At 48.5% G+C, this 71208-nt stretch overlaps 2 protein-coding genes across 5 annotated transcripts in view; one reads left to right on the top strand and one right to left on the bottom strand.

Annotated features, from left to right (window-relative positions):
* Positions 1 to 19520: 19520 nt before the first annotated feature.
* Positions 19521 to 61616, top strand: SYT13 (synaptotagmin 13). The gene is made up of 6 exons (XM_043482534.1): positions 19521 to 19823; positions 46769 to 46994; positions 49722 to 49856; positions 51326 to 51627; positions 55738 to 55867; positions 57722 to 61616. Exons 1-6 carry the CDS (start codon positions 19641 to 19643, stop codon positions 58024 to 58026), a joined length of 1281 nt encoding a protein of 426 aa, XP_043338469.1. The 5' UTR covers positions 19521 to 19640; the 3' UTR covers positions 58027 to 61616.
* A 6123-nt stretch (positions 61617 to 67739) lies between these two features.
* The window catches only part of PRDM11 (PR/SET domain 11), a 94219-nt gene continuing 90750 nt past the window's right edge, over positions 67740 to 71208 (bottom strand). For all 4 annotated transcript variants that reach the window (XM_043481364.1, XM_043481363.1, XM_043481362.1 and 1 more), the window contains one exon: positions 67740 to 71208. This exon is cut by the window's right edge and continues 5600 nt beyond it. The gene's annotated coding sequence lies outside the window, so the exon portion shown is untranslated.

Raw genomic sequence — 71208 nt, 5'->3', positions numbered from 1 at the left:
GGGGACTAACAGAGCATAGAGGCCACCTGGTCCTAATGACTATTAACCAAAGCTCTTAATGACAAAGAAGTGATGGGTAGGGTCAGTGGAAGGCCAGGAGAAACTGTAAGGGCCCGAGGTGGCATCAGTTATGCTAACAGTCATACTGAAAGCATAAGATAAATAAATGGTAAAGTTGGACCTAAAGGAAATAGAGCTAGTACAGGTAATAGGCAGTAGTTTTCAAAATTTCTGCAGAAAAGTTTGAGAAGATGTTGCAACCAAGAAAAGCAAGAGTTGCTATAAAGATGACAGAGTTCTTGAAAAGTGAAAAGGCTACTGCCAAAATTAAAAGTGAATTCAAATTTTGATTTATAAAGTCAAGGGAATCTCCAGATGGTAGAAGAAAAAGGAAAGGATAGAAAATATGAGAAAATTATGAAACATGAAAGATTTATCTAGAAAGCGTAACATCTGACTAATTGGAATTCCAGAAAAAGAATTGGGAAAGTGAAAAGAACAAAAGTATTCCTCAGGGCTAAGGACCACGTGGGCTTCCCCGATGGCTCAGATGGTAAAGAATCTGCCTGCAATGAGTGAGACCCGGGTTCAATTCCGAGGTAGGGAAGATTCCCTGGAGAAGGGAATGGCAACCCACTCCAGTATTCTTGCCTGAAGAATCTTTGCAGTCCATGGGGCTGCAAAGATTCAGACAGGACTAAGCACTCAGGACCGGGTATTTAGACAGAAGGGCCCACAGAATCTCCAGAACAATGAATAGAAAGGTGCCCACGTCCACTGTGGTGAAGCAAACCCCAAACATAAAGAGCAGATCTTCCAAACGGTAGAACTTTTTAAAGACAAACAACAAGAACAAGGATTGCTATTAAAGGAGTGAAACTCAGATTGGTGCTGGAAGCTGGGCAGTAGAAAAAGTATGGAGCGTGCTTCTTAAAATGTGAGACAAAACAATTTCCAATCTAGAATTCTATGTCCAAGTGGTCAGTAGCACTTATTAAAGTTTGAAGTTAAGAAAAAAGACATTTTCGGATTTATCAATACTAAGAACAATTGTCTCTCATAGTCATTTTCTGAGAAAGTTCTTGCTCCAGCAAATGGAGTTCTCTTTTTTGCACCAAAGAAAAGAGAAAAATGTGGCATACAACCTAGGAACGTAATAGAGAGAAGTTCCAGAATTCCAGCTAACAGAGCAGGCCTAGAGAGCAATTAATCTTGTTAGAGAAAGAGCTGGATGATTCTACGAGGAAGATGTCTAGAAAAACACAGAGTTGAGACTTTATATACTCATGGAATTTGGTGCCGCATAAAAGCATATTAGAAGCAGCTTGATAAATAAATAAGGCAATGAACCACACAAGAACTTAAGGAATCTAACTCCCTAAAATGTTTGATACTGAGGGGAAGAGAATGAACTCAGAGCCAAAGTGAAGTGAACTCACCAGCCAAACTGGTGAGATCCAGCTCTGGAATTTTCAGTTGTATCGTTTTACATAACCTTGCTGTGCCCCAGTTTACTCATCTATATAATGGGGATGGCATTCATACATAATACAACGGTTTCAAAAATTACATGGATTAGTACATGTGAGTAATTAGCACAGTGTCTGTCAAGAGCCCAATTAATTTTAGCCATTATTATTATGGATTTTCCTGAAAGGATTTATTTGTGAATAAAGTGTTAGTCACTCAGTCATGTCTGACTGTTTGAGACCCCATGGTCTCCTCTGTTTATGGGGCTCTCCAAGCAAGAACACTAGAGTGGGTTGCCATTTCCTTCTACAATTTGTGAATAAAATCAACAGTCAATATAAAAAACAAACAAACCACAGATTGGAAAAACTATAGTGATTGTTGTGCCAATTTAATTATAGAACAAGGAGACTGGTTAAGGTCATGTTAATTACCTTAACAAACACATCCAGAATATATGAAGGCTCAAATAGTTGTCTCCTGATTGGCAGCAGCTCTGCCTTAACTGGTGGTTCAGGGCTCCAGGTGTCTGCCCCTGGTAGTCAGCATGGGCATTGGGTGGCTTGGGTTTGCATGCATCCAGTGAGTGGGATGGGAAGGAGCATGGAGGATCACCCACTGCAGTTTTCACGGGCCATGAAGTTGACCCCCAGCATTCCTGCTCGCAGGTCATCATCTAAAGTGCGGGTGCAATTTGATCACAAAGGACTCTGGGGAGAGTCGTCCAGCAGAGAAAGAACGAAGGATTTGGTGAACAACATCTGTCACAGAGCCTTGTGGGTATCAACCTCTTCTGCATCAAATTAAAACGTGGAATTTAAAAAAACACTATATTAACTCTAATCTCCTAATTTTTCCACACTCTGCTTTTTCACCTTAAAAGAATCAAATTAATACCTTGTAGAGAAGAGCAGTTATCTGATCAGAAACTCATTTTGCATAACCTCAGTTTCTTCTGTTAAATTTAAGTAAAATCAAATTTAGTACCTACATTTTTTAAATACATGTACATCTTGATCGCAAAGCTTACTTGGCAATTCCTGAAGCCTGAAAGTATTTACCAGCTCAGAGCTGCACTCCTGGAAAAGTTCAAGCGAGATCCTGTTCAGGCATGAAAAGCCTTCAGTCACTACTTGGCTGGACGAGGCTCTGGACTCACTTCCAAGGTCTCTCTGTCAGCCATTGTCATGTGGACATGAAAGGAGGCTCAAGAAGATACAGTTTCTAAGGACAGCACCCCTCATCTCTGTCTTGCACCCGCACCGCACACTGGGGTTCACTGCTCTGCGGGAAGGAGCAGGGGACGTGACAGGGACAGGCTGGGGCCGGGAGGATCCGGGCCCCACCTGCTTGTTTCTATGCAAGGGATGCTGGGCCTGGAGTGAGAGGGTTGCTGGAATTCGCTGATGTGGACTCCCTTCTCAAACTTGCAGAAATGCTGGGAGGTAGCACTTTCCAGGGCAGGAAGTGATCACTAAAGAAAAAAAGGAACGGGGAGATTGCTGGAAGCAGCAGATCCTAGAGGATTTGTCCTAAGTGCTTCGCAAGCAACACTAGCACCACCTCCAGCCCCCATCAGGACCACTCAACACTGCTGGTGGCGAAATAACCTGACTGACTGAGGCATCCCGGGGGCCTGCAAACCATGGACCCTTGCCTCCAGGAGGCTCCGAGGTGAATCTGCTCTGATGGCTGTGGTGTGAGAGTTTTCTGACGACTTTCCTGGAATGCCATGCTTGGTGTAGACTGCGTGAACCCATGATCCACCAGCCAGCTCCCAGAGAGACCTGCATCCCAGGGCTCACCCTAACCCACCCCTCTACTACCCTCTGGGCTTGGGACCCTTTCTGCCAGGTTTGATGACTCCTTAGGCAGGGAGACAGGCTGCAGCCAAACCATGTGCTCACCAGCTCCATATATGCTTCTACCCGCTGAGAACCTTGATCATCATTCACTCATGCCAGTCATCCACTAAGCAGAGATTTATTGACGACCAAGTGCTTTGCTGCAGTCTGGGGCTACATCAGGGGGCAGAGAGGCTGCCCCTGTCCTTACGAAGCTTATATTTTAACCAGAACAGGGATTTCTAACCTCAGCACTAATGACATTTGAAAGTGTTAGTCGCTCAGTCATGTCTGACTCTTTGCGACCCCATGGACTGTAGCCCGCCAGACTCCTCTACCGATGGAATTCTCCAGGCAAGAATGCTGGAGTGGGTTGCCATGCCCATCTCCAGGGGATCTTCCCAACCCAGGGGTCAAACCCGGGTCTCCCACATTGCAGGCAAATTCTTTACCATCTGTGCTAGGACATATGCGCGTTGACATTTTACCAGATGATTTTTTGTCGGGGAATGGGGACAGTCCTATGCCTTGTGAGGTGTTTAGCAGCATTCTTACCCTTTACGCAGTAGCCACTCCCTTTCTCCCAACAGTGACCACCAAAAATGTCTCCGGACATTGCCAAGTGTCTCCCGGAAGGCAAAATGGCTCCCAGTTGGGAACCACTGAATTGGAGAGGCATACACATAACACACACACATGCACACACACACATGCACACACGCACACACGCACACACACCCCTAACAATACATCTAACACAAGGTTCTCCACAGAAAGGCTCTTAAACAGCTTCTAAATCCCAGGATTTGCCTTCAGGACACCAACCAGCCAGAGCTAACACTGTTTTATTGCCAGGCACTGTGGTACAGAGTTACCTGACTCATTCCTTACAACACGACAGATCCAATATGAACCATCCTCACCCCACATTACAGATGAGAAAATTGAGGCTTAAAAGAAGGGAAGCAACTCACCACCACTATTAGTAGAGTAGCTGAGATGTGAGCCCAAGCCGTCTGACTCCGGACGTGGCCCTGTTAACCATATACACTCTGTAAACAGCAGTGCGTTGGCCCAAACTGCAGCTCAGGGCGTCAAGGAGCTGCGGCCAGATCATGACAATAAAGCACAGGGCAAACTAGAGGGAGCGAAGAGCAATTTAAAGGTGAGTGTTCCCCATTCCTGTGCTGGCCAGCAATGACAGAAGCCACAGAAGAAATCTGGGACTGATTTTTGTTTCACCTCCTGGGCTCATTTAAAACACATTATTTCAAGGCCAGTAAAAAAATCTATGGTGGATAAGAATGCAAAATCACATAATTTCTTAGGTTAAAACTATAGAGACTTCCAAGAAAGTCCACGTTTACTGCTCTCTTAAGAGAAGCTCTGATTAATAATAATGACAACAACAGTACAAATAACTGGTATTCCCCAGATGCTTCAAATGCAATGACTGCTGTTTTAAGCCCTTTGCTTGCGTTAATTCATTTAACTTTACAAAGGCCCATTAAATATGTGTGGTTTTTAAATACCAATTATATCCTAAAAAACAATTTAAAAAAGAAGAAAGAAGGAAAATGAGGGCACTGTGAGCAGACACACATTTGTCATTACTGAGTAATCCTATTTATTTAACTATAAATATCGCTTTTCTTTTTTAAAAATAAAGCCCTGTGGGTTTGATTAAGGCAATTAGGGCTGGGCGAGGGATGTGACTTTGCTGCCATTTCCTGCTGAGAGGGTGCCAGCTCACCCACGCTGGGTACCTCTCAGCCTCTGAGGTCAGCGGATGGAGCTCCCGAGGGGCAGGTGGCTATGGGTGGAGGGCACAGTGAGATGCCCAGAACCGAGCCAAGGGCAGTAGCAGCAGCAGGCAGGGGAGTGGGCAAGGGTGAAGTTTCTGGCCAGAGTGTGTGAGGTGGGGCCCCCAGGAGAGCAGAGAGAATCTGGTTCTCGATTCCTGAAAACGGGTGACTTTCCTTCAGGGCAGATAGAAAACAGGTTGGAGTCAGACGCGGGCAGGGATAGAGGCAGCGCGCACTGATGGAGCCAGAGAGCTGGTTGAGCGTATGCGGGAAAGCAAGAAAGAAGAAACCAGGGCCCTGCTCTGCTCCCCTCCCCAGGCACAGCCAGCACTCTGATGTTTCCCCAACTGTGGTCCGTGGACCACCCCCACCAACACCCCCTGAGGAGTTCACTGGAAAACATGCATCTCCCGTGTTAATTTAAATGACAGACTATTTATTTATTGAAATAAGAAATCTAACAGAGTCACGGGCTTGTATTTCTGTCCCATTATATAAATGGGAGAAGAAAGTCCAAGAGTCCTGTCCTGATTTGACAGAGCATCTTACAAGCGTTTATGCTCTTTATGAATACAGAGATGTCCATTGCAGCATTATCATCAGGAGAATGGTTGTGCCAAATTACAGGTTTCTTTTTGAAGATTATTTTCACAGGACCTGGGGAAAAAAGCTCTGAAGTCTCAGGAGGTTTTTTTTTTTTTTTTAATCTTTTTGTTTGAATTATACTTCTGCAGAAAGATTTATGTCAACAGGAGACAGAATACACTGGCGGTAGGTTCACAAATATTGACATGTTCAGATTATTTATTGTGATGTGACAGAGTCCCAGATCTCAGTGGCCTGAAATGGTACTTTGCAATTGTCTCTCATGTCTCAGGGGTTGATTGGACTCAGATGAGCAGATCTCACTTAGGGTCTTTCAGACAGTTGTGTTCATTCAGATCGTGGCTGGGGCTGCTGTCATCCGAAGGCCCAACTGAGCTGCACGTCCCACGTGGCTCACTCATCACAGCCTGTGTGGGCTGCGGGCTGGGAGCTCAGCTAGGCTGTTGACTGGAGCTCCTATGTACTTGGCTTTTCCATGTACTTGGCCTTCCCAGAATTTGGAAGCTGGGCCCCTAGAGGGAGCATCTCTAGTGAGCATCCAAGAGGCCCCAGCAGAAGCCGGGAGGTTTCCGATGACTTAGTCTTAGAAGTCTCAGAGCATCACTTCTGTGGATTCCGTTGTTCAGAAAATCACCAAGGTCAGCCCACATCAAAGGTGAGGGAAGCAGGTTCTCCATCTCCATACAGGGAAACAAGGAGTTACAGAGAGGGAAGAAATTGATGGTCATCTTTGGAGATTATCAGTCACATCCACCAGTTGCCAGAGTACACAGAAACCAAGGTTGATATTTTCAAGAATGATCTTAATTTTACATTGTATCAGGTGAGGTTATTTACAAAAGAAAGAGATGCCATTCTCATTGTACTTACAGAAAAGACTGAATGTCACCTTCATTCATTCCTGAGATATATTTGCTAATTATGAACACTTCAAATTCTGAAGGTAAGGCCTCGAATGTAATTAGTGTTATAAGCAATCAATAAATAACTCTCAATTCTGTGAGCAGAAGAGGATGAGGGATTTTCTTTATGAGCAGTGATGGAAGGTAGAGATCTCATTCATCTTTAACACAGGGAGACACCAGTGACCCTGGATCAGCCTCCCTGGTAGAAATGTGGCCCGGAAATTCTCATCTTGTTATTTTCATTTGTGGTGTTTTACTCACAGCATCAATTCCTCACCTAATTAGGATCCCTTCCAGGCCTATTGATTAATATAAAGTGTCATGGTAACATTGATGATAATAAATATCTTGTTTGTTTAGCACTTAGCTATCTTCAAAGTACTTTTCACTGATGATTCGATTTTGTTTCACAATAATTCCCTAAACCCCCTCTGGGGTTTTTCCTCTTTGACACCAGATTGACCCTGGCTTTGCCTACAGAGCTCCTCAAATTCATCTGACTTTGTCTCTTGACTTTGCCACTTGACTTTGCCTCTGAGATTTCTTCTCCAATACAGCGTGAAGTCTTCTCCAAAACACCTCCACCTGGAAGCCCACCAAGATTTGAATGAGGGGAAAGGAGACCATTCTTTGAGATGGCCCTTTAGGCACTTCACCCATCAGCCAAGAAACAAATCTGTGAACGGTTTGTGGGGTCAACAGAGAGCCTGAGTCACAAGGTCTGGAGGCTCAGCCCACCTCAGTTACGAAGTCTGGTGACTCAAATGAGCCCCTTCTCTTCTCTGGACCTTGGTGTCCCCAGCTGTGAAATGAGGGTGTCAACCAATATCAGTGGCTTCATGGGTGCCTTTGAGCCACTTTGAAGCTCCTCAGAGGTGCTACTGTGTGATGCGGGGATGGGGGAAACCACACAATTCTTCTCTCTGCTCCTTCTTCTTCCAGAGCATCTTGTGTTTTGTGTACAAGTTGAATTTCTACATAAAGCTTCGTGCAGGGAAATGTTTTTCTTTCTTTTTAAAATGTATTTATTTGGGGCCGTGCTGGGGCTTTGTGGCTGCATGCGGGCCTTCTCTAGTGGCAGGAAGCAAGGGCTGCTCCCTAGTTGTGGAATGCAGGCTTCTCACTGTTGTGGCTTCTCTTGTCGAGGAACACGGGCTCCAGAGTGCAGGCTTAGTAGTTGCGGTGCCGGGCTCAGGTGCCCTGAGGCATGTGGAATCTTCCTGCAGTAGGGATCGAACCGTGTCCCCTGCATTGGCAGGTAGATTTTTAACCACTGGGTAAATCCAGGAAATGTTTTTCAGTAACAATAAGCAGTGCTTCTCCTGGACCACATGACCTCTAGTTTTCCTTTTGGCCCCAGCATCTCAGCATGCTGCTGCTACTGCTGCTGCTAAGTCACGTCAGTCATGCCCCACTCTTCGCGACCCCATGGACTGCAGCCCACCAGGCTCCTCCGTCCATGGGATTTTCCAGGCAAGAGTACTGGAGTGGGGTGCCATTGCCTTCCCCTATCTCAGTATGAGAGCCATAATTTCCAACAGTCTTATGCTAACCATGAACTAGGCTTGGGGCCAAGCACTTCCTATCCATTATATCACCTAATTCTCTCCATGTATAGATGTCAAAAACAGAGACTCACCAAGATATGGCTCTAGGGGTAAAGAACCCGCTTACCAATGCAGGAGACACAAGAGAGACAAGTTCGATCCTTGGTTTGGGAAGGTCTCTCTGGAGGAGGAAATGGTAACCCACTCCACTGTTCTTGCGTGGAGAATCCCATGGACAGAGGAGCCTGGTGATAGGGTCGCAGAGTCGGATAGGACTGAAGCGATTTGGTATACACAAGATAAAGTGCTTTGCCACAGCCCGCTCAGCTGGTTCCCTGGTGGGACCAGAATCAATCTAGGGTAGCTGGTACCACCCTCTGACTTGACCACCACACAGTACTACCTTCTAGTCTGACCACTGATCCAGACCATCACAGAGGACTGTCTGGCCACAGCTCCTCCCACGGGCTGTGAAGACCTGGAGGGAAGAGTCCATTTCCTCCTGTCTCCTCTAGGTGGCAGCATCCTCCCATCGGTGGACAGCACAGACACGCCCTCTTCCTAGGTCCAGCATGGGATTCCCCTGGAAACTTGTTCTCAAACTATGGAAACCGGGACTGCTATGTCCCTCTAAAAATGCTGGTTAAAAATGGGAAATTTTAGACAACAATGCATAAAGAATTCCTGGGAGGTGAATATTGTTCTGTTTTTTGATCTGGGTACTAGATAGAACGCATGTGTCCATTTTGCAAAATGAACTAAATTATAATTATAATCTGTGCACTTCTTGCCCATAGGTTCAGTTCAGTTCAGTGGCTCAGTCACATCCGACTCTTTGTGACCCCATGGACTGCAGCATGCCAGGCTTCCCTGTCCATCAACAACTCCCGGAGCTTACTCAAACTCATGTCCATCGCGTCACAATGCCATCCAACCATCTAATCCTCTGTCGTCCCCTTCTCCTTCTGCCTCCAATATATCCCAGCATCAGGGTCTTTTCCAAAGGGTCGGTTCTTTGCATCAGGTGGCCAAAGTATTGGAGTTTCAGCTTCAGCATCAGTCCTTCCAATGAATATTCAGGACTGATTTCCTCTAGGATTGACTGGTTGGATATCCTTGTTGTCCAAGGGACTCTCAAGAGCCTTCTCCAACACCACAGTTCAAAAGCATCAATTCTTCGGCACTCAGCTTTCTTTATAGTCCAACTCTCACATCCATACATGACTACTGGAAAAACCATAGCTTTGACTAGATGGACCTTTGTTGGTAAATAATATCTCTGCTTTTTAATATACTGTCTAGGTCTAGGTTGGTCATACCTTTTATTCCAAGGAGCAAGCGTCTTTTAATTTCATGGCTACAGTCACCATCTGCAGTGATTCTGGATCTGTAGTGATTTAATCACTATGAAGAAAGCTAGTGGAGGTGATGAAATTCCAGTTGAGCTATTTCAAATCCTAAAAGATGATGCTGTGAAAGTGCTACACTCAATATGCCAGCAAATCTGGAAAACTCAGCAGTGGCCACAGGACTGGAAAAGGTCAGTTTTCATTCCAAGCCCATAGGTTATTCTTCAACAAAAAGTTAAAAATGACACACATTCCTTAAGGATTCTGCTTTAATGTAAATCATAGCTTTCATTATTTTTCCCATATCTTACTGATGAGAGCTTTGTGCCATCTTTCTCAAAGTTTCTGAAATGTGTTAGTACAGAAAAAATGCTCAGAGCCCTGCCTGACATACAGGAAGTACTTTATAAACTTTAACACTGTTTCCTTTTGTACATACCACAATGCATCGCCTGTGACATCTAGGCTCACTTTCTTTACAGCAGAGGAAGAGCTTAAATACACTTGCCTAACAATTTGATGGCAGAATCCTAGAATTTTATAATTTCCCTCAGCCCTTTGCAGGTAATTTGCTAGTACTTATTTTAATGGAAGTCCTGAAAGCAACTTATCTTTATGGGTCTTTTCAAAGTACTCACTTCCGTTTTTATAGAACTCTCTTCATGCTTCTATCTCACTGTTGTTTAGTCGCTAAGTCATTTCCAACTCTTTGTGACCCCATGGACTGTAGCCCGTCAGGCTCCTCTGTCCATGGGATTTTTCCAGGCAAGAATACTGGAGAGGGTTGCCATTTTCTTCTCCAGGGGATCTTCCAGACCCAGGGATTGAACCCGCATCTCCTATGTCTCCTGCATTGGCAGGCAGATTCTTTACCAATGAGCCACCCGGGAAGCCCCTCTATCTCGTTAGTTGACACATTATATATATACATAGGAGAACAACTGGCATAAAAGGATTTGGAGATGAACACAGCAGTTGGACTGGATATGCTGGACTAATCTGGAAAGTTGGTTCTGTGGAGGCTGGGTCAGGAAGCTATTACCATTTTAAGTGTTAAGGTCCCCAGGATTGATTCTTATATAATTTTAACGGCGAGTGCACTCACCAGGCATTACTGAAAGTTCTCGGTGAGGATGTCTTGGGGAGGAGGAATCATGATGGAAACCACTCCTGTGACTTCTGTGCGCCAGGCTCTGCACCAGCTGCTGTCCATGCCCTCCCGGTCATTCTGTGAGTAGAGAAGATCATTTACACTTGAGGCTCTGGGTGTGTAGCAAACACTCCAAAAGTCAGTGGCTTAAACGGACTCAGAACCTCCCTTCAGCTCTTAATTCTGTGGGCTGGCACTTTGACTGGGCTCGGTTGGCTGGTTCTTCCAGCGTTAGCTGGGCCCCGCCATGTGTCTGTGATGAGCTGCCGGTCAGCGGTACAGCTCAGCTTCTGGGTGGGCTGTGATCTTGCAGACCCCTGGGCCACTTGGTCTCTCGTCCTCCAACAGGTCAGCCTGGGCGTCTTCACCTGCTGGCTGGTCAGGATCCCATGACAAAGAGCAGAAGCATGCAAGCTCTCTTTAGGCCTAGGCTCAGAATCGGCACACGTTTCCACCAGTCAGCCAAATTAAGTCACAAGGCCAGCCCAGATGAAGAAGTGAACCAAGAGACCTCCAGTTTTTGGAAAGCCATAACACTGCAAAGAATGATGAGCACAGGAAAGGGAATAATTGCAGCCACCTTTGCAAATATGCCACATTCATTATATAAATGAAAAAAAGTAAAGTTCAAGCAAGCTAAGCTCACTAATCTATCCAGGGTCTCTCAGCTCATAAGCAACCAAGATACAACAATACATACCTGTGTGACTTCAATAGCTACCCTTTCACTAAGATAAGCTGCTTTATTGATAAATTAAAGGGTTTAGAGCAAATAGAATTATTTTAATTCTTAATATTCATTGAGTATCCTCTATTATTTATACAGCACTATGCTTCAGAGCCTCACAACATCTTCATGAAGTGGAGAGGATTGTGCCCATTGTACAGATATGGAAATCAAGACTCAGAAAGCTTGAAGTTTTAAAAACTGCCTGTTTAGTTCTTTGGCCCATTTTTTGATTGGGTCATTTATTTTTCTGGAATTGAGCTGTAGGAGTTGCTTGTATATTTTTGAAATTAATCCTTTGTCTGTTGCTTCGTTTGCTATTATTTTCTCCCAATCTGGGGGCTGTCTTTTCACCTTGTTTATAGTTTCCTTTGTTGTGCAAAAGCTTTTAAGTTTCATTAGGTCCCATTTGTTTATTTTTGCTTTTATTTCCAATATTCTGGGAGGTGGATCATAGAGGATCTTGCTGTGATTTATGTCGGAGAGTGTTTTGCCTATGTTCTCCTCTAGGAGTTTTATAGTTTCTGGTCTTACATTTAGATCTTTAATCCATTTTGAGTTTATTTTTGTGTATGGGCACGTGCACCCCAATGTTCATCGCAGCACTGTTTATAATAGCCAGGACATGGAAGCAACCTAGATGCCCATCAGCAGACGAATGGATAAGGAAGCTATGGTACATATACACCATGGAATATTACTCAGCCTTTAAAAAGAATTCATTTGAATCAGTTCTAATGAGATGGATGAAACTGGAGCCCATTATACAGAGTGAAGTAAGCCAGAAAGATAAAGACCAATACAGTATACTAATGCATATATATGGAATTTAGAAAGATGGTAACGATAACCCTATATGCAAAACAGAAAAAGAGGCACAGATGTACAGAAAAGAATTTTGGACTCTGTGGGAGAAGGCGAGGGTGGGATGTTTTGAGATAACAGCATCGAAACATGTATATTATCTAGGGTGAAACAGATTACCAGCCCAGGCTGGATGCATGAGACAAGTGCTCGGGCCTGGTGCACTGGGAAGACCCAGAGGAGGGTGGAGAGGGAGGTGGGAGGGGGGATCGGGATGGGGAATACTTGTAAATCCATGGCTGATTCATGTCAATGTATGACAAAAACCACTATAATATTGTAAAGTAATTAGCCTCCAACTAATAAAAATAAATGGGGGAAAAAAAAAACTGTCATTGGATCACTGCTGTCTAGTGTCCATAAAGACAAAGGATTAGAACCTATTTCTTCTGATTTCAAGTCCACTGTTTTTTCAGTCATGCTAAAGATGCCTCTGGGGTTCTGGGGTCCATAAACTTCCAGAAGGTGTCACATGGCCTTTGAACCATTTGGTGTTACATACAAAATTCATATGCATTGCACTCAATCACTTTTCTGAAGAACAAAACAGCTTTTGTTCAGTTCTGAACGGGATCTATGTCCCCGCACAAGCTAAAGCACCACGTTTCTGGGTAAGTGCTGATCTTCCTCCCACCAGGCAGGAAAAGCCCTCTAGACAAAGCCCTGTAATCTTCATATATTCCAGAAACCTAGGGAGAAGAGAAGCCGTTAGGCCAGCTTGAGAAATAGCATGGAGTTGAGGAGCTCTACCTCTGCGAACTGGAATTATGCTGCCTCATCTTCTGCCGAGGTAGAATCAGAGGTTTAGAAGAGCACAGGGGTGTTGAAGGTGATCTGCCAGGGCAGGTGGCATCATTTCAGTTCAGTTCAGTTGCTCAGTCATGTCCAACTCTTTGCGACCCCGTGGACTGCCGCACGCCAGGCCTCCCTGTCCTTCACCAGCTCCCAGAACTTGCTCAAACTCATGTCCATCGAGTCGGTGATGCCATCCAACTGTCTCATCCTCTGTCGTCCCCTTTTGCTGACTTGGATCTCTGTATCAGAGGCCCCCATACCCAGCCCCTTTCTCCTTCCTGCTTTATGACCTGGCCCCAGAATTGCTCAGATCCTGCAACAGGAATCCTGGGAGTGGGCCTAGATGGAGCACCTCACCTCCTGGCCCCTCTGCCCGCGTCTGGCCTCTGGGATATGTATGCATCACTCAGTTGGGGACCCAGGATCCCCACTCTCTCATCAGCTTCCTCCTGCACGTCCTGCCTTCAGTGGGGCCCAGGGCTTAGGGCACCTCCAGGTAGCAGTGATCCAGCTTGGAGAACCACAAGGTCACCCAATGAGTGAGCTAACAACGCAGAACCGAAAAGTGGGGGCCGGCACAGAGGGAAAATGAAAGTGCCCCATTGCCGCCCCCTCCTTATGCGATTGACAGTGCCAGCCCATCACATGAGTACACGTGTCATGATGGAAGCTTGGCAGCCCTCGCCTGTGTGCCCGCTGTGGTCCCATCTCCAGTCTGCCAGCGTCCACTTTGTCCCCCTCTGGTCTGTTTGCAATACGGCAACCAGAGGAGCTTTCTTCAAGCATAGAGCAGACCATATCCCACTGCCCCTGCCTGGGAACACGGAGGACCCCTCCGTCATGGCCCACAGCCCGTGGGCCAGCCCCCATCTCTCCCTTCAGGGCTTCGGCCAGTTGTGTGCTGGAACCGCTCCTACTGGTAAACGCTCAGGAGTTTGTTGGCAGCTGAAGACTGACCATGATAGGAGTATTTACACCAGAGAAATCAACAAATGCGAAAAATCAACTCCCCCCTCCCCCAGAGTCGGTTGACCAGCACACTGCTGACTCTCGCCCAGCGTGTAGCTCCATCACAGCGTCCTTGCACAAGCTCTTTCTCTGCCCAGAACGCTCTTTTTCCTCCTTTGCTGCATCAGCTTTAGTCTTTTAGACCATGGCTTCCTCTGCTTAGCCACTCAGTCGTGTCCAACTCTTTGCAACCCCATGGACTGTAGCCCACCAGGCTCCTCTGGCCATGGGGATTCTCCAGGCAAGAATACTGGAGTGGATTGCCCTCCTCTAAGGGACCTTCCCAACTCAGGGATCGAACCCAGGTCTCCCGCATTGCAGGCGGATTCTTTACTGTCTGAGTCTGCTTCCTCTGGGAAGCTGTCACTGGTATCTCAGAATAAGTCAGATCTAGACCTTGAACCTTTCCGTCTTAGCTTGTATCACAGTTGTCATTTCACACGTACTTGTGTGAGGAATGATTACTGTCTGTCTTCCCTGGGGGAATGTAAACTCCACGGTGAGAGGGACCATGCCAAAATTAGGTTTTGCCCCCTAACTTTGCTCTTTCAAGGGCTTCCCAGGTGGTGCTAGTGGTAAAGAATCTGCCTGCCAATACAGGAGATGCAAGAGACATGGGTCTGATACCTGGGCTGGGAAGATCCCCTGAATCTTCAAGCTGGCTTTAAACTCAATACTTAAAAAACTAACATCATGACATCTGGTCCCATCACTTCATGGCAAATAGAAGAGGAAAAACGGTGACACGTTTTATTTCCTTCGACTCCAAAATCACTGTGGATGGTGATTGCAGCCATGAAATTAAAAGATGCTTGTTCCTTGGAAGGAAAGCAATGACAAATCCAGACATCATGTTAAAAAGCAGAGACATCATTTTGTCGAAAAAGGTCCATATAGTCAAAGCTATGGTTTTTCCAGTAGTCATGTAAGATATGAGATTTGGACTATAAAGAAGGCTGAGTGCCAAAAAATTGAATACTTTTGAATTATGGCGCTGGTTAAGACTCTTGAGAGTTCCTTGAACTGAAAGGAAATCAAACCAGTCAATCCTAGAGGAAATCAGTCCTGAATAATCATTGGAAGGACTGATGCTAAAACTGAAGCTCCAAACTTTGGCCACTTGATGCAAAGAGCCAATTTATTGGAAAAAACTCTGACGCTGGAAAAGATTGAAGGCGAAAGGAGAAGGGGGCGGCAGAGGATGAGATGGTTAAATTGCATCACCAACTCAATGGACATGAGTTTGAGCAAACTCTGGGAGATAGCGAAGGTCAGGGAAGCTTGGCGTGCTGCAGTTCATGGAGTTGCAAAGAGTTGGACACAACTTAGCAACTAAACAGCGAAAATAGCTCTTTCACTGAGCACAGTGCCTGGCACGTGGTAGAAACTCAAAAACTTTCTTGAGAGAATGAAAGCACTAGAGAGGAAGTCCTAAGCTTTGACTCCTGTGGCAAAGACTACTTTTGTTTATGCTTCTCCTCTGTATTTCCCAATCTCCTCTATCATATTATGAGATGTCATGTAATCAAATTCTGACTGATCAGTGGGGTGAAAGGTATGTACTGTTTTCATCCATGGCCTCAGAAATGTCACAAATGGTCTTCAATCCCCTCTCTTTCCTCTGTCTCCATGGCTGAAAGCAAAGGAGTCTCAAGACAGAAAAAGCCCAGATTCCTGATTAGAGATGAGCTGCCCACCCAGGTTCTCTGACCCTCCTTGAACTATAATAGAAGCAAGATATACTTTTATTGAGTTAATCTCAGAGGTTTGAAGTTACTTGTTACTGCAGCAAAACTTAATCTACCCTGATAGAAAACACCTTCCCATCTCTGCCGTTAACTCCTTCTACCCTGCAACCAGCCACAATCTCTCCAGTCTCCAGGCTTCCTCTTGGTAAAATAAAGGAATTCCACACAGCGATCTCTGAAATCCTTTTGATGCTAAAATTCAGTTGTTCTGCTTGTAACTTTCCTCCCTCCTGCCAACCACTATAGGCAGACATCATAAATGTTTGCTAAATAAGAGTACCTCCTATATTTGAAATCCTTCCCCCAAGTTAAAAGCATTTTAATATCTTAAAAATTCAAAGCAGTTACTCAGAATACTTAAACAAAAAAATTCAACATCCAACTTGTAAAATATGCATCAGAATAACAACAATGCCATTTCATCAAGAGGCTGGGGAATCTTCAGAGACCTACTCCTCAGCCTTCCAGAAGTCCCCCCGCTCCCAGCAGCGCTTCCAAACCCGAACATCCTGGTCTGTCTGCCCTTGGCATTCTGGTGGCCCCAGCATTCCTATTATTTGCAAACCTCATCCTCAGACTGTCTTAGTGTTCCACGCTGTCAACTGCCTTTCTCAATAGATGATCTCATTTTTCAAAGGATCCCACTAATGCCCTTTCTTAGACAGTTGTCATTAAAGGCTGCTGCCTGGGTATCAGTAAGCAAGAAGCAAAAGTCACATCTTTGATGAGATGTAGCCAAGGTGACCCAGGGCCCTAATGACTTAACTGGGTTTCAAATCTCCGGAGGTCTGGCCGAGCTCTACGATGGGTTCACTGTGTGTGAAAGAGGCAAAAGACACTCTGTTCTTCTTGGACTGGAGTCCCTCTTCTTGTTAAAAATGAAGGTCACTGCAGCTGCTAACATCTCAGTAACCATAGTAACAAGGGACCACATGACAGATGTCTGATCCCCATAAGAAAATGTCTGATAGTAAGTGTTCTTCATCCTTTTCCTCACCCCCACCCCAGATCTTGTTAGGTGGCATTGAGGGTCTCCCAGGGGAGCAGCTCAGGCATGGGAAATCCAGACTGACAGCATTAATTAAACCTCTTATTTCCCCAGGACATTTTGCATTGCCAGGCTCGGGAGCCAAGAAAGCCTCCCAGCGAAGCTCTTATGAGAGAGAATGCTAAGTCTATCACCAGGGAATAAGGCACTTCAGCTCCACAGATGGCAGCAAATGAAGCTCTGTAGGAAAATACGCCCAAGCATACAGCAGGCACAAAATAAATACTTACAGAAGAGTCCATTTAATCAAATGGAGCTCATTTAGCAAATGGGATTCCTTTCAAGTCACTGGAAGTTCTACATGAGGTGGTGAACCGTTCACCCTTTCAACAGTTATTGGGTGCCTATTGTACATACTCATGGCTGACAGCATGGAAGCTCTAAAGATATCCACTTGCTGACTGAATCCAATTGTCCCCGGGAGTGTCTGGGGCTCAAGGGAAGGTTGGGAAGTGTGTAGAGGGCTGGGATCACATCACAAAGGGCTCTGGATTCAACTGGAGTCTCTCGGGTCTATTACTGGAGAAACTGTGAAAGTTTTTATGTGTGTGAGTGACAAGATCAGCTTTGCATTTCAAAAACATCCTTTTCGATGCCTTGCAGAGAAATGAGATGGTTGGATGGCATCACCGACTTAATGGACGTGAGTTTGAGTGAATTCCAGGAGTTGGTGATGGATTGGGTGGCCTGGCATGCTGCAGTCCATGGGGTCGCAAAGAGTTGGACACGACTGAGTGACTGAACTGAACTGAGAGAAAGGATTAGAAGGAGACGATTGCTTTGACCAAAGAAATAATGTTCTAGGACTGATGAACGCAGGCCTTAAGAGAACTGGCAACTTCTGCTTCTTTCCTCGGAACCTGGCTATGATGCTGTGAGAAGCTCTGGTCGCATGAGGAAGAACCCAAGTGCTCCGTACACAGCCCAGATGTGCTCTGAGCAATAGCCAGGACCAACCACTTGCCATGAGGTATGCCATCTTGGATGTTCCAGCCCAGCTGACCATTGTCCCAGGAGATACCATGTTGAGCAGGGAAACTGCCCAGCTGAGCCCAGTCAAACCACAAACCACATGAGAAGTCACAATAGAATTGTTCTAAGCCACTACATGCTGAGTGGCTTCAGTCATGTCTGACTGCGACCGCATGGGCTGTAGCTCACAAGAATCACGGGATTCTCCAAGCAAGAATAGTGGAGTGGGTTGCCATTTCCTTCTCCAGGGGATCTTCCCAATCCAGAAATTGAACCTATGTCTCCCAAGTCTCCTGCATTGCAGGCAGATTCTTTACCCACTGAGCCACCTGGGAAGCCCTCTAATACACTAAGTTACGGGTTTATTATGCAGAAATGGATAACAAACACTGGGAGGTATCAGATGTTGGTCACGTCTGCATCACGACAGAAAAGGTCTGGCTAGAATGATCATAGATTTGGGAGTCATCAGCCTCATGGGAAGTTTAGAGCCCTGTTTGGAACGAAATCACCTCCACTCCTCACATGTGTCCAGCGTGCTTAGAGCACCGCCAACTCACAGCAAATGCTTGCTGAATTAAATGAAACATTCCACATGATGAAAATCACTGGAAAGCCCTGTTTGCGATCTGAGACAACCCTCCTCATGCCTGGAATTCTAATTTTCCCTCACTCTAAGCACACTAAATTTCTTTCTCTCTCTCTGGATCAAAGTGTGGACTCCTAGCTGCTGCATTTGATATTCTTTATCCCTCTAAAGTAAGTCCTTTCCTTTGGGCATGTGGACTTGAAACCTGCAAACTTGAGTTTGGATTTTTCAACCTGCCCCACGTCCCGTCTGAGTCTAGGCTTCCTCATCTGTAAATGGAGATGAAAATACATGCCAATCTCACTGCTAAGGAAGTGCAGATGTGAAAAGAATCATTGCAATCATCCTCTCCAGGACAAGATAGGTATAGTCTCAACCCCAGACATGGCATCAATGCCCTCTCCCTGGCTGCCAGTCCCTCTCCCTGGTAGTAAACACATGGCAATTTCGGGAGATGGGAAATCTCCAGCTTTTTGTGTTTGAAAAAGCTCTCGCAGGCCTCGATTTTCCAGCCTCCTTGGCCAGAGGGTGAACAAAGCTTTTTTGTTCAGTCCTTAAGTCGTATCAGACTCTGCAAACCCATTGACTGCGGCATACCAGGTTTCCCTGTCCTTCCCTATCTCCCAGATTTTGCTCAAATTCATGTCCATTGAGTTGACCATGCTATCCAACCGTCTCATCCGCTGCTGCCCCCTGCTCCTTTTGCCTTCAATCTTTCTCAGCAGCATCAGGGTCTTTTCCAAGGAGAGCGCTCTCTGCACCAGAGTTAGTAGTCTGGTAAACGACCCCCTATCCAGACAGAGCCGCAGGCCAAGGTTTGAGTCCTGGTTTGCCGGCTAACCTAACGCACAGTGTGACCTTGGCGAGCTCCTGCTCTTCTTGAACCCAAGTGTCCTACGTAAAGCGTGAAGGATGGCTCGAGAAGAAAGGATGATGCGCTCAGGTTCCTTCCACCTGAGCGGATCCGCCTTGGGCCGGGGTGGGGGGTCGGGTCACGTGCTGGGCTGACGCGGTGCCTAGTGCGGGAGCACAGGCCAGCTCCGGGTCCAGCCTCCCGCTCTGACGTCCTCGAGCCGCCCTCCCTCCCCGCCCCTCCGCCCCTCCGGCGGCGGCGGCGGCGGCGGCGGCGGCGGGAGAGCGGCTGAGCGCCTGGATCCCAGGCCGGGGAGGCGCGCGGCGGCGGGACCGAGCCCGGTGCGGGGAAACGGGCACCATGGTGCTGTCGGTGCCGGTGATAGCGCTGGGCGCCACGCTGGGCACGGCCACCAGCATCCTCGCGCTCTGCGGGGTCACCTGCCTATGCCGGCACATGCACCCCAAGAAGGGAGTGTTGCAGCGAGACCTGGAGCCCGACCCGGAGAAGGCGAAGCCCAGCGTGCTCCGGTCCGCCCAACAGGTGAGCGGCGGCGGGCCTCGGCCTCCCCGGGGGCTCGGGTGGGGGGGTCTCCCGGGCGGCTGCGGCGGGGGCGGGGAGTGGGTGGGAAGGAATTGTTGGCGTTCTTCTTTGCGCGACAGAGCCCGGCTGGGAGTGGGGACAGCGGATGTGTTCGGACAGCGGATGTGTTCGGACAGCGGATGTGTTCAGAGACCCTGGGGCGGGCGCGGGGGGGAGGGGGGGGAGGGTGTCCCAAAGGCCTGGGTCGGGGGGTGGGTGGCGGCGGCTAGGGTACAGGAGGAAAGGGGACAGCAAGCCTAAAGGTGCGGGCATGGGAGTGAGTGGCAAAGGGGGCTTGGATAGGAATCGGAGCTGGGAGGAGAGCTGGGGGCCGCGGGGGAGTAATAAGACAGGGGGGCTGTGAGGGTTTGGGGCAGGGGGCTGCGAGGCTTAGGGGAGACGAAGAGGGGAAGGACCGAGAAGGAGAAGCCCCAGGAACCGGGGAGAAGAGAAAGGGTGACACAGAACGGAGTGGGGCCGGCCGCTGGCGCAGGGGAACCACTGACCAGCTGAGAGGGGAGCAGGGACATGGACAGAGGCGGCAGCTGGGGGCTGCAGGGGGCGCGGGGGAGGGGGCGATTGGGCTGGGGGTGCTGGGGTCTGGAGAGGCCCGGGAGTATGGAGGGCCTGGGCGACCCTCACCCCCTCCCAGCAGCCCGCAGCTCCAGCCAGCCTGAGGGAGTAGCTCTGAGCCCCCCTCCTACCCCCCACTTCCCATGGATGTGGCTGCAGATGTCTCTGGAGACAGCAGGGCTTTTATGGCCACAGGAGCTGGTCCCCCCGGAGCTCTCTGAGCAGAAAATGGGTGGGGTCCCCATTGTACAGTGCAGCCGAAGGGGGTCTGAGAAAGGTTTGGGAGGACTGCCCTAGGTGGGCTGTGAACTCCAGGACGCATCTCCGAAGTGGCAGAGGCGAAATGTCCTCTGGAGACCCAGGAGGAAGGGTCTGGCCGGAGAGACTGGAGGAAGGCAGGCACCCGGGGGAAGAAGGAGGTGACTTAATGACTTCCCTGGGCCCCCTCGGTTCCTTCCCGGGCTGAGAGTTCCAGGAGTGGCCCTACAGAGCCGTGCCTCCACCTTCCTTTTGCCAATCAATTATTCAAAAGCCCAGGCCCAGCTGTGGGGCCCTGTGTCAGTCACTGTGAGAAGGGAAGGAAATGGCTGCTGTCCTTGAGGCTCTGAGGATCCCAGCAAAGTGACATTGATGCCGGCAGGATCCGGGGTCAGCTGGGTAGGGGCATGTGGGATCCAGAGCCGTCTGAAATGGGAGCAGCGGGCTCCCCACGGGGCCTGGGCGGGAGGCGAGGGCGGGGGGCGGTTGTACAAGCTCTTCTCCGAACACGGAGGCCTCAACCTCCTCTCCCCCTCGGCACGCTTGAGGGACAGCCATTCTTCTGCCTTTCACCGTGGCAGCTCTTCAGGCATTGTCCCCTCTCCCCTTCCCAGAAAGAATCACTGGGGCCCCTGTTGGTGCAAATGACCTCGGGGATCACTTCCAGCTCTTTGTCTTCTTGAGGACCAGTAGCCCAAGCAGCAGCCAATGATCTGTTAAAGACAAACCAGATCCTGCATCTCCCGGGCTTAAAATCCTCCCCAGCTTCTCACTGAGCTTTGGAGCAGACCACAGCACACCTTAGCCTGGCATGTGCCCAGGGCCAGTCTCTGCCCTAAGTGCTTTACATTTAATGCATTTAGCCACTCAGTGACAGACATAGGTGATGATCCCAACTTAAAGATGAAGCGGCTAAGGTTCAGAGAAGGCGAGTGATTTTGCCCAAGGCCACATAGCCTGAGAAGTTTCCGAGCCTAATTCTAAGCTGGTCTGGTTTTGGAGTCCATGCTGTGAGCCTCTCCACCTCATGGTCTTGCCTGTCTGATGTGGCCAGTGTTTACCTCTCCAGCCAAGCTCATGTGAGTGCCCTGCATCACGGGTGGTCTCAGCTCCCCTGGGTTTTTATCCTTTTTGAAGACACCAACCCCTCCCATTTTCCTCTGACTTTTCACAGAGATGGCTCCTCCTCATCCTGTGGGTCTCTTTCTGTTTGCAGTTTACCTCTTCAGGGAGAGGATTTTGTCCGTGGCCACATATAACAAAGCCCCTTTCCCCCATTATACCCTCCATACTATTCCTTCTTATTTCTGTTTGTATCATTTGTGACAGTTGGATGTGATTTTTCGTATCTGCTGACTTACAATATTCATTCCCATCACCTTCTCAGTTTCTGAAACCTAGTAGGTGCCCAAGGAGAAATTATTGACTAATATTAAGGCATCCCCAGGCCCAGCCGTTGGGGATTATTGTCTGAGTTATTTCTTCAAATGCAGATGTATTTTGCAACCACTTTGCAACCCAGAGCTGGCTCATAGGGTCACAATAAATGCTTGTTGATATGTGCATGCTCAGTCACTCAATCATGTCCGATTCTTTGTGACCCCATGGACTGTAGCCTGCCAGGCAAATTCTGTCCATGGATGGTTTAGGGAAGAATACTAGAGTGGGTTGCCATTTCTTTCTCCAGGGCATCTTCCCGACCCAGGGATGGAAACAGTGTCTCCTGCCTTGCAGGCAGATTCTTTGATGCTGAGCCAACAGGGAAACCCCTGTTGATCCATGAGACTCATCCATTCACATCCCTCACTTGGTTCCCTCAGTGACAAGGATTTGAGCACCTGGATGTGAATCTGTAGGTGTGAACATGATGAAGTTCACAGTGCTCTCAGTGTTTGGCTGCCATTGTGCTCAGACTGATTCAGCTGCTGACCCAGATAAAGTACGCAGAGAAAAAAGACAATGTGTTGACATTTCAAAAAAAGTCAAGGGAGGTGGTGTTAGGGCAGATGGCAGCAGGGCGATGGGCTTGGCACATTGACAAAGAGGAGAAGAGTCTGGTAAGGAAGGTTCTCGGAAGATGCTTCTTAAACAGAGAGGGCGTTGGGGCTGGGGAAGAGGGTTCTAGATTCCTGTAACCAGGAGAACTGGGGTGTCTGTGGGAGACAGAGTGACTGCTCATGTCTCTGTAAGTTGCTGATTATGGTTGCTGGAAAAATTCCTTGGATTTGTTAGCTGTGCCTGGGGAATCTAATTTCTGGCCATGAATAGTCAGCTGAAGTTAAAGTTTATAGTGATTTTGAAAAGAACTTGAAGTTTTCCTTGAGGGTTCTTCACCCGAGATCCACAGATCCCAACAAGGAGCCTGTAGCTAAAATGGAAGGGGTTCATGGTCTTGGAGAGGAAAAAACTCTCTCTTCATTTTCATGAACCTCTATGTGAAACTTAGCATTTTCTGTAAATAGGAGTATAAACAACACATCACCGGAGTATGAACAATATCTGTGACTTGGTCCTCAAGGGAAATCACAGGTAGTTTCAGAGTACCTCACAGCTGTGGCAGATGCTTTACGAGAGTGTTTATGCTCATCCCTAATTCTAAATTATGTACTTATTAAATCTCCCGTGAGATCCTTTTATTTAATGAAAGAATAAAGAGGCATATGTGTAGCTATTTCCCCGATTGATTTTATTAGGTTGTAGTCCTATGTTTTTATTTGCTGCTTTTTCAAGCACTCGGAGGAGGTACCATAGGCTTCTCTAGACAACCGTAGGAATTCATCCAATGTCTCTGCCGAGTGGGAGGTGGCCGAGGTGCAAACCCTCACTGCTGTTCATGCCTCCAGCTGGCTTCAATTCATTCTTTTTCTTGGTTTTTCCGAAATGTACATTGTGGACCCTTTCATCCTGCCTCCTTACACAATCCCTCACCCCCTCTGCCCCTTTATGTGCATGCAGTCCTTTGTGGAGGGGGAGAGGGATTCAGTCTCACTACGCCATCCTTGTGACCTGGTAGCATCACCTGAAACCTCGCTGTCTGTTATCAGCCCAGCTTTCAAAGCTTGGTTATTATGCAGTGATGGCCGAATGCTTGAGCCATGAGACAGAGAAGAGGGTCAGATGTGGCATGTGTGTGTATGTGTGTGTGTGATCATTTTTAATTCACTGCTGCTGCTGAACCTATTAGTGACAGGCAGCAAGACCCGTTGGTTCCATCCCCCAGAGTTTCCTTCTCGTGCTTTTCTGCACAGGCTGCCACTCACTGCATTTCTGGGTCCTTGCAGAGGAAGCCCTCCTTTTGGTGACCCTAAATACCTACTGAGTGAGCGGGGGAGCTGTCCTTCCCCAAGGCTCGGTGCCCCTAACACCTCAGTGTGACTTGGGTTCTGTTTTCAGAAAGCTTTAGTTTCAGTGTCTGATTTTTCTTCCCATCTGGCGCTTCCTTTGTTGTCCCCTTATATGAATCTTCTCAGATGCATCTCAGAGGTTCCCAGAGTAGCCCTGCTGCTGTCCCCTTAAAGCTAACATGTGGTCAAAGGCTTCCTCCGAGGGGCCCCCAGCAGTGGTCCCCGGGTCTCTTCTATCCACATCTGCCAGCTCCCACTGCTACTTACTACCAAATTCTAAAATCCTACCTTCCTTCCAGCAGCGTTGAGAAGCAAAGTGACTTTTGATGGAACACTGTGTTAGTTCATTCAGGTTATTGTAACAAAATACCACAGAGTGGGTAGCTTATAAACAAAAATTTATTTCTCATGGAGCTAAAAGCTGGGAAGTCCAAGATCAAAGCTCTGGCCAACCCAGTATCTGGTGAGGACCTGCTTCCTAGACTTTCGGCTGTAACCTCACCTGATTCCCCGGTAGCTCAGCAGGTAAAGAATCCATCTGCAATGCAGGACACCCCGGTTGGTTCGATTCCTGGGTTGGGAGGATCTGCTGGAGAAGGGAACTGCTACCCACTCCAGTATTCTTGGGCTTTCCTGATGGCTCAGCTGATAAAGAATCCACCTGCAATGCAGAAGACCTGGGTTTAATCCTTGGGTTGGGAAGACCCCCTGGAGAAGGGAGAACTGCTACCCGCTCCAGAATTCTGGCCTGGAGAACTCCATGGACTGTATAGTCCATGGGGTCGCAATGAGTCGGACACAACTAAGCGACTTTCACTTTCACTTTTCATGGGGTAGAAGGGGCAGGAAGCTCTCTTCTGTCACTTCTATGGGGCACTAATCCCTCTTAGGAAGGCTTCACCCTCACAGCTGCTCACCCCAAGGCCCCACCTCTTAATAGCATCACCTTACAGGTTAGGTTTTAACGTATAAATTTTTAGGGGGGCATAAACATTTTGACCAGAGCAAACACCTAATAGATTCAAAGTTTTTAAGAAATAATTTAAATATGTGCTATATTTTTATCAAGCAACATATGTATAGTAGAGTCTTTCCCCCGCTCTGAAATTAAGAAGTGTATTTCATTTCCCTTATACCTCTGACAATATCCAGTAGATAATGGGCACATGATAGTCAATGTATATTTTGAGTTAAATCATCGTATCGGAACATGACACTGAAGAAGAGAGGAAAGGTACAAAGGAATGCACATGGTTAAGATTCCATTTCCACTAGATTTGAAATCAAGCCCATTCATGTCTGAGGTTTCCAATGGGGACAGGTAATGCCTGGGGCAGAGTAGGGAAGCTTCTGTTTATAGAGCTTTTGTTTATAAGCTCTGCCTCTTGACATGGTACTGGCTACATAGCTGTGTCCACTTTATGAAAGAAAGCATATACAGCTCTACATTTATGATTTGTATACTTTTCTGAATGTAGTTATAATTCGGTAAAGTTTTTCTCTGTCAAGTTGTGATATAATGTTTATGAATATTGTTTTAGTATCAAGCCAGTGTTTTTTAATAGGAGGATTTGGGGGCTGTCATCAAGACATGGCCCTCCTTTTTGTGGTCTGTTATTCACCACCCCCCTGGCCCTGTCTGCTTTCTGCTGCTACTCCTGTGGCTGCCTCCTTCCTCAGACTAGGGCCTGGGGAACATCAATGTGTCCTGATTAATGCTCCTGCCTGTTTTCCTTTTCCTTAGACCACTGGAGCAATGTCTTCTCAGAGCACTTGTCTGAATGTAGACTTGGCAGAGAGGATGGATCAGAGCCCCAGTGCTACATTTCAGCAGCTAATAAATTCACTCATTAAAGGTTAATGAACATATTCTAGGCACTGGGACATAGCAGTAAAAAGACAGGTGTATGCTCTTCCTTGTAAGTGAGGAAGCAGACATGCAGCCAGCAGTTGTCATTAAACATATTAAAGGCGAGGTACAGGGGGCCATGGGAAACCCTTAGGATAGGCACCTCCAACCTTGCTCCAAAGTAGGGCTTGTCTCCAGTTCTTGTTGGCTGCCCTGACAAGGTCTCCCGGTACTTCAGTGATCACAGGAGGCCAACATGAATTTCTAACCCCACTCCTGGAACTGATTTGACCCTGGACTGCTGGAAGGCCTGAACTCCTTGGATTCTCAATCCTTTTAAAGAATTGACTTCTCAGCTGATCTCCCAGCTGGTAAACTCTCCTACTGATATAAATGAACAAAAAGTATATCCGTTTCTGTAGAGTAATAAAGAATAGTGATAGTATAGCTAAAGTTTATTGAGTTCTTCCTGTGTGCCAGGCACTGTTCTAAGCTCTTAAATCATATTAATTTTATCCCCACAATAGCCCTATGAAATATGCATAATTATTGCGTCCATTTTACACATGGAACTTACTCTGTAGCAACTTATTCCATAGCAGAACTGGAAATCAAATTTAGGAAGTCGGGCTCCAGAGTCCACATCTTTGAGCAGTAGGCTGGAGTTTAGCAGGAAGAAAATAGTCAAAATTTTACTTGAGCCACTGCATTTCCCCAGGTATGGCCTAAAAGTGTCTACAGTATAATGGATCTTTGCAGGTCAGCTTCGGAAACCTTTCCCAAAGCTTTGGCTGGCTTCTGTGCCTTTCACATCCTTCACGCTTTGAGCCCTGGGTGCAGCCCCAGGCCCTCCAGAGAAATTTACACAGTAAACATGTTTGGGCTGGTTGCTTAGTAACAGGGAAGACAGTATGAATTTTGCATCAAGAAATCAGCATGGATTATTTCAGGGAGATAAGCATATGCCCACTGGAAGCACTAGGCTCTTTGAAACATACTGCGGACCTTTGGTCTGTGTCCATTAGTCCTTCTCAGTGACAGGTCCCAGACCTGTCCCATCTTTTTCCCTCTCTAGTGTCTTCTCTGATTCAGGTAGATAAGTCAGGTTCATGGCTCTTCTCTTCATGTGATTGACGGCTCACTAGCACCTTTTGTTCACTCCAGCAGAAAATGCTGCTACATCTTTAGACATTTTTAGATTTTCAGATACTGGCCCAGATTACTCTCATGTGCCTGCAGTACAGGAAGAGAAAGAGAGAGACCATCAGAGCACAATGGGAGAAACACCCGAACTGGAAATCAGAGGGGCTTAAGGGGAAGGCAGAAAGAAGGGGAGAGACCAGCAGGATGGGGAAGCAGCAGACCCAGAAGACAAAGAAAGGAGACAAGCTGAAAAGTGACCGACCACCCCAGAATCAGAGGGAGAAATCAGAATCCGTGTGGATGATCCCCGTGCGTGTTATCATTGTCACCTTCCTTATCCTTCCCCCCACCAAGGGTCCCAGTCTGCTTCACCTAGGTCCTGCGGGCTCTACAAACTCAAGTCCAGTTGAGGTGGCATTTACTACTTCTCAGCGACGTTTCTTCACATTGGCATCACTGGGCCAATGTGATGCCAGGAGGAGGAGCCTTGATCGCTTACCATGTCTGTTCACTGCACAAAAATAGACCTTCCCACTGAGGAGTTCCCTAAGTGCTAATTAAGAAAAGGCTGTTTTAATTGATTCATATTATAGAACATTCCTAGGAGAGTTTTACATGGTGTTTAAGGGCGTTGCAATGATTTACAGTGATATTTTGGGAACTTGACTGATGTTTGGGGTGGATTTGGAATGCATTTTAATTTTTCCCATTTAAAACAGTGGAATGCAAGTGACTGCTCTCTGAAATTCACTAGCCCGGCAGGCTTGTTTCCATGAACAGATTAGAGTCAAATAATGAGGGGTGGTTGCATATATGAATATGTGCACACATGGATGTGAATATGTATACATGCATATACGAATACGAGAAAAGGGGAAGAGCATCCCATGGAAAATCTGTGAAACTGAGCCCTAACCCATCTGGTGGAGACCCTAGTGTACTTTGACATATTTCATTGACTCTGTCCACCCTCCTCGCATCAATCCAAGACAGACTTTTCTTTCTTGGGTGAAAAACTGAGCCGAATGGCAGAGAGCAAGAGAAGTGAGGAGAAACATTGACTGGCTGCGTGAGTCATTGGATGGATGGATAGATGAATGGGAAGGAGACTCATGGGGCCACCGCCTCTGCTTGCAGCCAACACAAAAATCACAAGCCCAGAAATGCAGGAGAAGGGGCTGAGCTTGTGGAAGAATCTCTGTGTTCACCTCCAGTGAAAAGGCAGGGAATCAAGACAAGCCTGGAGGGCGTGGAGTCTTCACTTTCTATTGGTTTCCTGCCCTTCAAGCACCCTTCACACAGCTGACATTGGAAACAGTTTAAAAAATCTCCCCTTGCAAAGACCAGTGAGACAATGCTCTGGGAGAGCATGTTTTACTTGGAAAATCATTATAAACCACACAGCTTTGAACTTGCTAAAAGTAGCCTGATGAAAGGCGTGTGAGTTACTGAGGCAGGATAGTGAAGACTTTGCTTTTCAAACAGAATGAAGAATGATGCTTTCCTGAGTTCCCTGGTGGTCTAGTGGATAGGATTTGGCAATTTTACTGCTGTGCGGGGGAACTGAGATCCTTCCCACAAGGTGTGGCCAAAAAAGAAAAAAAGAATGAGGTCTTCAAGAGAACTGCATCTGAAGATGAAGAGAAGGTTGGGGAAGAGTGGTTTGGTTGGGCAACTAGACGACTTACTGGGAAACAGTTGCAGGATGAAGCTGAGAGTAACTACAGTGAGCTCTAAACTCCTTCTGTGTTTCATATCCTATCCCCCATCCTTTCTCACAGTGCACCCCCCAAGCACCTTAGGTTGTGTTTTTGTTTCCAGCACAGTCAATTCACAAAGAAAGGGCGAGGCTCCCAGAGAGACACATAGTGAAGGCAGCAATGGCACAAGAAGAGATGAAACTCCATGGGAAAACATCAACATGGTCTCAGGGCTTTGGGCCATGTTCCCTGCAAATGTGTCATCTAATAAGTTGCTTACCTTGCGAGTGGGCTGGATCTTTTAAGTAGCAACATGACTATTGCTCTTTGTGTAACAGCCTCATTGCCAAACTCAGAGAGACAAAGGATCAGAGGATGGAAAAGAGTGAACAAGAGCTTAGGTATCTCATCGGTAACCACTACATGGTAGACTTGTGTGTATTTGGATATTCACCAGAATGAGTTTAAGTAAGAACAATCTAGTCTTTGAGACTGCACAAAAGAGGAAATTGCGTCTTAGAACGAAAATGTTCATTTCATGATCAAATAGCTGAGATGTAATAGGAAGCAAATTAGACTTAGACTCTAAACCTGAATTTCTTTTCTTTTTACAATTTTATTTATTTTATAACTGCACTGAATCTTCATTGCTGCACGTGGGCTTTCTCTAGTTGCGGCGAGCGGGGGCCACTCTCTAGTTGTGGTCCTTGGGCTTCTCCTCGCAATGGCTTCTCCTGTTGCAGGGCACACTGCATGGGCTCTAGGCACGCAGGCTCCGTAGTTGTGGTGCCCAGGCTTCACTGCTCTGTGGCATGTGGGATCTTCCCGGATCAAACCAGTGTCCCTGCATTGCAAGGCAGACTTTTAACCACTGGACCATCAGGAAAGCCCCCAAACCTGAATTTGAATTCAATCTCCAGTGTTTTCCAGCCAAATGACCTTGGCCATTCTGAATCCTGCTTTCTTCCCCAACAAATCAGAGGTGATAGCAATAAGGTTCTCCATGGTAATATTAAAGACTAAATGAGACGATACTTTTGAACACACCCAACACATTCAGCGCCTGGTCTCTCTATTCAGTATATTTTAGGTATCTCTGAATCCTTGAGGATGTTTGTTTAGGTATGTCTGAATCCTTTGGATATAACTGAATCCTAGCATATTCATTCATTCAAAAAATACTTCCTTACTCTGTAATAATGTAAATGGGAAGAGAATTTGAAAAAGAATAGAGACATGAATGCGTATAACTGAATTACTTTGCTGTATGCCTAAAACTAACACGACATTGTTAGTTACCTGTTGTTGTTGTTGTTTAGTCGCTAAGTCATGTCTGCTTCTTTGTGACCCCACGGACTATAGCCCGCCAGGTTCCCCTGTCCATGGGATTTCTCCGGCAAGAATACTGAAATGGGTTGCCATTTCTTTCTCCAGGGGATCTTCACAACCCAGAGATCAAACGTGTGTCTCCTGATTGGCAGGTGGATTCTTTATCACAGAGCCAACAGGGAAGCCCTAATCAACTGTGCTCCAACATATCAATAAAAATCAAGCACAACAAATCAAAACAAAACAAAGAAAAGATTTCTTGATCACCTATTATGTGCAAGACACTGGATTAACACTAGGGACACCAAAGTGACCAGGCAGACAACACCCTTGGCTTCCTGAAGCTCCTGTCCTCGGGGTAGAGAGCTTCACTGCACGGTCGTACAAATGGATATAAATCTAATGGTATTAGGTGTGGTAAGGTAGGTAAGAGTTCTCTCAAGAAGTGTTAGTGTCATTTATTAAGTCCTAGAGGTGAGGACTTGAAGGATTCTTGGTACAGGGTATGTGCAAAGGCCCTGTGGTGAGAAGAAATATCACTAAGGAGGGACTGAAAGAAGGCCAAAGTGGGTAGAACTCCAAGGGTACAGGAGAGAATAACTGCAAGTGAGCAGGGCAAGTCTGGCCAGAGGGCACCACACAGGACCGCTGGGCCAACAAGAGTGTTGGGATATTTTCCCAGGAGCAATGGAAGCTACTGAAAGGTCTTAAGTGAGACGTCATATAGTTGGATTTAAGCTGCAAGAACATCATCTTGGATGGGAGAAGACTAGATGTGGGGAGACCAGGGAAGCTCTGGAGAGAGACCGTGATGGCTTGGACCACTGTCATTGTGGCAATAGCTTGGAGAGGTGTTTAGGAAATAAATTGACTGGCTTTGCCTCTGAGTTGGCTGTAGGCTTCAGGAAGAGGGAGGAGTTGGGGATGAGAGCTAAGGGTTTCAATTAGGGTGGTGGTACCACCTAGTGAAACAAGGATGAGGCCATGGATTTTAAGTCATGAGTTCACTTTTGTGAAGGGGGAGTGTGAGGAACCTTTGAGCTATCTCCATGAGGTGGTTCCGCAGGTCTGGAGCTCACCATCTGGCTGGGACGTATACTGGGGAGTAGAAAGCCCAGCCATGAGCATGGCTGAGACCACCTGGTTGGAAAGCAGAATGAGAGGGGAAAAGGCCCTCGGAACAAGTCCTGGGGGATGCCAGTGTTTCATGAAACAAGGACGGGTGGCCAGAGAGGAAGGAGAAAACCCGGAGAGTGTGATATCAAAATATGAATAATGACAAGAGAAAAACTTTTGAAGAAGAAGGGAGTCACTGAAAAGTCAAGTAAGATAAGGCTGAAAACATAGAATGAAACAATGAAGATCCTCAGTGACCTTGGAGGTCAAAAGTGACCTTCAGTGGCTGATGGGGCCTCTGGGAAAGGGTTGTAGTGGGGGCGGAAGGTGACGAAGGAGGACAGTACCAAATATAGACAGTTTTTCTGAGTTGCGTGGCTGCCAAGCAGTGGAAAGGGCTAGGGCCTGGCTGAGCGGAAGACAGAGGTCAAAAAATTATTGCACACCATTGAAAGCTGATTGGAAGGAGCCAGTTGAAAGAGTACGATGAATATTAAAGAGAGAGGGAGAGAAACAGACTGAAAATAGCTCTGTAGGGTAAGGCTCTCATGCGTGGGGATGGGGTGCAAGGCTGGGATGGAAGGACTGGTCCTGGAGAGAGGGAGAGAGGGGACACCTCCTGCAGTATCACAAGACACTGGATGGGCCACAGCATCAGTCTGGAGAAGAGGGCATTTCCCTGTGTCTGTTAACAGGGTGCTAAGGGTCCAACCAGCCCATCCTAAAGGAAATCAGTCCTGAGTATTCATTGGAAGGACTGATGCTGAAACTGAAGCTCCAATACTTTGGCCACCTGATGCAAAGGACTGACTCATTGGAAAAGATCCTGATGCTGGGAAAGATTGTGGGCAGGAGGAGAAGGGGATGACAGAGGATGAGAGAGTTGGATGGTGTCACTGACTTGATGGATACGAGTTTGAGTAAGCTCTGAGAGTCGGTGATGGACAGGGAAGCCCGGCGTGTTGTAGCCCATGGGGTCGCAAAGAGTCGGACACGACTGAGAGACTGAACTGAACTGAACTGAGAGGTCTTTCGTTCTCTTGGTTTCCTTTTTCCCCTGTGAAGGCAGTCAGAGGAGATAGAGAAATTCCAAAATGTGAGCTTGAGGGAGTAGTTAAGGAAGCAGCAAGATTTCTGGGAAGGACTAAGTTTAAGGTTGGTGACCATGACTCTATCAGGGAACCATCTGCCCTTAGAGGGACTCTCCCTTGGTGCCCAGCTCTTGGATACAGGCATCACTGTGCTGCAGAGCTCATCCCGTGCTTCCCCTCGTGAGATCAGGGAAAGAATGGGGAGGTGAGGGAGCTCTTCAGACTTTGAAAGGGTACTGTTGACATCACGGCCTGGGTAACTGAATCGGAAAAGTTGCAAAGTGGAGAAAGAGGAGAAAGAATAGAGGCCTCTGAGGTCTGAAGATTCCTTGGGTTTGGAAGAACAGCTGAGAAGGGCTAGTCCCACAGCTGACCATGTGCACCCTGAGGGCAATATGCCCACCAGGGTCAAAGGTGCCAGAACCATCCCTTCCTTCCTTCACAAGGCCTATCGGGGGCAGGGGCAGGGCACAGAGTTCGAGTAAGTAATCGACGGACTTAAAGTTGTTTCAGCTGGCTCTCTACGCCCATGGATCTGAAAAGCTGACTCTTCTATGGAATTTTAGATGAGGGACTCGTGCATCTGTGGGTTTGGTGTCTGAAGGGTTCCTGGAACCAATCCACCAGAAATCCTAAGGGATGGCTATGTTCAGAAGGCCAGATGGGTCAGAAGCTGGGGTCACATCAATTCAGTTCAGTCACTCAGTTGTGTCCAACTCTTTGCGACCCCATGGACTGCAGCAGGCCAGGCCTCCCTGTCCATCACCAACTCCCGGAGCTTGCTCAAACTCTTGTCCATGAGTTGGTGATGCCATCCAACCATCTCATCCTCTGTCATCCCCTTCTCCTCCTACCTTCAATTTTTCCCAGCATTAGGGTCTTTTCTAAGGAGTCAGTTCTTTGCATCAGGTGGCCAAAGTATTGGAGTTTCAGCTTCAACATCAGAACTTCCAATGAATATTCAGGACCGATTTCTGTTAAGATGGACTGGTGTGATCTCCTTGCAGTCCAAGGGACTCTCAAGAGTCTTATCCAACACCACAGTTCAAAAGCATCAATTCTTCAGCACTCAGCTTTCTTTATGGTCCAACTCTCACATCCATACATGACTACTAGAAAAACCATAGCTTTGACTAGACAGACCTTTGTTGGCAAAGTCATGGCTCTGCTTTTTAATATGCTGTCTAGGTTGGCCATAGCTTTTCTTCCAAGGAGCAGGTGTCTTTTAATTCCATGGCTACAGTCACCATCTGCAGTGATTTTGGAGCCCAAAAAAGTAAAGTCTGTCACTGTTTCCACTGTTTCCCCATCTATTTGCCATGAAGTGATGGGACTGGATGCCATGATATTAGTTTTTTGAATGGTGAGTTTTAAGCCAGCATTTTCACTCTTCTCTTTAACTTTCATCAAGAGGCTCTTTAGTTCTTTGCTTTCTGCCACAAGAGTGGTGTCATCTGCACATCTGAGGTTATTGATATTTCTCCCAGCAATCTTGATTCCAGCTTGTGCTTCATCCAGCCCAGAATTTCACATGATGTACTCTGCATATGAGTTGAATAAGCAGGGTAACAATATACAGCCTTGACATACTCTTTTCCCAATTTTGAACCAGTCCATTGTAGCATGTCCGTTCTAGCAGTCACATGTCATGTGGTGTTTCTGTAATTCTTTATTTTAGGAAAACGAGGTTCTAAAAGAAGGAGTGCCTTGAACCTGTAGCCTCTGTAGCCCACAGGAGGACCAGGCAGGGGCCTGGCTCCCCTGAGCTGCGAGCCTGGCTGTCCCAGTGGCTTAGAGTCTGGAAAGCGGAGTCAGCATCACTCGTGTGCTTTCCTTCCCCTGGGCTGCGGCCTGAGGTCCTTCCGGGTAATGTCAACTGCATGGACCGCCCCAGGGAGGCATACCAGGGCCTCGGCTCCTCGGGAGCAGAGGAGAAGGGCTGGCTCTGGCTGACACCACCCCTGGAAAGAAATGGGGTTCCTGTGACTCCCGCGGGCGGCCTTGGGAGGATGCACTAACTGCAACAGCATGTGGAATGGTTAATGCATGAATAAATAGTATGAATAATTAAGTTGTCCTTATAATGATTCTTTTAAATGACTGAACTTCACATACAAAATATGTGGAGGGGATGAAGCACTCGGGCTTTGGGTTTCGGTTCCAATCTGCCCCTCACTTGCTGTGTGATGGTGGGTTAGTGACTTAACCTTTCTGTTCCTCGATGTGACCATCTGTTAACTGTGTCATTGACAGTGGATTATCATGAGGATTCAGTCAGCTAATTCGGATAGGGCAGGGCCCAGAACATTAGTGCTGTGCTGGAAAGCATTCAGAACCACTTTCCGGATCCTTCTCCCTGCACCCCTGCCCCCAATCCCACCCAAATCTACCCCATTTTCTACTCCCTGACCCTCGTCTCAGAGGCCAGTTCTAGGCATGTGAACATTGCCCAGTTGCTCCTGGCCCCAGGATATTTCCAATGACTTGTTAGTTTCCTTAACCTCCCACACCTTTGTCAACATCTGCTTTATGAAATTCCCGTCAATTACCCACTTTGAATGTGCCATCTGCTCCTGCCACAACCCTGTGGATAAGGTGCTCAATCAACGTTAGCTACTGTTACCAACCTTAATAAATAATAAGAAGTCAGGAAGAGTGTATACAAATTGGCAAAGGTCAGGGCCCACATGTTGAGCCCTCTGTTTGCCCACGGCTTGATTGTTTAGAAACCACTTTCATTTTCTGGTTTGATCCAGCATCTAGTATGATGGTTTACCACTGAGCCACCAGGGAAGCCCATATAGAAAAAGATAAAACAGTATGCATTCATCTCTAGGGTTGTGTGAGGATCAAATGCAGTAAAGTCGGTTGTGTTTTGCAGAGCATTTGGTGCAGAGGAAGTGGTGGAGAGGTGGCAGCTATATTGTCCTGTCCAGTTTTGTGATGTGACGATGGAATCAATGCAGACACCACCTACAAGGTTCTCTGGGCGGGATCTTGCCATTGTGTGGTAACCCGGTGGAATTATTATTTTAAAAATCAGTTTGAATTCTGTGTCCTCCGGAAGCGTGGGGATAATGACAACACTCATTGTCCCTCCTCTTCTCATGGGGCTTTAAGCTTTGGTGGTACCCGTGGCTCTCTGAACACACTGCAGACTTTCAAGCTGCTGCCTTGACCCAAAAAGCCCTTTTACCACTTCTCCACTTGTCAGAATGCTACCTTGGATTTGGGGCTGGGTGGTGCAGAAACCAAAAGTCAGAGTCCCTGAATCGCCGTGAAATTGTTTTCACCCCCCCAATCCACCCTGTAACTCTTCCCCCAGGTAATGTTTGATGGGCTCCTATGCACCCAGTCTCATATTTAACTAGTCTCCTCCCCTCAAATTTTAGCTCAGGAAGCCTTGCTTGATTTCAGATTCCTAGTGGACACAACCTCATCACCATCTGTCCCTGTCTTGAAAGGACTTCCTCTTACCTGAGATTGCTTTCTTGTGTCTACTGGTTTCTTGTTCCCACTCCACTGGAAATGCCCAAGCCACAAGAGAAGATTGGACAGTGTTATTCCTGAAGCTGATAAGTATCTGGGGATTTAGTAAATGTTGAACGAATGAATGAATGACTGAAAGTACAAAGTGAAAGTGTTGGCCACTCAGTCGTGTCCGACTCTTGTGCTACCGCACGGACTGTAGCTCATCAGGCTCCTCTGTCCATGGAACTCTCCAGGCAAGAATACTGGAGTAAGTAGCCATTCCCTTCTCCAGGGGATCTTCCCATCCCAAGGATTGAACCCAGGTGTCCTGCATTGCAGGCAGATTTTTTACCACCTGAGCTATCAAGGAGGCCCTGGAGAATCACTAGCAGCAGAGAAAGGGTATTCTGTTATTCCCAGTTGTGCTTCATTCTTGCTGGTTTGGGTGAAGTGCATTTACCAGGCTGATAGATAAGCCTAGCTGGCAAGTCTACCCCACCAATAAACCCCCCAGTGTGTTGCCTTAGATGCCAGCTATGGGGCAGGGAGTGTGCTAAGTCTATCACAGACTGGTCTTTTTAGAATTTAAAATAATCACAGGAGGGAAAGAGACCGGCAGGGGGTGAGTCTCAAGGGAAGGGGATTTAAGAAGGCCCAGATCTATAATAAACAGAAGAAGAGGCGTTGGAAGGGATAACAAAGATGTGTGGTGGCTGGGTTACCATGGCAACACTGCAAGGCGCCTGGACTGGAAGACAAGCTGCTTCTTCAAAGAGAATTTCAAATTTGCAGGTTGAAATAAACCCTTCCGCCAGGACCTGACCCTGGGGATTCACCCATAAGTAGCCAAGAACTGGAGATCCTGGTATGAGCAGCTCCCCAGGAGCTGGAGATCGACCAGGCAAATAACTGTTCGTTAGAAGCCAAGAGGACTTGACTGAGAGGGAGGTCGTGCCTGTGAGCAGTTCACCTTATCTCTCGACCTTGCCGGGAATTCTTGGACCTCCCCCAGACCAGAGGGTTCCCGTGTGAGCTTGAAGGACCACCTGCATCAGAGTCACCTTAGGGGGATTCTTAGACACACAGGTTCTTTAGGATCCACCTGGGACTTCTGAGACAAAGTGGGGAAGGAACCTGGGCATCTGAATTTTACATTCCCCTAGGTGACATTTCTGCACGTTGAAGTGTGGAACAGTGCTTCAACCCTCTGCCTCTGACTTAAGGCATGCAGGGGCGGAGTAAAGGGTGGTGGGGCCAGGCAGTGGCCCAGGCATCAGTCTAAGGGGCACAAGAACGTGGGTGAACAAAGGGTGATTCCAAATATGACGAGGTGGTAAAGGGCTGGAGGCACAGCAGAACAGGCAAACAGAGGGCTCTGGGGGAGCCAGCCTGGGTTTGAATCTCACTTTTACTGCTCACTAGCGGGCTGTGCGTCCTCATGTGTAAGATGGGATTGGTCATAGCAGCACTTCCTGATAGGGTTATTATGAGGATTTGATGAGCTCATATCTGAATGGTACAAGGCACAGGTGGGCAGAACCACAAGATGGAAGGGGCTTGGAGGACTCTGAGTTTGGACAAGAGCGAACAGATTCTTGAAGACTAGAGAAACCAACTTTCATTGTGTTCAGCCACTGAGGTGAGGTTGGGTGTTGTTTGTTACAAAGCAGTTGGTCGTCCTTGACTAATGCAAGGTCATGAACAAGTGGCCCAGAAGATACAATCAGTTGTAAGTGTGTGTAAGGATGCTCTACAGAGGGCATGGGCAAAAGGGATCAAACCTCTGGGTTGGTTAAGAGCTTCTACAGCCGTACCCCAAATTCTCTCTAGGGAAGTTATCTATATGGTTGGAAGGAAAACTTGGACAGAGGGCCATTCACACAGACTGAGCTCCTAGGAGTTGTTCCTTCCCTGGAGACAAAATGACTGTTTCTCTCAGTTAACTTTCAGCTTGATTTATTGCATGTTGTCCAACATAGAGGAGAAGGCAATGGTACCCCACTCCAGTACTCTTGACTGGAAAATCCCATGGACGGAGGAGGCTGGTAGGCTGCAGTCTGTGGGGTCGCACAGAGTCAGACACGACTGAAGCGACTTAGCAGCAGCAGCAGTCCAACAGAGAGAGAGAGGAGTCCTGCTTCTCCTCTAGGGCCTGTGTGTGTGTGTGTGTGTGTGTGTGTGTGTGCATGTCTTGAGGAGCAGAGGGAATGTGGTACTAGCTAGTGTTATGGAAAATATTCTACATCACAAAATAAACAAGAAAATTTTTTCTGTCCTTTCTGGTGGTAATTCAAAATACTTTAATACTGAGACATTTATATGGAGTCAAATACAAAAAGTCACACAAACTTTAAGATAGAACTAGAGGTTTCAATAAAGAGTTCCAATTTTTCTAGAAGACTTCCCATTCCCTGGAGCATGTGTTACCTTTGTCTGCTTTGGTTTTGCTTTGGAAGTGAAGTTTGAGAAACACTAATCCAGACACCAGGAAGCCTAATTCAGCAGGTGGGCTAGAGGTGTGTGTGTCTGTGTGTCTGTATTTGTATCCCTAAATTTTATTGAGATGCAGTTGTCATACAGTGAAATGCATGCATCCCAAGTCACTAGTTTATGAAGATCAATTTTGACAAATATATATCCTCTAGGCTATAACCCATAAGTTTGCCATACCTCTTACCACTCAATTCTTCCTAGAAGCAATCAGAACCACTGTTCTAAGTTCTATCATCCTGGATTAGTTTCACCTGTTCTAGAGCTTCATTTCCATCAACGTTTCTCAACCTTGGCACTATTTACATTGGGGTGAGATAATTCTTTGTTGTGGGGAGCTGTCCTGGGAAATGTAGGGTGATAGCTAGCAGCTTTCTGGCCTCTTAACTAGTAACAACCTCCACCCCCAACTGTGACAAACAAAAAATGTCTCCAAACATTGCAGATGTTCCCTGAGTTGCAAACCATTGGTACAAATGAAATCACGTAGTATAGATGAATATGTATTATGACTTCTTTTGTTCATCATGTTTTTGTGATTTTTCCCTGTTGTTGGGTGTATTGACAATTCATTTCTTTACTTTTGAGGAATATTCCATTGTAAGAACATGCCATAAGGCACCTACCCATTGTCCTGTTGATGGCCACTTGCCTGATTTCTGTTTTTAGCTAGTATGATTCAAGTTACTATCAGTATTCATGTGTAAGTCCTTTTGTCAACAAATATCTTTATCTTCCTTGGAAAAATATCTAGGAGTGGAACTGTTGGGTCAGAGGGTACATATATGTTTAATTTAAGAAACCACTAGTTGTGTTCATAATAGCCAAGACATGGAAGCAACCTAAACGTCCAGCGACAGATGGATAAAGAGGATGTGGTACTACTCCTCCATAGAAAGAATGAAATTAATGCCATTTGCAGCAAGATGGATGGACCTAGGGATTATCATACTAAGTGAAGTAAGTCAGAAAGAGAAAGACAAATACTGTATGATATCACTTATATGCAAAATCTAAAATATGATAGAAATGAACATTTTTATAAAGCAGAAACAGACTCACAGACATAGAAGACAAATTTATGGTTATCAAAGGGGAAAGGGGTTGGGGGAGGGATGAATTGAGAGTTTGGGGTTAGCAGGTACAAACTAGTGTATATAAAACACGCAGGGCAGTGAAAGAGACACAGGTGTAAAGAACAGACTTTTGGACTCTGTGGAAGAAGGTGAGGGTGGGATGATTTGAGAGAACAGCACCGAAACATGCATATTACTGTATGTAAAATAGATGACCAGGGCAAGTCTGATGCATGAAGCAGGGCACCCGAAGCCAGTGCTCTGGGGCAACCCAGAGGGGTGGGGTGGGGAGGGAGGCGGGAGGGAGTCCAGGATGGGGGGGCACATGTATACCTGATTCATGTTGATGTATGGCAAAAACCGTCACGACATTGTACAGTAGTTATCCTCCAATTAAAATTAATTAATTTAAAAAATAAGCTTCTACTGTACAGTACAGGAAACTAACACAATCTTATAAATCAACTATACTGAATTCAATTAAAAAAACTGAACACCTAGTAAAATCGGATTTTTTGTAACCTAGTCTCAGAAGAGATATTCCATCCTGTTTGCAGATTTTATTCATCAGAAGCAATCCACAAGGTTCAGCCAGTAAAGGTGAGGACCCTGGGAGGGGAGGGTCCCTGGGAGCCACTGTTGCACTTGCTCCAGGAGCCCTGGTGTGAGAAGCTTCATGTGGACCAGAGCTTCTCAAGCCTTCTGGGGGAGGGACCTGTTTCGTTTTTACACCTGCTTGTCTCACCACAAGGGCTTCCTTGATGGCTCAGACAGTAAAGAGTCTGCCTGCAATGCAAGAGACCTGGGTTCAATCCTTGGGTCAGGAAGATCCCTGGAAAAGGGAATAGCTACCCACTCTAGTATCCTGGCCTGGAGAATTCCATAGACAGAGGAGCCTGGTGAGCTACAGTCCATGGACTTGCAAAGAGTCGGACACAACCGAGCAACTAACACACGCATATCTCATCACAAATGGAGTTAAAAAAACATTGATGAACTGGTCCCAAGGCATGACTCCACGCTGCAGAGATGCCAGAGTCAAATAAGTATCTCCAGAGTTTCCAAGGGCTTGCCATGCCCACTCGTGTGCTAAGAGCGCTACACCCGGCTGTCTTTTCTACTCCTCAATACAACCTCAGAGACAGATGTTACTGCTAACACCCCCACTTTACAGATGAGAAACCAGGGGCACAGACAGGCTAATTCATCAGATCCAAGATCACACAGTGAGTAACCGGCTGAGCCTGGAACCCAACCATCTTGTTTTAGAGCATGAACTCTGATGACCAGGCTATATTCCAAACTCTTTTACACACGTTAGTATGCATCAGTATCAGTATTAGAGCCCAGCATGACAGAGGCTGTCAGGTCCCTGGCCTCTGACTCAGTTCCCCACTGAGGGGGGCTTTGCTGTGCTGAGATGCAGACCCCAGCCACAGTGGCCCAATGCTTGGCCTCATCTGAATACGCTATGTTCAACTCTCTCCTCTCTGCTGTCTCTTTCTTTAAAAGTTCAAATATAAAGGGTGAAGCCATCTGCCTCCATTTCCATCTGGGTCTGTTTCCCCCACCGGTAACTTCCTGAATGCTGTGATGCGTTAAGATGGCTGTCCCAGCGCGAAAACCCGAATTAATAAACAGTCTTTAGGTGAAAAAATTAATCATGTCACAAAAGGGGTCACCTAACATCTCTAGTAAGGTTAAATGTTTGTTTACAGATCATTAACTTCATAATTAATTTCCTTTTTATTTTTTTTCAACATAAGCCCCATAGGAAAGGACAGCATCTGTCTTGTTCACTTTTGTGTTCCTACCACTTAGCGGAGGACCTGGCCTGTCACAGGGGATCAATAAATATTTGTTCATTAAATGAAGGTTTGCCCCTCCTCGCCATGCCATCTGTCTTAGCCTGGATGACGGGAAAGCTGAGCCTGCTGGAGGCCTCTGGTAATTAGCAAGTGCCGTCCAGGGATATAGGAGGGAGGTGGGGAGGGGCACAGACAGGGAGTGTTACCGAGCCGGCCACCAGCCAGTCCCAAGGGCGACTGCTGGATCTCCGGGTGTCACCTTCCAAAAGGCCACTGGACACCGCTGGGAGGAGCAGCGAGGAGGAAGCCGGGAGCCCTCGGTGGTCGAGTTCCCCCATGGAGCTTTAATCCTTGAGACATCAGGGTTGCCTGTGGGTGCACCCACTGTATCCCTGGGTGTCTCAGACCTCAGATGCCACGGAGAAGCCCAAGGCAGGTGGCAAGAGGGGTGTGGCATGGATGTGACATGAGGCACTTTGGGGCTATGCCCACGTGGAGCTGGTCAGTGACTATGCAGATTTCCGGCCACCTGGGGAGGAGTAAGTGGCCCACAGCTCCAGAGACAGGTGAGGAGGGAGAAGCCAAGGAGACACATCAAAAGGGGCTGCTGCTCCAATGGGGGTGTCTCTCCCATCTCTGTACCTGCAATACTGAGCACAGCTGGGCATTCCCTAGTTGTTGAACGCCTGCCTCCACTAGAAACCTTTCTGATTCACCCTGCCTCTCTATTTCCAAGCCCTCTTCTCTGGGTTTAAGGGATGCTTAGAAAGAGAACCCCACTTGGAAAGACTGCCCCGCCAATATCCACAGAGTAAGGCTTGAGCTCAGGTCCTTCCTTGGGGTCTGCTCCCCGCAGCACCTCCTTCCTCCCAGACATTCTTGCCCTCCACCTCTAATCCTTTCCCAGGCTCCCTCCCTCAGCGCCCAAACCTTTTTTCTGCTTCCTGGGCATTGATGTTTAAGCTATTTAAGTGGAAACAGATGCATTTGAAAGATGCGGTGGAACCAGGGTTTAGAAATGCAACAAATAAGATTGTACAAGGGAAGGAGATAGGTCATCAGCGGTTGCTTTCACCACTTGGAGAGGCTCGTGGGGTGGTCGGCAGGCTCTGCTCTCTGTGAGGTCAAGAGCAATAATCATTCCTCACTAAAGGCAGCCATGGCTATGCAGGATTTTACCAATGTTAGGCAAGAAGCAGCAGTTTGTGAGGATGCCTTTGGCTGGACGCACAGGGGCTTGGGGAGAGGTTTGAGTTTAGGCAAGTTTTCTACATCAAGGTCATGATCTCCTGTGTTCCTCAATAAAAATGCATGGCATCCACTCAGGATGCTTTTGGCCACAGTTCACAAAGACCTCAATCCAAAGGGGCTTCAACAATAAGAACAATATTGTTCATGTAACCGGAAGTGCAGCGGTAAGACAGCTTCCAGGCTTGGTTGAGTTGGTGGCTTAGTGACACTGTCGTCAAAGACGCAGCTTCCTACTGTCTGTCCACCCTGCGGTCCACCTTGGCGGCTCTGTCCTAAGACTGGCTCACCTTGCAGTCGCGAGTCAGGGCCACGTGCTTCCTGTCCAGCAGGGGAGAGCATCTCTTCTGTTGCCGTGGAAAGCAAGTCCTTTCATTCCGTCTGGGTGGTTTCCCCAGGACAGTCCCCAAGGTGATGCCGAGAACAAATAGAACCAGACCACACAGTGACCCCTCCCCACCCTTGCCCTGGAACCGGGGTGGGACCCAAAAAAGCCTGGTGACCTGGAGGGAGGTGGGAGGAAAGAGGGGATCAATGTTGATGGGCACCCAAGAAAAGCCGAGCCAGATACAGGCTCCTGAGGTTCTCAGGGGCCACATAAAGTGAGACCCACTCAGTAGGGAGGAATGCAAGCCCAGGCTCTGCAGGGACTTGAAGTGACAGACTGACCCTCACTCCGAACTGAGCCCAGTGATTATTTCCCCTCTTAAAAATGCAGAGTCAGCCTGATTTGATCAAGTTGGGAATTAATCAACATAACCCTTTTCTGAGGGGGGCATGGCAACCCACTCCAGTATTCTTGCCTGGAGAATCCCGTGGACAGAGGAGTCTGGCGGGCTACAGTCCACAGGGTCTCAAAGAGTCAGACTCGACCAAAGCAACTTGGCTTGCATGCACACAACCCTTTTCTAAAATGATTGAACTAAAGTGAAACAAAATATAAAATGTGAACGTGTTCCCTAGACCAGCCCAATAGCCTCAGTTCTGGCGCCAGCAAGTGACAGAAAAGGACAACTCTGAGAAGAGGATGTGGTCCAGTCCCTGTGGGAAGCTGTGGGAGGCTGCTGCAAGGAGGGAGTCCTACAGCCCAAACCCCAGGATGCTGCAGTTGCCACTGAGAACCCAGCATCCAACACAAACAGGGATTTTTTTTTTTTTTTTTTGAGAAGCAGCTGTGAGGCAGTGGAAATGACGCAAACCTGAAGTGAAAATATCTGGAGGCTTGATGGCATACCACTCTTCAGTTGTATGACCTTGAATTTCCTCTATCCTCCCTTTCCTTATTGTGAAATAGAATAATTAGCATAACTCAGACTTGGATGCAATATGAGAGGTGGGCACGACTTTGTGGAGGACAGAAAGATGTGGGGACATCAGTCATTGCTCTGCGTGTCTCCTCCCGGGGCCTGGCCTTCCTCCCCACTCCTCCTTCCACCTTCCAGACACCCTCTCCTTTCAGGTCTAGCCCACGCCCTGGCCCCCAGGACGGCTCTGCTTGCCCCTCCGCAGGTGTCACCTGCTCTCCCCATCTGTTACTCACACAGACTGTCTGCTGCCTGCCTCTGTCCTGCTGGCCAAACACAGTTACTTACTCTCCTGTTTCTGATGGTCTCCCCAACTCATCTGCGAATAAAGAACCGTGTCTCCCACCTCTTTGTTGCTCAGCAGGTAGGAGTGAAACAAGCCTTGAAATCACCTCTTCCTTGAGTGATAACTGAGAGGCGAAATGATCTGCCGAAAGTTGCTCAACTCAGACGGTTAGCTCAGCACTAGAAGCCAGGTCCCTGGATGCCCAGTGGCACTCTCGATGGGGTGAAGGTGCATCCCTGACTTTTCAAAGCATACAACTCCTCCCAGGGTGATTCGTCGAAATGTGTGATCATGACAAGCGTCTCTGATGGTGGGTCAGTCAGTCAGTCAGTTCAGTTGCTCAGTCGTGTCCGACTCTATGCGACCCCATGAGCTGCAGCATGCCAGGCCTCCCTGTCCAACACCAACTCCCGGAGCTTACCCAAACTCATGTCCATTGAGTTGGTGATGCCATCTCATCCTCTGTCATCTTTGATGACACAGTCCCCTTTTCTTGATCACCATCTCATCTTCTATCGTCCCTTTCTCCTCCTGCCTTCAGTCTTTCCAAGCATCAGGGTCTTTCCACATGAGTCAGCTCTTCGCTTCAGGTGGCCAAAGTATTGGAGTTTCAGCTTCAACATCAGACCTTCCAATGAACACCCAGGACTGATTTCCTTTAGGATGGACTGGTTGGATCTCCTTGCAGTCCAAGGGACGCTCAAGAGTCTTCTCCAACACCACAGTTCAAAAGCATCAACTCTTCGGCACTCAGCTTTCTTTATAGTCCAACTCTCACATCCATACATGACTACTGGAAAAGCCATAGCCTTGACTAGACAGACCTTTGTTGGCAAAGCAATGTCTCTGCTTTTTAATATGCTGTCTAGGTTGGTCATAAGCGTCTTTTAATTTCATGGCTGCCTGGTAAAGGCTTGAAGGCAGAAAAAAAGGTTGGGAGCCACTGGGGCAGTGGGCTTTAGGTCCAGGTTGGTCTAGGTTTGATTCTGTCACTGCCCCCACTATCCATGGAAGTCAGGAAGTGCTTCTTCAGCTCACGCGTGTTAGATGCACTTAGCAGAGATCAGGGTAGATGTGTTTGGGCTGTATTACAGCCTATTGGGCCGTGTTCCCAAGGAAGGATGAGGAGTTTTATCCCCTCTGAGCCCCTTAGGGAGTTCTGATGGATGTATAATGCAGTGAGGGGACAGCAGCCCTCAGGCATCTGCAGGAAGTGGGTGTTGCCTCTTGTCTCTAGCACCTTCTCCTGGACTCCGACCATTGGCCAATCAATGTGGATAGTTAGGAATGCCCCCCATCATCAAGTTCCAGCCTCCCCCAGGAATATCTGGGGACAGACTTTCAGCCAGGTCAGAGTGTCCAGGAGTTGTCCTGGGGTAATGAAATGTACAGAGGGCAAACACTAAACATGAGCTTTGAAACAGTGTAGCCTCCACGCCCCTGCACAGGACTGCACAGACTTCCCAGTCTCTGAGTCACTCCTGCCCCTGGGCAGAGCCACCTTGACCCCTGGCCAGCACTTCCAACAGCCACAGAGAGCGGAGGGGCAGGAGGACACCCTGGAGGGCAGGCAGCTGCTTGGGGGTTCTGCTAGGGGTTGGGACCCGCCTCAGTGTGAGGGCTGTTCTGTGGGCAGCCCACCCACTGTGCCAGCATTTCGAGCTCTAGATCTGGTTATCATTTCCTATTTCCTGGGGACTGGGCAGGTCCCCAGTATTGCTGCATGTTATATAACTTTGAATCTGTCAAATAAGAGAAATCTCAGTCCCCAGTGGAGGCAAAGGTAGAAGATTCCACTCCTGTATGAGGGAGCTTTGCTTCCTTAAGGCTTGACAAGCAGGTGGGTAAAGAAAAGATGCCCTTTCCTCCAAGTGGAACTAAGCCCTACCCCAGGGCACATAGCCAGGCAAGTGGAGCACAAATCGCATTTTGGTCCTTATCTAGGCATCTTTGCACAGTATACACAAACCATACAACTGAACCTGGGAGCCCTAGCCACAGGTGTGTATTGCGTGCTCCCCGTGAGCAGACGCTACAGGAGAAGGACAAGACATAATCCCTGTGCTTATGGAGACTGCACACTAATGGGAGAGACTGACCGAAACAGGCCAGGCAAGGACGGAAACAGTACAGGGTGAAAGCCACGCTCTAAAGCAAAGTGCAGGATGAGGCGGTAGGAAGGGACGGACTTGGAGGAGGGACTTAATTGAGAGCCTGTGGAGGTGGGTGGTTTTGGGGGGAAGAGTTGGGGGCCAGAAGCCAGACCCAGAAAGAGTTCAGCCTGTTTGACAAGCAGGTGGCTCAGTGGCTAGAGAGGGGTTTGGGGTAATGTCAGAAAGGTGAACACAGCCAGGCTGGGGAAGCACTTACGGGTCACTGCAGGGAGTTTAGATTTGGTTCTAAGTGTGGTGGGACCACATTCATTTCATTTCTGAAGGGGAGGGGGAGAAGGAATAAGAGAGGAAGGCAAGGAGAAGAGAAAACAAAGGCAGGTGTGCAGATGAGAGCGGTGGGGGGAGGGTAGCCACGACAGGCCTGGGGAACACCTGTGGACACAGCAGTGGGGCGCCTGGGCCACGGATGCCCAGGGGCTGGATTGACAGGGCTGACATCTCGGTGGGCCCCGGCGTGATTCTTGATGGTAGAGATTCTGCTGCACTTGGCGATGATACTTTGCCTGCCCAGGTCATGTTCCTTGGAGCAGAAAGGAACTCCTTCCCCTGCCTCCCCTGAAAGCTCAGGTCATCTCTTCTCCCTTCTGTGGGTAGAAACAGGCAGGAGGACCTCTTGTGGACTAATCGGAGTGATTTGTATTTGCAGTTTAATGTCAAAAAGTCCACAGAGCCCGTCCAGCCCCGAGCCCTTCTGAAGTTCCCGGACGTCTATGGACCCAGGCCAGCTGTGACGGCCCCGGAGGTCATCAACTATGCCGACTACACGCTGAAGACCACGGCAGAGCCCGCTGCACCGGCCAGCCCCCAGGCCCCGAATGACAGCCGCCTCAAGAGGCAGGTCACGGAGGAGCTGTTCGTCCTTCCCCAGAACGGTAGGGCTCTCCTGCCCCTCACTCTTCTGTGGACGATACCCAGCAGGGTTTGAAAGCATCTCTAGCTGGTGGGCGTGGCCAGCCCGTGTCCGCAGCATTGGACACTGGTCAAGCAGTGGGCACCAGGCTTTGGAATTACACTCCATTATTCCCCACGTGTTCCCACATTGTGTCTTCCCGAGGCCTCCAGCTTTCCACTGGGAAATGGAAAGTCCCTTCCAAGCTGTGTGTACAACTATAGAGAGGGGAGAAAGAGTTGTGGTTAAACTATGGGCTTCATTCAGAGTCATGGGTTTCATTCTCTCCCCTTTTATGTACGCATTGTGTGACCCTGGTCATATCAATCATCTTTCTGGGCCTCAGTTTCCCTGGATATAAAATCAGATGACACAATCACCTGCCCAGTAAGGTTGTTGTAAAATGTAAATATAACAATGCATATGAAGTGTTTAGATCAGAGCCTGGCACAAGGATCTAATCAAAGCATCGTTATTATTATTATTTCTATTCTCCTTTTCATCAACATCAAGAATAGAACACCTTTTCATGTAAGGCACTTTGCTGGGCCCTGGGGGCAGATATGGAAACAGAGACAGTCCCTAACCCAAAGGAGCAGAGCTCACAGACTTTTATAAGGAGACAAAAAACAATTGAGCCAGGAGAATGGATTGTTATGTGGTTTGGGGTTTTGTTCTGTGTAGTTAGAGAGGGAGATGGTGGGCACAGAGCAGCATAACGGGCTCTGACACCGACCCGACTGCCAAGGCAGCTCTTGGTCAGGGGCCAGCACCCACGCGCCGGCCAGTGGACAGGCGGTCCCTCCTCCAACCCGGCCCAGGACCACAGTGATTACCCAGGCATTTCCTCAAGAACAAATTCAGGTAGAACCTGAGGCAGGAAGGAATCCTGGTTGGCTTTTAGCCTCCAGGTTTGCCAGCCCACATTTTAAATTAAAATAGACCCACTGAGGACTTGAGAGCTAAGCTGAGCTCTCAAAGTGGGTGGGGAACAATTTGCAGGAGGACCCTCGGGAGTGGTTATCAGAATCAGACTCACAGGACGGCTCCGTTGTCTTGGGAGCCCCAGGGTTCCTGCCTGGAGAATCCCACGGACAGAGGACCTGGCGGGCTGCAGTCCATGGGCTTGCAAAGAGTCGGACGTGACTGAGCAACTAACACACACAAAGCAGATTTCTCAAAACTGGGATGAAGCCAGGCGTGGGCACTGCCCACCGAGGACAGCAGCCGAGCTCTTCAGAGTCTGAAACCAAAGGATTCACAGCATATTTGTCTTCCCTTTCTGGTTCCTCACTCCTTTCTCCACTGCAGAAGGCAACAACCAAGTTCTGACTCCACTGATTCCAATCAGTGGAATTCCGATTCCAGTTCTGATTCCAATCTAGCAAGAGCCAGTTGGCTCAGCAAGTACTGACCAGAAGCGAGGGGGTACAAGGGAGGAGAACGCTGAATCAGTCCCGCGTTCACTGGATCATGTCCCCATGATGTGCCGAGTTCAGTCCGCTCCCACAAGCAAAGATCCTCACTGGCCCCATTGTCGGGCTCAGGGTCCTGATTCTTGAAGTTGCATCCACTCCCGCATTTCCCAGGGTGCTGGCTTTGGTTTGGTCTTGGTTTGGTTTGGATTTTGAAGGCCGAGGCAGTCTGAGAGCTGACAGCTCAGGGTGCCAGGCAAGCCCCATCTGGCACTGACCCCGCTGCAGTTGTCCAAGCCACCTCGGTCCCGAGTGCTTGTATGTCTGGCTTTCCACTTGGCTGTTCACATCCTGGTCAATCTATTCCTTGCTTAGACACACCAGGGAGGAGATTCTTCACTACTTGCAGGAACCCGATAATGAACCATTTTGGAAATTAAATACTCCTCTGTGTTTCTACCCTTTAAATTAATTCTGAAAATTTAAAAAAAATTAATTTCAATTTATTTCAAGTGAAGTCTGCTGCAGCTGCTGAATCCTTTTACACTTGAATTATGCCTGACTAATGAGAATCTTCCAGATGTTTGGCTGCAGTCCAAGTGAGGGGAAGAGTGAGTGATAACTGTAGTTTTAGTAACTGAATTAAAGATAAGGTCATTCATTTATTCAGCAAGGAATCACTGAACATGCACTAAAGTCCACTCTACTCTCCCTAACCTTGACTCATTGTTTGACATTTATTTCCAGCCATGAACTCCTGGGGAGCATGGATTAGACTCTGTAGAGAGTTGGAGCTGGAGATGGGCTGGGGAAAGATTTGCCTGACACAGGCTGACTAGAGCCACATACGAGGTGACAGTTTCCCGTGCTGAAAACTCACCAGGGGCCAGGCCCTGGGCTAAGTGCTTTTCTCACTTTATTTCTTCTAATGCTCACAGTACTTGCAGGAAGAAGGAATCTCTGTCACTCCCATTCTAAATAGTTCAGCCTTCTGCCTGTCATAGTCCAGGCAGTTGTGAAACCGAGGTTCAAAGAAGTCAAGTAACTTGTCCAGGGTCACATAACTGTTATGTAGCAGCTCAGGGCTGACCCCAGAGCCCAGGTCTTGCCCACTGGGCTGTGATGGTCTCTTGAAAGGTGATGCCCAGGACCACAGGGGGTGCCACCATGCTTTTGCACCCAGTTAGGAAGCTTTTGGTTTGGGTTCATGGCCTAGCTGGCAGAGATGGAAAAGTCATGTGCTGGAAAACAGGATCCCAGTGCAGGTAGCAGTAATGACTTTACCTTCTTGACAGGTGTGGTGGAGGATGTCTGTGTGATGGAGACCTGGAACCCAGAGAAGGCCGCCAGTTGGAACCAGGCTCCCAAACTTCACTACTGCCTGGACTATGACAGGCAGAAGGCTGAACTATTTGTGACTCGTCTGGAAGGTATGCTCTTAGCTGACTTTCACGGCCTTCTGTGTGTCTGTCTGCCTGAGCATCTGTGGCTGGGGGGAGCACTGGGGGCTAGATGAGCACTCTGCAACAAACAAGACCCTGAGACATGTGATCCTCAGATACACAGGGGTTTTTCCTCTCTCTCATATACCAGTCCAAACTGGGGATTCCTGCTTGGCGGCCATCCTTCCTCCAAATAGTGATTCAGGGACCAGACCCCTCCTCTCTGAGGCCTCCTTGTGGCCTGTGCCTAGCAGGTGGAAAGATGGGGAGAATAGGGAGAGGGCACAACTGTCCCTTAGAAACTGTGACCTACACATGCTTACTTCCCGTTGGCTGAAACTAAGTCGCAGGACGGCTGGCTGTAAAGAAGGCTGGGAAATGTGGCTTACCAGGTCCCCAGTTAAAAGAATGGGGTTTTCTTTGTTTCGGTGAATGGTAATCATCTCTGTTATAGATGTTTTTAACATTGAACAGGGCTTTGTGCTGGACACAGAGGGTGTTCTGAATGGTCAGCAAAGCTTCTGTAGTCCTAGAACCAAGCAGTCTTTCCTATGGGATCAGATTGTGCCTGGTCTCCCTACCCTGATAATTCATTTTACCATCGGCAAACAAAGCTAAGACTTTGCAAAGGACATGGGGCTAAAAACGGGCTCCTCTGTGTTGCCTGGAAACTAGAAGCTGGAAAGGAAGAGCTGGAGTTTTGTGTTTAATTTTGCTTTTTTGAGGGAGTATTTATCCTTTTAGCTTTCTTTTATGATTTTTTTTTTTTTTAGTGTTTCATAGACTTTCTTACATACATTTGGTCTTAACAATAGTCCCATTTTACAGGTTTGAAAACTAAAGTCTAGCAACATCAAGTGACTTGTCTAAGATCACTCCGGCTATTTGGTGCCAGAGTTGGGAGGAGGCCAGTTCCCTGGAAGCTCAGTTTAGGTTTCTTTATTTTAGGACACATGGCCTCCGTTCTTTATCTTCTCCTTCCTGGGTAACATGAGATACCACTTTGCACATTGTCATTGAGGAACCAGTCATGAAAGCTCCCCAGGTGCAAACTGGAAAGGTCCAGTGGGAAAGCATTAAGAACACCAAAGCAACACTCATGAGGTTGTGGCCCAGCGATTCATATCATAAGTGGTTATGTGATAAATATTTAAAATAGAGAACAAATGAATTACGGTATCCACAGCAACCCTAATAAAAATCATCAGCAGTTTGTGGGCCCTGGCGCCTTGGGGAGGTCTCGGAATAATGAGAAGGATCTCCTATTTCCAAACGACTCCCTGAAAGGCGATCTCACAAAGCCAGGGTGGTCAGCCAGCCCCAGTGGGGTCTCTTTGAGACCCCCAGGGTCATGGCCGCTAAGGCAGATCCTGCAGCTCACAGCAGGGCCATTCTTCTTGCCTCCCCTTGTCGCTGACGAGCCCCCCGCGTCTGTGCCGGTTTCTCCCTGGCTGCAGCTGTGACCAGCGACCACGATGGAGGCTGTGACTGCTACATCCAGGGCAGCGTGGCCAACAGCATGGGCTCCGTGGAGGCCCAGACGGCCCTCAAGAAGCGCGAGCTGCGCACCGCGTGGGAGGAAGGCCTGGCGCTCCCCCTGGCGGAGGAGGAGCTCCCTGCAGCCACCCTGACGCTGACCCTGAGGACCTGCGACCGCTTCTCCCGCCACAGCGTGGTCGGGGAGCTGCGCCTCGGCCTGGATGGGGTGTCCGTGCCCCTGGGGGCCGCCCAGTGGGGCGAGCTGAAGACTGCAGTGAAGGTAAGGTCGCCTCTCCCGGGGGTGGCAGGGCAGGACTGGGCCAGTGCTCATGAAAAGAGCTTGGAGACCTCCCCAGCCTGGGGATGGGAGTCTGGGCAGGGAGGCGGGGTGTAAAAGTAAGGTGGAGTCTTGAATAGGGTGGGAGGGGGTTGGTTAGAGGAGACCGATAGCCCAGGCTTTGGGGACTCCTGGGGTCTAGTCTTGCTTCTAGCTTGCCAGGCACAGACACCCCTACCCCTGGCCTCACCATCATGGAAAACATCACACTGTGAGCGCCCTGACTCTGGTGCTGACGATGTTTATCCCCATCTAGAACCGTTCATACTCCCTGTTGCGTCCGCTGTGTGCCAGGCACTGCAGGGGAGAGGGGCACCTCTGCTCCCAGAGAGTACAAGCCAGAGGGAGAAACCGGAACAAATGACGATGATGGTGGTAGTGGCGTGATACTGATGATATCTGACTTAAGACACCCAAGAGGGGCCTAACTGAAGTGCTCTGGGACAGAGAGTTCTAGAAGGCCTGCTGTGCAGTGGCGTTTGTGCTGGACTTTGAAGGAGTGACCACGGCTGGGGGCCCAGGTTGGGTCTCCCCACCCCTCCCCAGCTGCCGAAGCCGTGAGTGGAAAACAAGCGTCTGCTGAGATGTCGCGCTGTTCAGAGAGGTTCCTTGGAGAGCCAACCACCAATCCCCACCGGCCAGGGCAGCGAGTGGGTCAAGGAGGGTCAGGGCTGCAGGACAGTGTGTGGTGATTTAGGCCCTCATCCAAGGGCCTGCCATGATGGTCCCTAGAGGGACCCTTCTGGATGGGCAGTCTCTCAACCAGCTGGCCAGTGCCTTCTCTGGAGGCTATATAGCCTGCATAGCCTGAAATAGTTACTATCTGGCCCTTTATAGAAAAAGTTTGCCGACTCCCATGAGTAATAAAATTAGGAAGAAAAGTAGTAATTTTTGAGCGCTTACCATCTATCAGTTGCTATGCTTGGAACTTTACCTGAATTCTGGCCCTAATGAACAAAGCAGGACTGATGACAGGAGTAAGCATTGATAGGCAAGAGAAGTGTGGCTTAGAGAAGCTCAGTAACCAGCATGGGGTTGCCCAGCTGGGACCTGGCACGCTCGGCCTTGAGGCCAGGTCAGTCTGCTTGTAAAGCCCGCGTTGTCCTGCCACTGCCGTGGGACATAAGTGCCCAGTAGTACAGGAGCCGTGGTCAGCAGGCGCCTTTCCTGATGGACACCGCGGGAGGAGAGTACACTTTCACTCCCCACCTACTACAGTCTCTTCTTGGCCTCATTTTCCTCTCTTTCCCCGGCTCAGAAAGTTGATAAACATTGACAGCCACTCTCAGCTGGAACCAGGCTGTTCCCCAGCACGCTCTCTACTGTGCAATTTGGGACTTGTGTGGAATTACAGCCGAGGCCCCTGGGGAGAGGCACCCAACACGTGGGTTTATTCCACTGGTAATCCAGCTTCCTCAGGAGATGGAGGGGTTCCCGCTCCAGGCCTTTGGAGTGTTTGGCACTGCCCACAAAGGTTGGCAGTCCAACAGGTAGAAGTCTCAGGCACCTAACCTGCTTCTACCCTCTCCCCTAGAAGAAAACTTACTCATTCATTCCACAAAGGTCTTTTCTGGTTTCCACCATGTGCCGGGCAGTGTGCCCGAAGCCGAGGGCACAGGAGATGAGGACACAGTCCTGCCCTCGTGATTCACTCACCCTAATCATCGTGCTCATTGTAGCCGTCACGGTCCCACAAGTACACTCCTGCATCCACTTGGACCCCTGGCCTGTTTGCCACAGATAAGAACAATGTCAGAGGGCAGCGTGGAGTCAGAAGTCAGAGGCGGTGCTCCTGGTGTAAGTGGTAAGGGAGAGCCCCCATGGCCAGGCTAGAGAGCCCCTCTGCCTGACCCACCAGCGCGGATCCTGCGGGTTACTTTTTGTCAGCAGGTACTTTCAACAGCAGAGCCGAGGGGGCGGATGGCTGTGGTGTCACCAGCTGGGCTGGTCTGGGGCTTTGGGCACCCTGCACAGAGCCGCGGAGCCCTTCACGGGCTGCCGGGTCCAGGCTCCTCTCACTTGGGCACCATGTAGCCAAACCTCAGGCCAACACCTGTGGATGGACCTCCAAGAAGTGCCGCTGAAGCAGAAGACTGGTGCCTGTCCCAGCTCAGCCAACACCCCGCTGGGCACCTGGACAGGTGCCTGAGCTCATTTCCTTCACCGTGAAAGGAGAGGTCTGTCCGTAGAGGATGCTGGAGGACCACGGGTTTAGGACTTGGGCTTTGCTATCAGACCAGACCCCCCATTCGAGGCTCAGTTTCACTACTGAACAGGCTACATGGGGCTTCCTGGTGGCTTAGACCATTAAGAATCTGCCTGCAGTGCAGGAGATGTGGGTTCATTCCGTGGGTCGGGAAGATCCCTTGGAGAAGGCCATGGCTACCCACTCCAGTATTCTTGCCTGGAGAATTCCGTGGACAGAGGAGGCTGGTGGGCCACAGTCCACGGGGTCCCAAAGAGTAGGATACGACTGAGTGACTAAAACATGCACCCCCCCCACCCCCCCGACACACACACTGTTTACATGACCTCACAGAGTGAAGTTCACTGTCTGAGCATCAGAGACTCAGGCTTAAAATGGGAGCCAGGTCAGTATCCCTCTTACCCTTGTCGTCAAGATTAAACAGGATGTCTCACCCTTCCTTCTCACAATATGTATTACGTGTCAGCTGTGTACTGGGTGCTGGGAATAGCTTTGTGAGGATGACAGCCTCAGTGGATAGATATTATAACTGCTCTTAGCACAGAGTGTGTTGTGTTAGCTGCTACGCTTAATGCCATTACCAAAGTTCCTGGCAACTCCCGGAAACATTCCATCACATGACTAGCCACTTAGGGATAGTTGAATTGTTGCAGTCGTATTGAAGACATGTTTCCTGAATGAAAGGTGTGACCCAATCAGAGGGCTGGCCAGCTCCTCCATCCAGCTTTACTCCCCAAACCCTGTCTCCCATTCACCCAGAAACAATGTTCCCAATTAATATTCTCAAGAAGTAGTGATTATCCTTTCTTGATAACTAATGATAATCATCAAAGCAAGGGTAAAGATGCTGTCATGTGCACCAGGCGTGGTTCTAAGCCATTAAATAATTCCTCATTTAATGTTTACCACCCTATTGGGTGGAGATATTATGGTTCCCATCTTACAGATGAGGAAATGAAGGTTTGGGAAAGTGAAATAACTTGCCCAAGATCATGTGGCTAGTAAATGGTGAGACCGGAATTGAGACCCAGATGGTCAGATTCTAGAGTCCATATGCTTCTCTCCACCCTTAGACTGTGACCTGCCTCCTGTGGGGACTCTCACTCATCTTTGTCCCTCATTGGATTTGTTGAAATTCCAAACAAACTCTTGCAGGAATCTCAATGGAGAGACTCTGTAAAGCCGCAGACGGGGGGATAGACATGCTGGATGCTTCTTGAAGGCATCAGCAAAACGCACTTCCTGTGAGTGTCTGTGGTGCGTTAACTCCCATCGTATGCCTGGCTTTTGTTGACATGGCTGGTCATTCTGTAGGCCAAGCCAAGCCCTGCTCAGCATTAGTGCATCACATTATTGACTCTCTCAGCCCTGCAGGGGCTGGAAGGGATTCTTTTTCCAAGCAGAGTAATGCCTTGCAACATCCCGCTGCTCCAGGAACCTGATCAGTCAATGCAGTGATTTTCAAACTAGAACCCTAGGGTTCTGTGCAAAGATGCCTGAGCGGGGCACAGGCGATAAAGTGAGAGGAAGTCCTGGCCCTCTGTCCCGGCCGCATCCTGAATGGTATCTCTTTGATCTGTTTGGTATGTTGGGTTTGAATATGAGCTGTTTAGAAAATCACGTTTGTGGCGAATGAAACAAACTCATATTGAAACACATGCTGGCATAGGATCCCTCTGTGCCCTCCTCCCTTCTGCAAGCCTGGAGAAAGCAGCCCTGAGGGGTAAGTGATTTCTAGGATGCCTCCTGGATACAGCTCCAGGGCGACCCCAGCCTCAGCAATAGTGACGGGGCCAGAGGGCATCCCTAAATGAGGCTCCCCTCCTGCATCCCTTCTTCTGTTTCAGGAGCCGTCTGCGGGGACGGGAGAGGTCCTTCTCTCCATCAGCTACCTCCCGGCTGCCAACCGCCTCCTAGTCGTGCTGATTAAGGCCAAGAACCTCCACTCTAACCAGTCCAAGGAGCTCCTGGGGAAGGGTGAGTGGGGTGTGAGAGGGGAGCCAGGGCCCCTCTAGGTATGTGCACAGACGGAGGTGGCACCTGGGAGGCAGTGGGGACGGGTGAGCAGGGACCTGGAATGTGAGTACATTTGTAGAGTCAGCCTCAGCTGTGTCCTCCACCCCAAGCTCACAAACCAGTTCTGAAGGACACACTCACTTCCCTAAAGTCATGTCCATTAACTCGCGGGCCAGTCCTACCCATTAGCACCCAGGTGTCAGCTTCCTAGGGCTCCCACCTTGCAGATCCATTGTGAGAAGAACAGCCTGATCCCTGGGTCACAGGAAACTAGGATCAGACTGTAGCCAGGGAGTGGAGAATCTGGGCTGTAGGGGAAGCTTGGCCCCACCTTTGTCACTCAGACCTGGCTGGACGCATCTTCTGGGCAGGTGGTGGGTTTTCCCTTCTCCAGTCTCAGCTAGCCACCACTCTGCTCCCCACACCCACCCTAGACTCCTCTCTCTTCCCAGCCTTTGTCGACCTGCCATCCCCACACCAGCTGGGTGTGGGTGACGGCAGAAGGCATGTGGGCGCTCAGGCGGAGGAGGCGTCTCTGCCCCATATACCCAAATAAACATCTCTTCAATGCCCTGGAAGCCTTGGCTATTCCCTTGGGATACCCCAGCACAGACCCCAAGGCTTAAGGACCAAACAGCCTCTCTGGTCAGAGCAGGAAGGAAAGCAGCACTGGTCAGCCGTGAGACACCTGGACCGGGAGCCAAGTGCTCAGAGCAGGATATAAATACATCGGTATTTATAGCAGGAAGCAAATAAAGAACTGCCTCTGCAGTCAGGACCTTTGGGCAAGAGATTTTTGACGAATGAAAAATCATCCGAGTTGGTCTGGCTGACAGATCCCTGAGCCAGAGGTCAGAAGTCAATGCCTTTGCCTCATCTCCTCTAGACAATTCTTTGCCTCATCCCCCCTAGACAATTCTTGGCCTCCTGCTCTTTTTTTTTTTTTTAATTTTTATAGCTCCTGTCAGGACAATTACAGCTCAACACTTTATCTCTCAAATATCTCTGTTGAAATAACAAACTAACCACCTGGGGGTGATAATTATAGCAATAAATACAGAGTAACAATTATTCTCACATTAGCTTTGGAAACCTTGACTGATGAAGACACAATCCCATTCCAGGGCCTCCAGATGCTATGTGAAAGCTTGTCTAGTAACCTGATTTCCGGGGTCGGGGGTTGGGAGCCAGGCAGCTCTATTGGGGTCAAGGCAGGCTGCCCTCACCCTCCATGGGGGGTGGGATCCTCCAGTAAAACTTGCAAAAGAGCAGAAGAGAAAAACTCAGTCAACCAGCAGGAGACCTGATATCTTAGAAAGAGACAAAAATGCTTAGATGGAGAACTTGAGGGGATGAAGACATAGGGATGGCATAGTGTTCCTGGTCTGAGTTTAAAATCAAGCTGCAGGACATCTGAACCTCATGCTGGGCCTGGTTTGATATGGGACATCAAGGCATCCAGAGGGGCTCTTGAGAAAGGTTTGCTAGCGGTGCTTCAGTGTGACCCTGTCATGGGCCATGTGACCCATGTACTGTGCTCTGATCTGTATTTCATACTCCAGGCAGGAGCTTTTGCATATCCCCATGTTCAGACCGACACCTGCCATAAAGTGGGCATTGAATTACTGTTGAGTAAATACATGGCCCGTGAGGTGGGGGAAGGGATGGTGGAGCAGAAGCCTCAGTGAGGATCTAGAGCCAGAGACCCTGTCTCTCCATCCCCAAGAGGCAGCGTCACCCCAGCTCCCCCCGCCCCAGACCCCAGAAGCTCACTCCCGGCCCCTTCCTCTGTCTCTGTCCCCCGTCCCTCCCCAGATGTCTCTGTCAAGGTGACCTTAAAGCACCAGGCTCGGAAGCTGAAGAAGAAGCAGACAAAACGAGCCAAGCACAAGATCAACCCCGTGTGGAACGAGATGATCATGTTCGAGCTGCCGGATGACCTGCTGCGGGCCTCCAGCGTGGAGCTGGACGTGCTGGGCCTGGGCGCCGAGGGGCAGAGCTGCGTGCTCGGCCACTGCAGCCTGGGCCTGCACGCCTCGGGCTCTGAGCGCAGCCACTGGGAGGAGATGCTGAAGAACCCGCGCCGGCAGATCGCCATGTGGCATCAGCTGCACCTCTAGGCAGCCACCCGAGCCGCTGCCCTCTGGGGGCACAGTCTCCCTTCCCCCACCCCACTGCCCTCTGCCCCCTCCTCTTGTGCCCCATCCGCATTCTGACACCAGAAGACAGACGTGTGTGCAGAGACCAGGACCCTCTTCCTCTCCCATCACACTCCTGTTTCTTAAGAACGAGCAAGGATGGAGACAGGACATGTGGGTCAGAAGGAACACGTTTTGCTGATCTGTGTTATTGAAAGAGACTCTTATCAAACACGGTCTGTGTGCAGGTTTTGCAGTGGGTGTCAGGCCAGATGCAGAGAAAGCTGAATTGGGGAAATCACGGATGCAAAGAATGTGGCTTTTTAAAAATAAGTTTGTCAAAAAAGGATGACGGAAATGCTGTATCCTGGATCATCTCAAAAGAATTAGAGATGATCAGGGCGGGATGGAAACTCAGCCAGCAGGAAATCGTTCTACTGACCCAAGACACTAACCCAGCAGTTCCCAAACAGTGTGTGAAGAATCACCAGCAGATTCCCGGACCCTGCTTTAGACATTCCAAGTCCATCATCCTGGCTGGACCCCAGCAGCCTGCATTTTTAACAAGCACACAGTGGTTTGGATGAAGAGGCTGGAGCGCTGCACTTGGAGAAATCCCTTTCACAAAATCCCCAGCTCAGTTCCACAGTCCTCGTCGGGCCCCCAACTCCCTGGGGCAGCCAGTGCCCTTGCTGGACATTTCAACCATGGTGTGAAATTTAGAAGCCTCCGTTTTTAATTTTAGTCATTTGAATTCTTAATGTTCTCGTTTGTGCTTTTTTGGATCCTGCTCTTGGACTGAATTTTGTGCTTTCTATTGAATAACTGTATTGTTTCATCTCAAAATCAGTGTATATTATACTTGGGGAGCCCTCCCCTGACCAGGAGTAGGTGGGATTCCCCCATTAGTTATTGGGCATTAGTTGTCATGTCCACCAGCGTCACCAAAGTGACCCTCTGAGTCAGACTCCTTCCTTCTCAGCCTACCAGCCACGTGAGGGTGAATTCCATCTGGGGCACACATTAATTTAGTCCGGGTCTGTGGAGGGGGAGGAGGCTATGAGATCTTTTCAAGTGTACCTCTTCGCTGTGTTTAGTGTACCTCTTCACTTTAATTAGTAAATAATCAACAGCTAGGTTTCACATCGCTACCTGATTATTCCAAATAGCTGTCCACATCATTAATTATAATATTACAAGCCTTGCTCGAGTGGATGTAATATTTGCCTGGGTACCAGTATTTCTGGGTTCTGTTGCTGACCATCCGTAAAAGCAGCCTAATGATATGGCAGCTTGGTCTCTGTGAATGATGCAATAGATGCAATTGTGCTCCCATGCCACAGGCACCCCTCGCTAGTAACAAACTCCGAGGCCACCAGCAGATCATTTTTAAGCTTCATGTTGGCAGCTGACCATCCCCAGCAAGTGCCAGACATTTCTAGAACCACAGACTCCGCCTCTGGGCTTTTTAATACTGACAGCTAAACTCTGGGCCTTTAGAGGTCACTCTGGGTCCCTGATCTAGAAAAGAATTCCTTTCCTTCAGTCCTGTAACAAGTCAAGTCTTTCTTGGTCTCTGCCTGAGAATTTGAGCAGAGACATGTCATCTTTTGTCATCATTTTTCCTTTCTGGACAGCAGTAGGAAAGCATTTAGAGATAATTTCTGCCAATCTCCCGAAAAAACAGAAACAATATCTCATCCCTCATAAATGAGAAGATCTTTCACATAATTGGACATTTCTCCCATTAAGTCTGGCCACCTCCTGCCAAGTTTTTTTAGGCAAGGCATGTGTCACTGACTTCCCACAGCACATCTTTGAGAGCCCTCTCACCACCCTGGTCTCCCTTTTTTGGTTGGCATGCCAAAACAGCAAAGTATCCCCTGCGCAAGCTGACCAGTACTCAGTTCTTGGTGACAACTGCTACTCTAATCCAGAGGAGTCTGGATCCTAGACTTAAAATCAGGAAAGGTGGGTTCCACTTCCTTCTAAGTCCATGCACCTGCCGTATAGTCACACCAAAGGATGTTTGCAGTGAGCCCCTGATGCCAGCATATCAGCTCCACCCACAGCCATCTATCACGAGGCATTCATTTCTTTGGCGTCAAAGGTTTCATTTTCCAAAATCCAAATGAAAAGGGTGTCCTTAAAAGGAGTCAAATGTCTCTGCTTGACATCTTAGGTGTCAGCCTTCATCTCACTGAGCAGAAATAAGACAGATTTTGCAGGTGGTTTGGCCTGTGGTGTGCACTGGTGTATTTTAAGTACCTAGAATAGAGTTGACTCATCGACCCTTAATAAAAATGTGTTGAATGAATTAGTGAATGAAGGATGGGTAGGGGGGAGTAGGAAGAAGAATATACATTTTTATCTAACTTGAATGCAAATTAGAGGCCTAGTTGAGTTCTTAATGGTAAGTTCATCAGAAACCTCAGCAGCTGGCCTAGAAATTCATAATGTTGAGTATTACCATTCACCTAATGACAACTTATAGCTCACTATGTAAATAATTGGGCTTCCCTGGTGGCTCAGATGGTAAAGAATCTGCCTGCAGTGACGGAGACACGGGTTTGATCCCTGGGTCGGGAAGATCCCCTGGAGAAGGGAATGGCAATCCACTCCAGTATTCTTGACTGGAGAATCCCATGGACAGTGGAACCTGGTGGACTGCAGTCCATGGGGTTGCAAAGAGTCAGACACGGCTGAGTGATTTTCCCTTTACTTTTACTTCATGTAAATAATTAACACAGTGAGCTATAAGGATGAGGATATATAGATGAGAACATAAAAGCTGTGTTTCCCACCAAAACACCATCTCAGTGAATTTTAAATTACCCAGAGATATCAGACTGGCAGATGAAAAAACTTCAGTAATCTTTGCATCCACTTACCTTGTACCAGATACTTTTGCAATTGACTACCAGATTAGAGTAATTGGGTCTGTGCGAATACATCTGATCTTTTCTTTAAAAGAAACGCTTGGTCCTTTGCTAGGGAGCATTTTCTAAGTACATGAAGCAGAGGTGAAAATAAAGGGAGAAACCATCTCCAATTGGGCTGTTGCCCGTGAGGCGACCTGGCTTTGTCACAGATACTGCGATGGGGATGGAAAACTGGGAGTCTAATCTCGTTCATCTTGCGACTCACTTCTTACATCAAGTCTGAATATGTTTGTTGAGTGCCTATTGATCAAGACCTTGCACACGTCTGCACATTTCAATCTGAGATATGGCTCTTGGTGTAGATTGAGTGATGAATCTCCCCCAGTCGATGCTGTGTAGAGAGAGTTAGATGGGAGAGCAGTTCTTTGGGGCAGCTCCTTTGGGATATAAAGGAGTCCTGGGCAGCAGGAGACTGCAGCCTACGCCAAACGGAGGTGAGGACCATAAAAAAAAAAGACCTAGTCCTTGTGATTTGTTTTTGCTGCCTGTGTTTCCTGTTGTCAATGCTGTGTCTATTTTGCAGTCATGAACCGAAGCACAAAAAGACGCATGGGATATTGTACTCATATGTCTGGTGTCATACTTTGGAGCAAAAACCTTGCAGTGGTAAATAAATAACTTCTAACAGGGTCAGCTGCCTAGTGTGTGTGTGTGTGTGTGTGTGTGTGTGTGTGTTTAAGTTCCTGTTTCTTAATACTTTGGACATGGATTTCCCTGGTAGTCCAGTGGTTATGAATCTACTTCCTAATGGCCCCACGCACCACAACTACTGAAGCCCTCACACCTAGAACCCATGCTCCACAACAAGAGAAGTCACCACAGTGAGAAGCCCCTGCAGAACAGTGAGAATCCGCGCAACTAGAGAAACCCTGTGCATAGCAGCGAAGACCCAGTGCAGCCATAAGTGAACAAACAACTATTTTTTAAAAGATGAAGCATAAAAACAAACAAACAAAAAAAACTTTAGACATAGGCAATGCAGAAAAATAATCTGATAAACACACGTGAACTCCTGCCAAGTTTTATAAAATACAATATAAATTGACAAATACAGTTGAAATCCCCTTAGCCTCTCACTCAGGACACCACCATCCTGAACTTGGGGTTTCTCACCCCAAACTTTTCTTTCTCTTTTTACTACATGTATGTGTAAACCTCATAGAGTATTTTGTGTTTTTAATTTTAAATTGTATCACATTATTTTTGCTCCACGCTAAAATTTTGAGTTTTATCCATGCAGATTTATGTAGCTCTAGCTCCTTTATTTTTTGCTGCTGTGTTATTTTCCATTGCATGGATATGCCACAATCCCATTCCCCTACTGACATATGTTTAGATATTTCTCTCTTTTTTTTTATGTTGGAGGAACTGCTGCTGTGAACGTTCTCAGGCAAGGCCTCTTGGGGCTTGAACTTTATTCTTGAGAAGGAAAGATGGAAACTGTGTCTCTAACATACCCCAGAGAAATACCCCTATCACTGAAGAGTCAGGGCAGTGGCTGAGTGCTCACCTGTGCTCCAGGTGGCGGGCAGGGACACGGGAACTTACAGAGTCCTGTCATCTCAGGGCCTCCTCGTGGCTGCTGCAGCCCTGCCTTCTGGAGGAACAGGCTCAGGCATTAAGCCAGAGGAAGGGCCTGAATTTTCAGGTCAGTAGGAAATCAGGCAGGTTATGTGGAATTAAAACCAAAGGCTCTGAAAAAGGATGCTGCTGCTTAATCACTCGGTTGTGTCTGACTCTCTGTGGCCCCAAAGACTGTAGCCTGCCAGGCTCCTCCGACCATGGAATTTTCCAGGCAAGAGTACTAAAACAGATTGCCATTTTCTACTCCAGGGGATCTTCCTGGGCCAGGGATCGAATCCACGTCTCTTGCATCTCCGGCATCGGCAGGCATATTCTTTACCACTAGTGCCTCCTGGGAAGCCCTCTTAAAAAGGATAAATGAGCCATAAAGAAAGGCTTCACTTTCCAAGTCTGTACATGTAATTCCTTATTTTATATTATATATATTTGTTATATTTTAATGACAGCCAGGATTTTTATTTCCATATTAAAATAGGATCCCATGCAGCCAAATATTGTGTAGACTGTGTTTCACAGGTAACTGTGAATATGGCCCCTGATGTGCTCAATCACTCAGTCCTGTCTGACTCTTTGCAACCCCATGGATTGTAGCCCCCCAGTCTCCTCTGTCCATGGAATTTTCCAGGCAAGAATACTGGAGTGGGTTGCCATTTCTTTCTCCAGAGAATCTTCCCAACCCAGGGATTGAACCCAAATGGCCTCTGAAGCCCAAAACTAAGATTTGAGCATCTGAATATACCAAAAATAAAAATGGAAGGGGCAAGAAGAGTTTAGGAATGATTTTATACTGGGCTTTCCACTGAACCATCTTAAATAACAAACTCTGCTCCAGCCTATGAAATAACTTAAGTTTAAAGCACCGCATTTAGGAGCTGGGCAACCCAGCTGGTCTCTGTCACTGCCACCTTCATGGTTCTGGGTAAGTCACTTGCCTCTGGGCTTATGTCCGCATCTATAAAATAAATTTGGACAAAATGATCACTCTTCAAGATTTAATGTTTTGTGATTTGATAATTAAGACTTCTCATGTGTATCCTTGGCCTCCAATCTCATGTGTAAAATGAACTAAACCCACGTGAACGGGTACCTGCCTTCCCTGCCCTGGGCCAGGTTTCCTGACAGCCATTTGCTCTTCCAGACAGAATGTGATGTTACCTGAGGCTCTGAGTCATACTCTTCTCATTTGCTTAATTGCTAATGGAGTCAGTGGTGATTTTTCCACCCAAGAGTTTCTATTTTTTAGAGTCACTTGGAAGCAACACCATTTCAAGAGCTCAGAACCCTAGCAACTGTTCTCTCTCCAAACCTGGGCAGATGCCTGGCAAGGGTAGAGCCATAGGATGTGGCTGTGGATGGAGTTAGGGGATGGGGCTTTTCTTGGTACCAGCCTTGGAGAACTGCCCCCTGCACGTATCCCTCATCTCCTACGGAGGAGCCAGCACAGGTAGCCCCTGACAGGGCCCTCAGCACCATCCCGAAGCCAGAGATGGAGGCAGGTGCCTACCTGGGAGGAGGTGGGAAGAAGCCAGACTTAGGATTGGAAGTCAGACCTTGCCACAGAAAGCAGTCTAGTAGTGGCTTGTCCTCAACCGGGTGAAGTATCTTCTCAAGGCAGACAAGGCTGGAGCCTGGCTTCCCATCCCAATTTCCCAACATTCTCCCTTGGTGTCTCAGGACAAGTGGATGATGGCAGAATTCCTGTTTTAGAAACACAGGGATTCAAACCAGGATCAAGCGAGGAGAAGCCTGGTTTTCCCACCAAAAACAAACCAACCCTATTTGTGGTCTCTTTGCCCTCAAGGGTCAGGTGAATTGAGCTGTCGACCAGAAGAGGGTGCCCTGAAGCTCTCTCTCCAGATGAGAAGGAAAAGGGTTGAGGCAGAGGTTGCCACTCTAGTTGTGAGAAAGGTATTGGTGGCTCTGTATTAAAAAGTAGCAGGCAATCCCTCACCCACGCGAGGCCCTGGAATTCTAGGTGAAAAAAAGGAAACCTAGGCTTCCTAGCATCTACTTCAACCTGATGTGAGAGGTAACAGTAATGATGATAATGACCCGGGTCATTGTGTTGTAAGTCTCTGCTCTGTGCTGAGCCCAGAAGATGCAGACTCAGATAAGTGACTTGTCCTAGGTCTCGCAGCTTGTAAGAGGTAGAGGGGGAACTTTGAAGTTGGTACTGCTCAAATCTATGACAATCCCAGACAGCATATTAAAAAGCAGAGACATCACTTTGCCAACAAAGTTCCATATAGTCAAAGCTATAGTTTTTTCTGTAGTCAGGTATGGATGTGACAGTTGGACCATAATGAAGGCTGAGGGCTAAAGAACTGCAGCTTTTGAATTCTGGTGTTGATGACTCTTGAGAGTCCCTTGGACTGCAAGGAGATCAAACCAGTCAATCCTAAAGGAAATCAACCCTGAATATTTATTGGAAGGACTAATGCTGAAAGTTGAAGTTCCAATCCTTTGGCCATCTGATGCAAAGAGCCAGCTCATTGGAAAAGACCTTGATGCTGGGAAAGATTGAGGGCAAGAAGAGAAGGGGGCGACAGAGGATAAGATTGTTGGGTAGCATCACTGATTCAATGGAAATGAATTTGAACAAACTCTGGGAGACTGCAAAGGACAGGGAAGCCTGGCGTGCTACAGTCCAAGGGGTCACAAAGAATCAGACATGACTTAGCAACTGAGCAACAACACTGCTCTAACCCTGAAGTCCAGGCTGTGGTTTAGAGCCAGTGACCAGAGTCTTTATTGGAAAGGTAGCAAGATGCATAGGCAGTCGTTTAAAAATGCTATCTGAAACCATGAACTCAGACAATTGCCATACTGGAAGGAACTGGAAAAATTCTCTTCCCTAAGAAAACCTGGGAGCACCTGCCTGAGGGGGGTGGGACATTATCCAAAGGACAAGCGCAAGTTGGGTGCAAGTGAGCACCTCGGGCGCCACCTCAGCTTTGTAGAGAAAGGGCTGGGTCTGGGCCATATGTTGCCAAGGGTCAGGTGCAGGGGTCCCCTAGTCAAGTGAGGAAACTGAGACAGAGGCAGGCAAAGTGGAAGCATCTGAGGTCTCTACTGTGACCAACATAGCATTGCTGGGATTGCACTTTCATCAGGCGAGTGAAATTTACACTCATTCGTTCATCCCTTCAGTAAACACGGATTCAATTCAGTTCAGTTGCTCTGCTGCTGCTGCTAAGTCGCTTCAGTCGTGTCCAACTCTTTGTGACCCTATGGACTGCAGCATGCCAGGTTTCCCTGTCCATAACCAACTCCCAGAGCTTGCTCAAACTCATGTCGATCGAGTCAGTGATGCCATCTAACCATCTCATCCTCTGTCATCCCCTTCTCCTCCTGCCTTCAATCTTTCCCACCATCAGGGTCTTTTCAAATGAGTCAGCTCTTCGCATCAGGTGGCCAAAATATTGGAGTTTCAGCTTCAGCCTCAGTCCTTCCAAAGAACACCCAGGACTGATTTCCTTTAGGATGAACTGATTGGATCTACTTGCAGTCCAAGGGACTCTCAAGAGTCTTCTCTAACACCACAGTTCCAAAGCATCAATTCTTCTGCGCTCAGCCAGGGATGGGGGAGCCTGGTGGGCTGCCGTCTATGGGGTTGCATAGAGTCAGACACGACTGAAGCGATTTAGCATCAGCAGCAGCAGCTTTCTTTATAGTCCAACTCTCACATCCATACATGACCACTGGAAAAACCATAGCCTTGACTAGACAGGACTTTGTTGACAAAGTAATGTCTCTGCTTTTTAATATGCTGTCTAGGTTGGTCATAACTTTCCTTCCAAGGAGTAAGTGTCTTTTAATTTCATGGCTGCAATCACCATTTGCAGTGATTTTGGACCCCCCCAAAATAATGTCTGACACTTTTTCCACTGTTTCCCCATCTATTTGCCACAACTGGATCTGTGTTTTCAAAGGGTCACTGTAGAAAGTGTCACATAGCAATGGGTCTTCAGGCCAGCTCCCTAAGTCTTCTCTCTGGGGTGAGCTCAACTTGTCTTTTGAACCTTGGAGAGGGAAGCTGGGGGCAGCTGTGGAGAGGGAGGAGAGGAAGTGGACTGGACCTCCCCCCTTGCCACATTCTCCAAGCCTTGCTTTGGGGAGACCTAGCTCATGGCCAACGGAAGATTTATCTTTCCCTTGCCTCCCAGCTGCAAATGTAGGTCAAATCCAATGGCCAGCAGTGGGGCGGGGCCAACCCCAGTTCACCTGGGCTGGTTAGGCGTGGACAGCTGCACCCCTTTGCTCTCTCTGCCCCTCCACCCTCTGCCCTGGGAAAAGAAGAGAACTGAACATTCTGAGAAAACCGTGGAATGGCCTTCACGACAGGAAGCTCTGAGTGACTGAGGGGCTGGGAGAGAGACAGGCTGGGGGAACGAGGGCAGGCACTGAGCAGGCAGAGGTCCGGAAGGAGGAGAGGGACTACCCATGACTGGAAGCTGGGCTGGGGCGGGCAGGAGCTGACAGGAGGGCTCAGTGCCTGGGAGGAAACCCTGCAACCACTTTTCTACATTTTTCTCCAATGTATGCCCATCTTCTTTCTAAGACAATTTGGGCAAAACATCACTTTTCACCCACCCCTGTACCAGCACCATTAGCAAACTACTGGGAAGGACCCTCCCTGGAGACAGAGTCTGTCAGTGGAGAATCATGCAAGTAGTTGGATGGAGAATTAGAACACTGTTCATCCGAGATCCCCTGCACGAGGGCATGGCAACCCACTCCAGTATTCTTGCCTGGAGAATCCCACGGACAGAGGCGCTTGGCAGGCTGCGGCAGTCCTTAGGGTCACACAGAGTCAGGCACAACTGAAGCAGACTTTGCCTGCCTGCTTGCCTGTCTCATCTGCAATAGCGCTGAGAATTTTGTGGGGTAAATATGTGTGGGGGCGAGAGATTTATTTTAAACGGTTTTGATGACACCTCTTTTTGGCCAGACGGGTGGGTGAGGTGTGTAGGTTACCAGCTAGAAGTGGCCTCGAATAGCGGAAAAGTAAGAACAGCAGGAAGTGCACTTAGAAGGCCTCTTCCAGTTGCTTCTGACCAGGAAGCAGGCAGGCAATCTCACCTGATACCCAAGCGTGGGACTCATTCTGAATCACCCTGGGCACGAGCTGGGAGGAAGACAAGAAGGCAGAGATCCGACCTCGGTGAGTAAATTTAAATGCTTTTATTAACAATCTTCTTACATTACAAGGATAATATGACAAAAGGAAAGTTTCTGCGTACATATTATGATAAACCAACATAGCTCTATTTGTATCCAGTGTTCTAGGTCCCGTCACACAGGTACTATAAAGCGTAGTCTGCAAAATAATAACATCGAGGGTTTTTTTTTTTTTAAGAAAGAAAGTATTAACATATTAATATGTATGTGATAATAGACTCCTAGGTATTTCCCCCCACCCCCACTTTATTTTCCTCTGTGATTGAAATGAAACGGTTCAGCAGCGTGGGGGTGGAGAGGCGGAGAGAGACGGCGGGGCTGAAAAAGACGGAATCAGACTGCTGGCTCTTCCAGAGAGACAAAAGTGAAGAAACTGAGGATGCCCCGAGGGCAGCCTGGCCCTTGTCTTTTGGGGAGCAGTGTAGTGACCGGCCGTCCTCCTCTGGACGGAGGGCCCGACGCCCTTGACGCCCCGAGGACGCTCTCTCTCTGAGGTACAGTGCATTGTGGGATTGCTACCCGAAGATGCCCATCCCCTGGCCACGGGTCTGACCTCCCGCCGCGGGAGGAAGGCTCGGGCCGGGCCTGGTCTCTCTTGAGCCAGGCACTGGAGGGTGTTCGGAGACCCGGTTGGCAGCTAGCGGTGGCTCAAGGAGACCAGGGTGGACGTGGAGTGGAGAAGAGGTGGGCATTGGCAGAACAGACACCCCGCCCCGCCCCAGACTGCGGGCATGGGGGGGCTCTGCTGGAGACTGAGGTACGTTGGTAAATGGTATGGAAGTGTAGGACGGAGGTCAGAGGAGGCTCGGAGACGGGAGCCGAGCCAAAAGGCAGAGGCCGGCCTAGAGGGCAGAGGGTGTGGCTGCCCTCTGTCTCCCATCCTCTGCGGCCCGGTCGGGCCCTCCCCCTCTACCTCCACCGTGGGGTAAAACAACCGTGAGAGAAACCTGGAAGTGAAACGGATTTCTGATCCCGTCAGGGCTGCATAGGCCCTTCGTCATTCAGCCGGGGGCACCGGTGACCCTCGGGCCCCCAGACGTCCCGGCCATCCAGGAGCGGAGGGGGGCTGGGCCAAGCCGAGGGAGGCGCCCTCCCCCCTCCCCGGCGGAAGTGGATGAGCTTGGATGAGCTTGGGGCGTCTGGCTCAGCCTCTGCCTCGAGTCACAGAATCAGAACAGTGTACGTGAACTAGACCTGCCTGTTAACGGCAGCGCCGGTGGGCACAGGAGAGGGGTGGGGGGCGCTGTCCTGAGTGCAGCCAGCAGCAGCAGATGTGCAAAGTGGACTGGGCCAAAGCCCCGCTTCTGAACTGGAGTTGCCACTGAATTTATGAGTGTGCGGATATGTCTCTCTCACCATTTCCCATTAGCTGATACCCACCCCCTGCCCTGGCCGGAAAGCCTCTGGAGGGTGGGCAGCGCTGACTGGCGATGCTGCCCTGGCAGGCGATGAAAGAGTGGGTGAGGGAGGCCAGGACGGCTGTATTTCAGAGGCTTGGCCTCCAGGGCAGGGGTGTGGGGGGTGGGCAGCAAAAAGCATCTAAAGTGGGGAGGTGGGGGCGCGGCATCTCTCCCGGACCCGTCTTGGTCCAATCTGCACCTTTCCTATTGCCGCCAGTGCTGCTCCTTCCTGTGAGGGGGAGGGTATTGGGGGAAATTGTGCAGTGTCCCTCTCCCAGGGGGTCAGAGACCACGTCCTACTGCCGGGCAGCAGGGACCACCCAAGTGGAGGCTTGTTGGGGGGCAAAGGGGACACTTCTGGAGGGAGCCCAGGGGGTGAGGATCTCCTTTCGACCTCAGACTAAGTCTGCGTGTGGGAAAGGCGAGAAAAGTGCACAGACAGGGCCAGGGCCTGGCTACTCTCCTCTCCAATACTCCAGCAGGAGGCCCCGTTCCCAGCAAACCCCACCTGCGCAGCTGCCCCGGGCTCCCCCGCAAAAGCTCCACGTCCTCCCTCTTCTCACAACACAGCGACAGGCTTTCCCACTGCTCTCCCAGCTCTCTATAGACTCTATTTTTTATATCTATTTAAAACATAGAAATGTATAAATATATAGGATATTATTTATAGATATATAGACGTGATTTCATCTCTTACTCTGTGTGTATACGTACTGCATATGTCCATATATACAATATATATGCTGTAGCATTTGTATTATACACTGCACATACCCCTGCTTCCATGCACTCTCCTAGGGAGACTGGATTGCATAGGTATTTCCAGGGCGATACCACTTGAAGGGATGGGGTAGGGGTGGGGAGGGCCAGATGAAAGAGGAGGGCCGTACCATTTTTCCTCCCGAAAGGGCACTTTTTCTCCCTCTGGCTAACACACAAAGATCACCTCAAAGGTTTCTTAAAGTATCACAGCTCCAGACACTCAGCTAAAGCACCTTGTCCACAGAGAGCAGAGAGAGGCCTTCCTCCAAGTAGGAGAAGGGCCCTTGTGGATCTCTGGACATAATCTTCCCCCCTCCTCGAGACTGGAGGAGGAAGCCAGCCTAGAAGCCATGACCCAGCACCACCTCCCCCCGGGAGGCTGGCATCGGAAATGGGACTGTCCCAAACTCACTTGCCTTGTAAACATGCCTTTCTCATCTAAGGAGGCCTGGCCTCCCTGCTTTGGCTGTCCCAGGCTGGCCTGCTGCTTGAAAGGGCGAGGAGGGATGAGGGTCAGAGCCTTTTGTCCAAAGTGGGTGTAGGGACCAAGAAAGAACACGAATTCTACTTGGAAATCAGGTCGGAAGCCACAACGAGCTCTAGATACAGAATTCCTGTTCCTACAGGCGAGAAAACAAAGGGCAAGGAATCGAGAAGTTCTGTTTCAACCCCCAAGCCACTTTCTGGACCCCACGAGGCTCCAGGTAAACAACCAAAATAGCCCCCATCCCACAGCCCAGGCTGGGCCAAGTCTGGTCCATTTCAGCCTCTCCGCGATCATTTTCAGCACTCGACACGCTGTTGCCTATTTTCTCCCTCTTGGCAACACTTCAAAACAAATGGAAAAAATTTAAACATCACCTTAAATAATTACAAGGTCCTTTCTCCAAGTCAAAGGGGCAACATAAGCAAGTCAAGGAGAGGAGGCTCAGCAAGACAACTCAACATGGAAACACTTGGCAGGGGCCAGGGTGGAGACCTCCAGCTGTCCTAGACTCAGGGCTCAGCACCGAATGCAACTAACCAGGGGTCCAGGAGATAGAGCCTCCGCTCCTCTTTCAGTGAGGCTGAGGAAATGAGGCTCTGCCCAGCACTAGATGTGCCCAGAGGCCATCCAAGAAGAAAGAAACAAACAAACAAAAAGAGCTGGTGTTGTGGATGCCCAGACTGTCATACCCAACCAGACAGGTGAAACTTGGAAATTGGGAAGTGGCAAGAGTTGCAGACAGGGCTGGGCTACCTCACATTTCACAGACAGATACAAGATGGCAACGGGTCTTTTTGTTTTTTCCCTC

The sequence above is a fragment of the Cervus canadensis genome, chromosome 11, assembly GCF_019320065.1.
Source record: "Cervus canadensis isolate Bull #8, Minnesota chromosome 11, ASM1932006v1, whole genome shotgun sequence".
Lineage (NCBI taxonomy): Eukaryota > Metazoa > Chordata > Mammalia > Artiodactyla > Cervidae > Cervus > Cervus canadensis.
The sequence above is the reverse complement of the archived record's forward strand: the minus strand, read 5'-3'. Positions and strand labels throughout refer to the sequence as shown.

Bases quoted from the DNA above. Each gene is read 5' to 3' on its own strand.
- SYT13 (XM_043482534.1), top strand. From the start codon at position 19,641: ATGGTGCTGTCGGTGCCGGTGATAGCGCTGGGCGCCACGCTGGGCACG. The intron at 19,824-46,768 runs GTGAGCGGCGGC...TTGTATTTGCAG, and splicing joins TGCTCCGGTCCGCCCAACAG to TTTAATGTCAAAAAGTCCAC. The intron at 46,995-49,721 runs GTAGGGCTCTCC...CCTTCTTGACAG, and splicing joins GTTCGTCCTTCCCCAGAACG to GTGTGGTGGAGGATGTCTGT.